At 41.1% G+C, this 72,089-nt stretch overlaps 3 protein-coding genes across 3 annotated transcripts; all 3 read right to left on the bottom strand.

Annotated features, from left to right (window-relative positions):
* Positions 1-1,175: 1,175 nt before the first annotated feature.
* LOC109061167 lies at positions 1,176-3,947 on the bottom strand. The gene is made up of 3 exons (XM_042754177.1): positions 3,601-3,947; positions 2,434-2,514; positions 1,176-2,325 (listed from the first exon to the last, which is right to left on the bottom strand). The coding sequence occupies exons 1-3, from the start codon at positions 3,829-3,831 to the stop codon at positions 1,240-1,242; spliced, it is 1,398 nt and encodes a 465-aa protein (XP_042610111.1). The 5' UTR covers positions 3,832-3,947; the 3' UTR covers positions 1,176-1,239.
* Positions 3,948-31,330: 27,383 nt separating this feature from the next.
* On the bottom strand, positions 31,331-41,242 carry isoc1 (isochorismatase domain containing 1). The gene is made up of 5 exons (XM_042754172.1): positions 40,906-41,242; positions 38,401-38,520; positions 37,803-38,006; positions 36,831-36,947; positions 31,331-31,772 (listed from the first exon to the last, which is right to left on the bottom strand). Exons 1-5 carry the CDS (start codon positions 41,200-41,202, stop codon positions 31,626-31,628), a joined length of 885 nt encoding a protein of 294 aa, XP_042610106.1. The 5' UTR covers positions 41,203-41,242; the 3' UTR covers positions 31,331-31,625.
* Positions 41,243-45,299: 4,057 nt separating this feature from the next.
* slc27a6 (solute carrier family 27 member 6) lies at positions 45,300-69,495 on the bottom strand. Its single transcript, XM_042754167.1, has 10 exons — positions 68,921-69,495; positions 67,525-67,734; positions 66,442-66,600; positions 64,437-64,561; positions 62,758-62,952; positions 54,197-54,287; positions 49,470-49,668; positions 49,289-49,386; positions 47,351-47,481; positions 45,300-46,299 (listed from the first exon to the last, which is right to left on the bottom strand). The coding sequence occupies exons 1-10, from the start codon at positions 69,390-69,392 to the stop codon at positions 46,123-46,125; spliced, it is 1,857 nt and encodes a 618-aa protein (XP_042610101.1). The 5' UTR covers positions 69,393-69,495; the 3' UTR covers positions 45,300-46,122.
* Between the last annotated feature and the right edge of the window lie 2,594 nt (positions 69,496-72,089).

Here is a 72,089-nt window from a genome sequence, read left to right as displayed (position 1 = left end):
ACTGCGGGCGGCAGATCCTTCTCCTATTTAGCGCCCAAACTCTGGAATAACCTACCTTACATTGTTCGGGTGGCAGACACACTCTTGCAGTTTAAATCAAGATTAAAGACCCATCTCTTTTTCTTCGGCTTACACATAACATACTAATACACTTCTAATATCCAAATCCGTTAAAGGATTTTTAGGCTGCATTAATTAGGTAAACCGGAACCGGGAACACTTCCCATAACACCCGATGTACTTGATACAACAGGTACTGAATGGCATCTACGCTCATATTAGTTTCTCTCTTATTCCGAGGTCACCGTGGCCACCAGATCCAGTCTGTATCCAAGTCAGAGGGTCACTGCAGTCACCTGGATCCAGTATGTATCCAGCCCAGATGGTGGATCAGCACCTAGAAAGGACCTCTACAGCCCTGAAAGACAGCGGAGACCAGGACTAGAGCCCCAGAGACAGATCCCCTGTAAAGACCTTGTCTCAGACGACCACCGGGACAAGACCACAGGAAACAGATGATTCTTCTGCACAATCTGACTTTGCTGCAGCCTGGAATTGATCTGCTGGTTTCGTCTGGCCAGGGGAGAACTGGCCCCCCAACTGAGCCTGGTTTCTCCCAAGGTTTTTTTCTCCATTCTATCACTGATGGCGTTTTGGTTCCTTGCCGCTGTCGCCTCTGGCTTGCTTAGCTGGGGACACTTCATTTACAGCGATATCGTTGACTTGATTGCACAGATACTATTTAAACTGAACTGAGCTGCATGATGACATTGAATTCAATGAAGAACTGCCTTTTTGCTTTATTGACACACTATTTTTTTCTATTTAATGTTGTTCAGTTGCTTTGTTTACAGTCTGTATCATGGCCGTCGCTAGTGGGGTGAAAGGTGGTGACGATTATAGGGGCCCACGGCTGAGGGGTGTGATTTCGACTGACTGCCCAAGAAGACCAGCATAAGAAGACGGCTTTGTGCATCGTCACGAAAGCTTATCAAATTATTGCACAGATACTATTTAAACTGAACTGAGCTGCATGATGACATCACTGAATTCAATGATGAACTGCCTTTAACTGTCATTTTGCATTATTGACACACTGTTTTCCTAATTAATGTTGTTCAGTTGCTTTGACGCAATTTTTTTTGTTTAAAGCGCTATATAAATAAAGATGACTTGACTTGACAGACACACACACACACACACACACAGACACACACACCCATTTCAGGTGTTTCTTATTCATTCAGTACTGTTACGGATTAACTGAGGTTGCAAATTACATAACCCTGCACAAATACTTACAATCTCATCAACACTTTGCAACCTACCAGACATAACCTTCAGCCTTCGAATTGCTCGCTCAATGAAAATTCTGACATTAGCTAGGTGACGTGTGGATGTCACCTCATGTTCAGACAGCTCCTTACGTCCACGTGTGAATGCAGGAAGAGCTACACTCACTCCTGGAGACAATATATCCATGATAGTGAATCCGCGATCTGCTAAAATCTCATCACCAGGGATCAGGTGATGAACAAAACCACTGTTCTTTGTGATTAAATTATCACTGGCCCTTCCACCAAAAAGCTTTGATACAAACATGACATAGCCATTGGGGGCTATACAGTATAGCAGTTTGTATGTGTTATGATGTTTGTAATTGCTGTAAGTTTGTGATCTTTTTCTTAAGTTCTTTGGCCTTTGTACAAAGACCTCTGTACAGTCAATGATGCATGTGGCTTTAGGATAGTTTTTGTGAAATGTCTTGGGCCTGATTCTGTTCAGTGTATCCCCGGGCAACCAAGCAATCACCTTTTCCCTCATGAATCTTGCAAGGATTGGTCTCCAAAATGTAAATATTTCAAATGCCGTGCTTCTTCTCACCCCAAATCGTTTACCCAAGTCAGTAAACAATAGCCCCAAACGGAGTCTCATTAAAACAAGCAAAAATTGTTCATGGAGGGTCAATTTGGTATTAAGTCGCTGTGAGAAAAAAGTCGACAAGACTTGCAAAAGTTGCCAGAAACTGTCAGCACATAAACCTGTATAAAATATAAAGTCTTTGTTATTTAAATTATGTGCTGATACTGACGGTGTTTGATCTGTTTGAGTCCCACAGTCCTTCATCGGCTTGTTACCACAGTTGAAACTGTAGTTGTGCTCTATGTGATCTGGCCACTGGGTTCCGACATCACACGTCTGCAGAGGCATATTCTCCAAATTCCTGACATCCACATCTGTTTCCATAGCTTCAGGTTCAGTAGTTGAGTTCTGGTGTAATGGCTGAAGACATCTTCTTTTGGGGGGAGGTCTAGCTGGTGTTACCTAAAGGGAAAAAAAGAAGAGAGGTGCATTAGTTAAACATGACAATCAAGCATATTTAAATGAACAAAATGTGATGCAATAATATGGCTATCCAAGAGACCTACTTACATGACATTCATAACCCATGAACAACACAGGATAGGGCTTTTCTCTTGTAGGTTGTCTGTCAGGAAAATGTATCCCACACACCTTAGAGTGGTAATGAAGATGAATACATTATGAGCGATGCATTGGTGGTAAAAGTACTTCTCAAACAAGTGTGAACAAGACAGCACTTTAAATAGCACTCTGCACTTTCTCTTAGTTAACGTCAAACATGCACAATTGCACTTTACCATCCTATTTATGATGCGTCAAAGGGGGTGTATATGATTGTTCTTCTTTTTGTGGGGACGAGGGCCAAAACTGTTGTTTATCCTGTCCTGTCCATCTTATTTGTTTTGTCTAGTCTTTTGTGATAAGTCTCCTGTTGTATCAGATGTACTATATGGCACATATTAGGTTTCTGCAAGGATGAACATCTATCTATTTATAGTTGACATAGTAGTTTAATTATCTTTTTATCCAAAGCAAACAATGAGGACTAACATTTAAGCTGATGCAAAGAGAGGAACTTCCAGTTACACAGCAACAAGATACTGCTAGCAAACTTAGCTAGCGCTGTTTCACTGTATAGCCCCTTTCACACTGCACGTCGGACCCGGCAAATTGCCGGAACATTGCCGGGTCGACTTCTGTGTGAAAGCAAACACATCCTGGGATTGATTCCGGGATTGAACCTGGGTCGGGGACCTAGTAACGTTGCCGGGTTCAGTCCCGGAACGAGCGCTGTGTGAACAAAAGGCAGAACTAATGCCGTGCCGTAGACTCTTTTAGCGGGTGTTTTAAAGGCAGATCAGGGTTCGCGATTAAACAAATATGTGCAAACTGTAACAAAGCAGAGATCAGTTAGTTCCTCACTTTCTGCGCTGACTCTGAGATCATTCACCAGCTTAAGTGAAAGTTAACGTGCCTAGCGCTTTCGACTCGTACATTACATGTCACAGCCTGATATCACGTGTCTTCACGGGACCTTTATGGGTTGTGTGTGAATGCACGCACATATTCCGGGTAATCACTGGCAGTGTGAAAAGGCAAAATCTAGCGACCCGGGTACAAATGGCAGGACACATTACCCGTGTATTTGCCGGAATTGCAGTGTGAAAGGGGCTTATGTTACACCCACTGCATGCAATCTGTGGCATTAACAGAATGAACAGTCAGAGCCAAACTTACCACAGTATTCTTGTTTGGCTTGAAGCCATCTCGGTTTATGTGTTTCATCCACTTTTGACGCACATCTTGGTCCTCCGCTCGACCAGGAACTCTGTGTAATCCGTATGGCCGTAAACATGGGCAGTCAATGTGCAACAAAGGTTTGTGAATTTTACAAACAGTTTTATTCCAGGCCTGTAGTTTTGTGCTGTTGTTAAAACAGCCAACCACACAACACGCTCTTCCCGGCATCACTGGACAGCATACGTACTAAAAAAACTTAATAAAAATAACTTTTCGTACAGCTAACATCTGCTACAGCCGCCGACGGGACCAACACGCTACTTCTGCAACTTCTGCTAGATTTTTTTTTTTTACTAACCACGCATAAACGTTTTCTCAAAAACACAATCATGTACATACATGCTATTTACATATTATTGTAGCCCAGTTTGTACTGATTACAGTGTTATTAGACTTTAGCCATGTATATATTTATAAGCAACTGAAAAAAGCACAAAATTCAGGGGATGTCAAAACTTCTCCAGGCCCCCAAAACCCCCTAGACCTCAGAGGGTTAAATCTTTCCGGTTAATGCCATTTTGGAAGGAAGACGGGGCAAAGCCACTGGTTTCAACTGTTTTAAGGTAAGTTTATTTAATGTTTTCATTAATAATTATTTAAAAAAGGCATAATTATAACTTTTTTGTGGCAACGATACTGTTAAACTTCTACAGGCCAACATTAGTTATGTTAAATGACGAACAGTTTACCTCAGATGGCCATTCGCATAATCGTGTTAAGGTATCTGAAATGACAGATTAATACAGTTTTATTAAGTATCAGACAGTGACGGAAGGCTGATCCAACTAAGCTCCTAAAAGAGGTGCTTCCATGAGTCATAGATCCTCTTCTGACTATTATTAATTCCTCATTGTTATTAGGATATGTCTCCAAAACCTTCAAACTGGCTGTTATTAAGCCTTTCATCAAAAAAACACAAATTGACCCCAAAGAACTAGTTAATTACAGACTGATCTTGAATCTCCCTTTTCTGTCCAACATACTAGAAAAGGTAGTATCCTCACAATTAAATTCCTTCTTAGAGAAAAATGGTATCTGTGAGGATTTCTAGTCAGGATTTAGACCGTATCATAGTACTGAGACTGCTCTCCTTTGAGTTACAAATGACCTACTCTTATCATTTGATCATGGATGTATCTCTCTATTAGTGCTATTGGATCTATGCAAAACATTCTTTTGCATAGACTAGAAAACTTTGTCGGCATTAATGGAAGTGCATTAGCATGGTTGAAATCATACTTATATGACCGCCATCAATTTGTAGCAGTGAATGAAGAGGTATCATATCGATCACAAGTGCAGTATGGAGTACCTCAAGGCTCAGTACTAGGACAGTTTTTCTTCATGCTTTACATGTTACCCTTGGGAGATATCATCAGGAAACATGGTGTTAGCTTTCACTGTTATGCTGATGATACTCAGCTCTATATTTCTTCGAGGCCCGGAAAAACTTTTTTTTTAGTTTGAAAAACTAACGGAACACATAGTCGATATAAAAACTGGATGAGGAGCAATTTCTTACTGCTAAATTCTGAAAAAAACAGAGGTGTTAATTATAGGACCTAAAAACTCTGCATGTAATAACATAGAACGCTGTCTTGATGGCTGCTCTGTCAATTCTGTCAATTCTTCGTCATCTCTTAGGAACCTAGGTGTGCTATTTGATAGCAATCTTTCATTAGAAAGCCACGTTTCTAGCATTTGTAAAACTGAATTTTTCCATCTCAAAAATATATCTAAATTACGTCCTATGCTCTCAATGTCAAATGCAGAAATGTTAATCCATGCGTTTATGACCTCAAGGTTAGATTATTGTAATGCTTTATTGGGTGGTTGTTCTTGCACGCTTAATAAACAAACTCCAGCTGGTTCAAAAAACAGCAGCTAGAGTTCTTACTAGAACAAGGAATTATGACCATATTAGCCCGGTCCTGTCAACACTGCACTGGCTACCTATTAAACATCGTATAGATTTTAAAATCTTGCTTATTACTTATAAAGCCCTGAATGGTTTAGCAGCTCAGTATTTGAATGAGCTTGTTACATTATAGTCCTCCACGTCCACTGCGTTCTCAAAACTCTGGCAATTTGATAATACCTAAAATATCAAAGTCAACTGCGGGCAGCAGATCCTTTTCCTATTTAGCGCCTAAACTCTGGAATAACCTGCCTAATATTGTTCGGGAGGCAGACACACTCTTGCAGTTAAAATCTAGATTAAAGACCCATCTCTTTAACCTGGTTTACACATAACACATTAATACACTTCTAATATCCAAATCCGTTAAAGGATTTTTAGGCTTCATTAATTAGGTAAACTGGAACCGGGAACACTTCCCATAACACCTGATGTACTTGCTACATCATTAGAAGAATGGCATCTACGCTAATATTAGTCTGTTTCTCTCTTATTCCGACGTAACGGTAGCCACCAGATCCAGTCTGTATCCAAGTCAGAGGGTCACTGCAGTCACCCGGATCCAGTACGTATCCAGCCCAGATGGTGGATCAGCACCTAGAGAGGACCTCTACAGCCCTGAAAGACAGCGGAGACCAGGACAACTAGATGAGCCACAGATACAGATCCCCTGTAAAGATCTTGTGTCAGACGACCACCGGGACAAGACCACAGGAACCAGTTGAGTCCTCTGCACAATCTGACTTTGCTGCAGCCTGGAACTGAACTGCTGGTTTCGTCTGGTCAGAGGAGAACTGGCCCCCCCGACTGAGCCTGGTTTCTCCCAAGGTTTTTTCTCCATTCTGTTACCGATGGAGTTTTGGTTCCTTGCCGCTGTCGCCTCTGGCTTGCTTAGTTGGGGACATTTCATTTACAGCGACATCGTTGACTTGATTGCACAGATACTATTTAAACTGAACTGAGCTGCATGATGACATTGAATTCAATGAAGAACTGCCTTTTTGCTTTATTGACACACTATTTTTTCTATTTAATGTTGTTCAGTTGCTTTGTTACAGTCTGTATCATGGCCGTCGCTAGTGGGGTGAAAGGTGGTGACGATTATAGGGGCCCACGGCTGAGGGGTGTGATTTCGACTGACTGCCCAAGAAGACCAGCATAAGAAGACGGCTTTGTGCATCGTCACGAAAGCTTATCAGTTGCATGTGTGCAAATTAAGTCTTGCCAATTTGAACATTCAAAACAGAGCATTCAAACACAAGACCCAGAAAAACTCAACTGAGAGTTTGCGCACCGAGTTCGTTGCGCACACGGAGAGCCATGCAAACACAGAACCAAGCTCTTCTTCACTTCATCCCGTGCCTGAGTGAACAAATACACCTTACCAGTTTAAACATACAAACACAAAAATACATGAAAAGCACAATTCAGCACCCGCGCGCTGTTCTGTGCACACAGCACGCACATAGATCCGCGTCTCACAGTCCTTGAACACCGAATTGAGTTTGGTCTCTTCTTGCTTTTGAAACAACACATACATACAAAAACTCGTCTTTGCGAGTATCCTTTCAAAAATGGTCGGTTATGTCTTAAGTGAAAGTAAACAGTTGAGAAAGAAATCAGATGTGTATTATATTGGATGTATTAACTCTTAAAGTGACCGCGCCTAATTTACTAGCTGCCGTCAGTGTCCTTATGTTTATCCAAAAAATGAAATGGGAGAAAATCATTTACTGCTCTTAACTGAATTACTTTGTAGTTTTAACAAGAATTAATCTTAAATAATCTTTAATTTATACATTGAAGACTATGCAATGCTATTTACATTTGATCATTCAGTTTCTGTACCTGGACACCTACAACCCTGAAAAAACTTAAGCATTGTTACATTTGTTTATTTGTGCTATTTACACAATTTCAAACAGGGCCCACGGGTACAACCTGCACCAGGGCCCCGCAAACCCCAGCAACGTCCCTGGTCTGTATTGTTAAAAGCGCTATATAAATAAAGGTGACTTGATTTGACATAGTCCAAACACAATTCAAAAGCATTTGAATTTCAGATGCCTTACACGGAAACCTGTGAATCCATCTCAGGGGTGGGACTATAACTATGAGGCATGTTTGTATTGGGAGGTGATGTCACTCACAGACGATTGTGTCAATAAAATAATTTATAAAAAAATTTGTAGTTTTTACCCCAAATCTTTCACTGTTTGCGCTCTGATGCACGTCAGCAAAACAACATTGTAATTCTACAATTATTTGCGTCTTACCCTATATTTTATTCCTCAGGTGAAAAGCATTTGGATAATGGCGAATATTGACCAACAGTACCGTTGTGGCTTCCACTGTTAGCAGAGGATAGTAGCTGCATTTGGGGTAAAAATGATGGAATTATTTATTGTGTAAGGTGCCAAGAATATAGGGATACCTGGGTTGCACTGTCTGTTCTTTAACACGTCTGACTCGGAGTGGCAGCTGCCTTTAGTAGTGCCTTTACCTCCATTGTTCAAAGCATTTGGCACAATTGTCTGTGAGTGATGTCACCTCCCAATACAAACACGCCCCATAGTATGGTCCCACCCCTGACACGGATTGACAGGTTTCCATGTGAGGCATTGGAAATTCAGATGCTAAAGTAGTTGCGATTCAATTTGAGTTTTGGCAGGTTACATGTGTGACACAGTTAAAATGCACCCACTGTACTTGTTCTTAAGATGCATCTACGCTAACATTAGTCGGTTTCATTCTTATTCCGAGGTCACCATAGCCACCCAGATCCAGTCTGTATCCAGATCAGAGAGCTGGGCGATATGACGATATATATCGGATGAACGAAATTAAAAGTCTGTCGTTTCATATTATGCTCTATCGTTTATTTCGTGGTGCTGCAAAATACATTGTTTACGGCAATACTTTTTCATAATTGGAATGACGGCAGTCCTACATGCATTACACGGGGATGCAGGCAGATGCATGAATAACAGCATGCGAAAACTTACATTTTTTGACCTTGCATGCATGTAAACCTGTTTTAGGGGACTCATAAAACAATATTAGCAACCTTAAAAATGGCATAATAGGGGCACTTTAAAAAGGAAGCTGTCCAATATTTGTCCTGTCTGCCATTCACGTTAATCAAACAACAGTAAGAGAAAATCTCTCACTGCTCTTGACTAAATCACTTTTGTAACTAGAATAAGAATAAAATAAAATAAATAATGCTAATGCTAATCATTATATATATAAAATACTGTATATATATATATATATATATATATATATATATATATATATATATATATATATATATATATATATATATATATATATATAGATAGATGGATATAACTTACACAGTGAAAACTAAGTCATTTACACAATGTATTTCTTATTTATTGTAGTGTTTTGTCCTATTCCTTGTAATTAGTTTCTTGTTCTTATTTCATCACTGACTGTTTATTTATCTCCAGTGAGCTTGAGTTTTTTTTCTTTTATTTTTTTCTTGTATTAGTTTGATATCAACATTGGTGACAAGGATTATGAAAATTCTATGGTATCAAAGATCTTAATATCATAAAAAACCTTATTAAAATAAAAAATAACTATATCAAGATATATATCGTAATCATGATATTAAATTTCTCATATCGTAATATAAGATTTGGTCATATCGCCCACCAATACCTGCCCAGATGGTGGATCAGCACCTAAAAAGGACCTCTACAGCCCTGAAAGACAGCAGACACCAGGACAACTAGATGAGCCCCAGATACAGATCCCCTGTAAAGACCTTGTCTCAGACGACCACCGGGACAAGACCAGAGGAAACAGTTGAGTCCTCTGCACAATGTGACTTTGCTGCAGCCTGGAATTGAACTGCTGGTTTCGTCTGGTCAGAGGAGAACTGCCCCCCCGACTGAGCCTGGTTTCTCCCAAGGTTTTTTCTCCATTCTGTCACCGATGGAGTTTTGGTTCCTTGCCGCTGTCGCCTCTGGCTTGCTTAGTTGGGGACACTTCATTTACAGCAATATCGTTGACTTCATTGCATATGATTGCACAGATACTATTTAAACTGAACTGAGCTGAATGATGACATCACTGAATTCAATGATGAACTGCCTTTAACTGAAAATTGAGTATTTACTGTTGTCCTTTTGCATTATTACACATTATTTTCCTATTTAATACTGTAAAGCTGCTTTGACGCTGTATTTTTAAAATATGACCGGCTCATTACTCATAACACTAACTGTAGAGCCTAAAAATCTAGATCACATATAAAATATAAGATACAACTATACAATAAGGGAATGTAAAAAAGACATAATAAAAAATAAAAATAAAGTTAAATAAAGTGGTGATGAGATGCATAGCAGATTGTCATCACTCAATGGCTGGATGTCTAAGTGGTGCCCGCAGAATAACATATGTTTCATAGACAATTGGAAAAGTTTTGGGGGGTAGATCTGACCTGTTGAAAAGAGATGGTCTTCATCCCTCCTGGGGTGGTGCCGCTCTTCTTTCTAGAAATATGGCACATAGTCTTAGAGTTTGTTAACCTATGCAAATGACTTAAACAAATGATAAAGCTTGGCTTATTGAATATCAGGTCCCTTTCTACGAAAGCACTTTTTGTAAATAATATGATCACTGATCATAATCTAGATGCACTCTGTTTGACAGAAACCTGGCTAAAATCTGATGATTACATTATTTTAAATGAGTCTACACCCCAAGATTACTGTTATAAACATGAGCCACGTCCAAAAGGTAAAGGGGGAGGTGTTGCTTCAATTTATAACAATGTTTTCAGGATTTCTCAGAGGGCAGGCTTCAAGTATAACTCGTTTGAAGTATTGGTGCTTAATACAACATTATCCAGAGAAACAAATGTTAATGATAAATCCCTTGTGATGTTTGTACTGGCTACTGTATACAGGCCACCAGGGCACCATACAGATTTTATTAAAGAGTTTGCTGATTTTACATCCGAGTTAGTGCTGGATGCACATAAAGTTTTAATTGTTGGTGATTTTAATATCCATGTTGATAATGAAAAAGATGCATTGGGATCAGCATTTATAGACATTCTGAACTTTATTGGGGTTAGACAACACATCTCAGGACCTACTCATTGTCGAAATCATACTCTAGATTTAATACTGTCACATGGAATTGATGTTGATGGTGTTGAAATTATGCAGCCAACCGATGATATCTGATCATTATTTAGTTTTGTGCAAACTTTATATAGCTAAAACTGTAAATTCTACTTCTTGTTACAAGTATGGTAGAACCATCACTTCTACCACAAAAGACTGTTTTGTAAGTAATCTTTCTGATGTATCCCAATTCCTTAACATCTCCAATACCTCAGAACAACTTCACGATGTAACAGAAACTATGGACTCTCTCTTTTCTAGCATTTTAAATACAGTTGCTCCTTTACGCTTAAGGAAGGTTAAGGAAAACAGTCTGACACCGTGGTATAATGAGCACACTCACACCCTAAAGAGAGCACCCCGAAAAATGGAGCGCAGCTGGAGGAAAACAAAACTGGAGGTATTTCATATTGCTTGGAGGGAAAGTAATCTATCTTACAGAAAAGCGTTAAAAACTGCTAAATCTGATTACTTTTCGTCTCTTTTAGAAGAAAACAAACATAATCCCAGGTATTTATTCAATACAGTGGCTAAATTAACGAAAAAATAAAGCAACAACAAGTGTTGAAATTTCTCAACATCACAGCAGTAATGACTTTATGAACTACTTTATTTCTAAAGTCGATACTATTAGAGATAAAATTGTAACCATGCAGCCATCAGCTACAGTATCACATCAGACAGTGCACTATAGTTCCCACTGAGGAACAGTTCCACTCATTCTCTACTATAGGAGAGGAAGAATTGTATAAACTAGTTAAATCATCTAAACCAACAACATGTATGTTAGACCCTATTCCATCTAAGCTCCTAAAAGAGGTGCTTCCAGAAGTCATAGATGACACTGTGTATATTATTAATTTGTTTTTGTTATTAGGGTGTGTTTACAAAACCTTCAAACTGGCTGTTATTAAGCCTCTCATCAAAAAACCACAACTTGAATCAGAATCAGAATGAGCTTTATTGCCAGGTATGTTTACACATACGGGGAATTTGTTTTCGTGACAGAAGCTCTGCAGTGCAACAGAATGACAGCGACAGAACAAAAAACACACAATAAAAGAATAAAAAATACAAAAAATACAAATCAGTAGGTAAGGAATGACAATATACAAATTGACAATTTTATGGCAGATATATTACAATGAGCAGTTATGTATGTACAGGTATATTATGTGCAAAAAAATAATAATTTAAGTGTACACTAAGTATGTGTGTTAGATAATAAGTGTGTGTGTCTGTAAATATAAATAGTGTAATGTGTTCCACAGTTATTATCAAGTGTTCATTAGTTGGATTGCCTGGGGGAAGAAACTGTTCCTGTGTCTGGTCATTCTGGTGCTCAGTGCTCTGTAGCATCGACCAGATGGCAACAGTTCAAACAGGGAGTGTGCTGGATGTGAGGGGTCCAGAGTGATTTTGCCAGCCCTTTTGCTCACTCTGGATAAGTACAGTTCTTGAATAGATGGGAGGGTTGTACCGATGATTCGCTCAGCAGTCGGGATTATCCTCTGTAGTCTTCTGAGGTCAGATTTAGAAGCTGAGCTGAACCAGACAGTTACTGAAGTGCAGAGGACGGATTCAATGATGGCGGAGTAGAACTGTTTCAGCAGCTCCTGTGGCAGGTTAAACTTCCTCAGCTGGCGAAGGAAGTACAACCTCTGCTGGGCCTTTTTCACAATGGAGTCAATGTGAGTGTCCCACTTCAGGTCCTGAGATATGGTGGTTCCCAGGAACCTGGAATGACTCCACTGCAGTCACAGTGCTGTTCATGATGGTTAGTGGGGGGGGAGGTGGGGGGGGTTTCTCCTGAAGTCCACGATCATCTCCACTGTTTTGAGCGTGTTAAGCTCCAGGTTGTTGAGAGTACACCAGACAGCCAGCTCTTTAACCTCCTGTCTGTAAGCAGACTCGTCACCATCCTGAATGAGACCGATGAGTGTGGTGTCGTCTGCAAACTTCAGGAGCTTGACAGAGGGGTCCTTAGATGTGCAATCGTTAGTGTACAGGGAGAAGAGCAGTGGGGAGAGAACGCAGCCCTGGGGAGCTCCAGTGCTGATTGTACGGGTGCTGGATGTGTATTTTCCCAGGCTCACTAGCTGTTGCCTGTCTGTCAGGAAGCTGTTGATCCACTGACAGACGGAGGTGGGCACAGAGAGCTGAGTTAGTTTGGGCAGGAGGAGGTTTGGGATGATCGTGTTAAAGGCCGAGCTGAAGTCCACAAACAGGATTCTCACATAAGTCCCTGGTCTGTCTAGGTGTTGCAGAACATTATGCAGTCCAATGTTTACTGCATCGTCCACAAACCTGTTTGCTCTGTAGGCAAACTGAAGAGGATCCAGTAAGGGTCCAGTGATGTCCTTCAGGTGGGCCTGCACCAGTTTTTCAAATGACTTCATGACCACAGACGTTAAAGCCACAGGCCTATAGTCATTTAGTCCTGTAATTTTGGATTTCTTTGGGATGGGGATGATGGTGGAGCGTTTGAAGCATGAAGGGACTTCACACAGCTCCAGTGATCTGTTGAAGATCTGTGTGAAGATGGGGGCCAGTTGGTCAGCACAGGATTTCAGACAAGCTGGTGTAACACAGTCTGGGCCTGGTGCTTTTTTTCCTTTTCTGCTTCTGGAAGACCTGGCGCACCGCATCCTCGCTTATCTGTATTGCAGGTGTGGGGGGAGAGGGGGGATGCAGGAGGTGTGAATGGTGAGGGCGGTTGTTTGGAGAGGTGTTCAGGACGGGTTGCAAGAGTTGTGAATGGTGAGAACGGTTGTTTAGAGAGGCATTCAAGGTGGGTTGCAGGAGTTGTGAATGGTGTGAACGGTTGTGTGGAGAGGCGTTCAGGGCAGGTGATGGGTGTTCTTCTTTCAAATCTGCAGTAAAAACTCGTTCAGATCGTCTGCCAGTCGTTGATTCTCCACAGTGCTGGGGGGGTGGTGTCTTGTAATTGGTGATCTCTTTCAGACTTTTCCACACTGATGCTGAGTTGTTGGAAGTGAACTGAGTCCTTATTTTATCAGAATAATTCCTCTTTGCCACTTTGACCTTTTTCCAGTGTGTATTTAGCCTGTTTATACAAGACATTGTCCCCCTTTCTGTAAGCATCTTCTTTGGCCTGACGGAGCTGACTGAGTTTTGCTGTGAACCACGGTTTGTCATTGTTGTAAATTAGTTGAGTCCTGGTAGGAATACACATATCCTCACAGAAACTGATATAAGATGTTACAGTCTCTGTGAGTTCGTCCAGATCGGTGGCAGCAGCTTCAAAAACACTCCAATCAGCTGAAAGCCCGGCAGATGGAGCGCGCTGTCCAGAATAGCGTCATGCAGGCAAGTTTCCGTGAAACACAGAGCAGCAGAGTGTGAGAAATCCTTATTTGTCCGAGAGAGCAGAAGGAGTTTGTCCGTTTTGTTGGGTAGAGAGCGGAGATTTGCCAGATGGATGCTAGGCAACGGCGTTCGAAATCCGCGTTTTCTGATTCTCACGAGCGCGCCATCTCTTTTTCCCCGTCTGCGCGTCCTCTTGAAGCGTGTGATCAGCGCAGCTGCTCCACCGACAAAAATGTCCAGCAAAACATCAGAATAGTCGAAAACCGGTAATATATCGGGAGGTGTGTGGTGCCGAATGTCCAGCAATTCGTCCCTGGTGAAACTGATTGCAGGAATATAACTAAAGACAGGACAAACTAACAAAAACACAAAAACAACTGCAGAGCACGTCACGGAGGCAGCCATCCTGTATCGGCGCCAGCGAGGTCAATCCTTGACCCCAAAGAACTAGTTAATTATAGACCGATCTCGAATCTCCTTTTTCTTTCCAAGATACTAGAAAAGGTAGTATCCTCACAATTATATTCCTTCTTAGAGAAAAATGGCATTTGTGAGGATTTCCAGTCAGGATTTAGACCTTATCATAGTTCTGAGACTGCTTTCCTTAGAGTTACAAATGACCTGCTCTTATCATCTGATCGTGGTTGTATCTCTCTATTAGTGCTATTGGATCTTAGTGCTGCATTCAACACTATTGACCACACTATTCTTTTGCATAGACTAGAACACTTTGTTGGCATTAATGGAAGTGCGTTAGCATGGTTTAAATCGTACTTATATGACCGCCATCAATTCGTAGCAGTGAATGAAGAGGTATCATATCGTTCACAAGTGCAGTATGAAGTACCGCAAGGCTCAGTACTAGGGCCATTACTCTTCACGCTTTACATGCTACCCTTGGGAAATATCATCAGGAAACATGGTGTTAGCTTTCACTGTTATGCTGATGATACTCAGCTCTATATTTCTTCGCGGCCTGGCGAAACATACCAATTTGAAAAAATAACGGAATGCATAGTCGATATAAAAAACTGGATGATGAGTAATTTCTTACTGCTAAATTCTGAAAAAACAGAGGTGTTAATTATAGGGCCTAAAAGCTCTGCATGTAATAACCTAGAACGCTGTCTAAGACTTGATGGCTGCTCTGTCAATTCTTCGTCATCAGTTAGGAACCTAGGTCTGCTATTTGATAGCAACCTTTCCTTAGAAAGCCACGTTTCTAGCATTTGTAAAACTGCATTTTTCCATCTCAAAAATATATCTAAATTACGGCCTATGCTCTCAATGTCAAATGCAGAAATGTTAATCCATGCGTTTATGACCTCAAGGTTAGACTATTGTAATGCTCTATTGGGTGGTTGTTCTGCACGCTTAGTAAACAAACTCCAGTTAGTCCAAAATGCAGCAGCTAGAGTTCTTACTAGAACCAGGAAGTATGATCATATTAGCCCAGTCCTGTCAACACTGCACTGGCTCCCTATCAAACATCGTATAGATTTTAAAATCTTGCTTATTACTTATAAAGCCCTGAATGGTTTTAGCACCTCAGTATTTGAACAAGCTCTTGTTACATTATAGTCCTCCACGTCCGCTCCGTTCTCAAAACTCTGGCAATTTGATAATACCTAGAATATCAAAGTCAACTGGGGGCGGCAGATCCTTCTCCTATTTAGCGCCCAAACTCTGGAATAACCTACCTAACATTGTTCGGGAGGCAGACACACTCTTGCTGTTTAAATCTAGATTAAAGACCCATCTCTTTAACCTGGCTTACACATAACATACTAATACACTTCTAATATCCAAATGCGTTAAAGGATTTTTAGGCTGCATTAATTAGGTAAACCAGAACCGGGAACACTTCCCATAACACCCGATGTACTTGCTACATCGTTAGAAGAATGGCATCTACACTCATATTAGTCTGTTTCTCTCTTATTCCGAGGTCACCGTAGCCACCAGATCCAGTCTGTATCCAAGTCAGAGGGTCACTGCAGTCACCCGTATCCAGTATGTTTAATGATTAGATGTTGGTTTAGATGTTAGAAAGGACCTCTACAGCCCTGAAAGACAGCGGAGACCAGGACAACTAGAGCCCAGATACAGATCCCCTGTAAAGACCTTGTCTCAGACGACCACTGGGACAAGACCACAGGAAACAGATGATTCTTCTGCACAATCTGACTTTGCTGTAGCCTGGAATTGAACTGCTGGTTTCGTCTGGCCAGAGGAGAACTGGCCCCCCAACTGAGCCTGGTTTCTCCCAAGGTTTTTTTCTCCATTCTGTCACTGATGGAGTTTTGGTTCCTTGCCACTGTTGCCTCTGGCTTGCTTAGTGGCGGACACTTCATTTACAGCGATATCGTTGACTTGATTGCAAATTATTGCACAGATACTATTTAAACTGAACTGAGCTGCATGATGACATCACTGAATTCAATGATGTACTGCCTTTAACTGTCATTTTGCATTATTGACACACTGTTTTCCTAATTAATGTTGTTCAGTTGCTTTGACGCAATCTTTTTTGTTTAAAGCGCTATATAAATAAAGATGACTTGACTTGACTTGACATCCTTGGGGGGCCCCAGTGTTCAGTGAGATGGTGCTGGATGTGTTGCTGCCGACCCGTACTGCCTGAGGTCTTCCAGTCAGAAAGTCCAACAGCCAGTTGCACAGCAAAGTGTTGAGCCCCAGCTCGACCAGTTTGTGAATGAGCTGTTGAGGGATGATTGTGTTGAATGCTGAACTGAAGTCTATGAACAGCATTCTGACATATGAGTCCTTTTTGTCTATATGTGTGAGTGCTGAGTGGAGGGCAGTGGCGATGACATCATCGGTTGACCGGTTGGACCGATATGCAAACTGGAATGGGTCCAGGGGGGAGGGCAGACTTGATGTGGTGCATGACTAGCTTGTTCAAAGCACTTCATGAGGATGGGAGTAAGTACAACAGGACGGTAGTCATTGAAGCAGGATGGAGATGGCTTCTTCGGGACTGGAATGATGGTGGTAGTTTTGAAACATGTGGGAACAACAGCCTGACTAAGTGAGATGTTGAAAATGTCTGTGAAGACATCAGTGAGTTCTTCTGCACAGTCTCTCAGTACACACCCAGGAATGTTGTCAGGACCCGGAGCTTTGCGTGCATTGATCCTTCTGAAGGATCTCCTCACGCTGTCTGGGGTCAGCATCATCACCTGGTCACTGGGAGGAGGTGGAGTCTTCTGTGCAGTGGAGCTGTTTTGTTTCTCAATGCGAGCGAAGAAGGTGTTCAGCTCATTCAGCAGAGAGATGTTGCTGTAACAGGTCCGCTGTGGGGGCTTGTAGTCCATAATGGTCTGTATCCCCTGCCACAGGCTCCGAGTGTCTCTGCTGTCGCTGAAATGATGGGCTATTCTCCTGGAGTACTGTCTCTTAGCCTCTCTGATGCGGCGGGATAGGTTGGCCCTAGCTGTTCTCATGCCCACCTCATCTCCAGCTCTGAATGCAGCGTTCCGCGTCTCCAGGAGTCTGTAGACCTCCCCTGTCATCCATGGCTTCTGGTTAGCCCGGACAGTGATGGTTTTTGTGACTGTTACATCCTCAATACACTTGGTGATGTAGGCAGTGGGAGTCTCTGAGTACTCCTGGAGGTCAGTGGTGTTATTGTAAGTGGCAGCCTGCTTAAACATATTCCAGTCAGTTGTGTCAAAGCAGTCTTGAAGAGCCTCTGATGATCCTTCCGGCCACACTTGAATCTGTTTTTGAACTGGTTTGGCGACTTTAATGAGCGGTCTGTATGCAGGCATTAGCATGACAATGATGTGGTCTGAGGCACCGAGGTGGGGGAGGTGGAGGCTTTGTAAGCTCCTCTCTGTGTGAGGTAAACACAATCCAAAATGTTTTTACCTCTTGTTGGAAAGTTAATGTGTTGGTGTATTTTTGGAAACACTCTTTAAGTCAGCATGGTTGAAATCCCCAGCTGTGATGATAGCCAGGAGTTTCAGTGGCGGGTCTACGTGGTGGAACAACGATCGTCGCGGACTTGGACTTTTACTTTATCAAGTGTGGGAAGTCAAGACACCAAACAAAGAGCTGGTAGGTAACCATTATGGATGGTTTAATATGTTTGTATGGTTTTCTCAGATCAATGTTTTTACCCCGTCAGGCTCTGCTCGCGTTGGTCGTGGTTGATTTCAATCGAATGTTCAGTCAACGTTTAATAAAACACAATAAGTAAAATACGCTGGGCGCTATCAAACAGTAAACACTGTCATGGTGATTTGCATATTTTGTATCAGTTTATTTTGTGACAGTGACCACATAGCAAGATTGCACCAAATGACAATATGCACAGAATGTTCCAAAATAATAATAATAATTGTCTGTTGACACGTTACTTGTTAATGCATGAGAGTAAGTCAGTTAGATAGTCAGTTAAATTGTCAGGCCTAATTTACCGTTAGTCATTTACACGTGAAATGACATGGATGCATTCTGTGCATTTCATTCACAATTTGAACAATTTTTGAAACATAAGTGTTTCTTTTGAAGGCAGGGAAGAGAGCAGTGCTAAGCCATGAAAAGAAGTAAAGATATAGGGAGTTTCTTTCAAAGAAAAAAAAACAAAACAAGTGAAGAGGCAGAAGCAACTGAAGAAAATGTTACTCACCAAGAAGAGAATGTCAGGCAGCAAGAAAAAATTGTCACTGGAACAGAATCAGCCAGCAAGGAATCAACAGGCCAGACAGACAGTGATGCCAGTGGACCCAGCAGACAGCAGTGGCCTTCATTTTCCTCTGTGCTTCCTGCAACTTCAAGTATGTGAAGTGTAGAGGGAATTGTAGGGATATTTGAGAAATATTACATTTCATTTGTATGAAGCAAACTAAAACGGTAGTAATCATTGCATGTACATGAATTTGCCCTAAAAATACCATGAGCGTATTTATTCTGCTATAGTACTCACTGAGCTTGTTTTGTTTTCTCATTGATGCAATATTTACTTGTGACATTTCATAATTTCTCAGGATCAACGTTTGGTGGGGATAAACAAGCACCTTCATCCCCAACAGAATGCAAAGGTATGTATAGTTGTAGATGAGACCTGAAAGTTCTTTTGTTTGCACATGTTCAGCAAGTGATGTTAAATGATGTTTGATGTCTACTCTGTTGATTATTATTTTACTGTATCTGCAGATAATTCAGCTGTAAGTGACCTGTCTGAATTTGAAGACCACAAAGAAACTTTGTGTCAGCATAGGTCAGGGGGTAATGGTGACAGACCTCAGGCACTACATGCCAACATCTGTCACGGTAGGAAATCCATTGTTTCCTCCGTGTCATGTTTTGTGTTTGTTTTTGTACTCACGTAGTCTCCATGTGCTCGTTTGGTTGATTGTTGTCACCTGTGTGTTGATTGTCTCGCTCCAGCTGATCCTCATCTCCACTCAGCTACATATACTCACTCATCTCTCTGTCTGTTGTCAGATCCTCATTCATGTCTCCACTTCCTAGTTGGATTACCGTCTTCCGTGTTCGTGTGCTGGATTGTGTTCGTGTTGTCGTCTTCGTGTCAGTGTTCCGGTCTGTTCCTGGTTTCATCCATTGACCGTCTTCACCTTCACCATCGACTTCACCATCCAGCTCTTCTCACGCCACCGTACACCTTCGTTTCCATTGCCTACATTCTGGACTCTGATATCAATGAACTTCTTCTGATTGCCTGCAATTGCTTCCTCCTCTTTTACAAGCCGTCACAGTAGGATCTGAGCATCATGGAAGCAGCAGGCGATCGCTCCCCATCTCATCTGGAGGAGTTTCTGCAGAGAGCCGTTGGTCGTATGGATCGCCAAGACAAGGCGATAGATGAGATGGGTCGAGCTTTCCAAGCAATGGTGACGAAGGTGTCCGAGCTCGCTCTCCAGGCTCAACAACAACAACAACAACCGCCACCCGCTGCGCCTCCCACGCCACCCACACCGCCGATCGTCTCCGGAGGGATTTCCCAGTCCGAACCACGCCTCCCCATCCCTGAGAAATATGCGGGTGAGCCAAAGTTTTGTCGATCATTTCTGTCTCATTGTTCTCTGCACTTCGCCCTGCAGCCCCGCACGTTTAACACCGAGGAAATGAAGGTGGCATTCGTCTTGTCACTACTGACGGGGAGGACTGCCCTCTGGGGGACGGCGGTGTGGGAGAACCAAGACAGCTGCTGTGCCTCGTTCCACGCCCTTTCGGAGGAGATGAGACGGGTCTTCGACCGCTCCGTCGCCGGGAGGGAGGCGGCTAGACTTCTCACGGACCTACGTCAGGAAGACAGGTCCGTATCCGACTATTCCATTGAGTTCCGCACCCTGGCGGCGGAGTGTAAGTGGAACGAAGAGGCGCAGTGGGATCACTTCCTGCATGGGTTGGCTGACCGCATCCAACAGGAGATCCGCGCCGTCGAGCTCCCCACTTCTCTCAATGGCCTGATCGACCTCACCATCAGAGTAGACAACCGACTCGACCAAGCCGCCAGACGGAGGGGGAGAGCAGTTCTCGCGACCAGACTGGAGGCTCAGCGTCAGCGCTCAGAGGTTGCGGTCAGCCCACCTGGAGATCTTGAACCCATGCAGGTGGGGCGAGCTCGGCTCTCCCGGGAGGAGAGGATCAGGCGGAGATCCCTGGGACTATGTTTATACTGCGGCAGCCAAGAACATCACATCCAGCGCTGTCCGGTAAAAGACCAAGCCCGATAGTAAAACGGAGGCTACTATCGGGTGGGATCTCTGCCAGGAAGACCTCATCTACATCGACACTCCTTCCGGTGAGTCTACGGTGGTCCACCCACGCACTCGATCATCACGCTTTGTTGGATTCTGGGGCAGAGGGTAGTTTCATGGACTTTAAGTTTGCTACTAAACTCAACATTCCTCTCACCTCCCTCAAACACCCCATTGCACCTTTTGCACTCAACGGACACAGACTGCCAGTCATCACACAGACCACTGTACCGGTTTCTCTCATCACATCTGGCAACCATACGGAGGAGATTTCATTTTACATCACGGACTCACCTCAATCCCCCATTGTTCTCGGTCACACCTGGCTCCAGAAACACAACCCCAGGATCGATTGGCGCCTCGGATCTGTGGTTAGCTGGAGCGAGGAGTGTCATTTGTCTTGTCTTTTGTCTGCTGGTGTTAATGTTTCTGAGGTCTGTGTTTCAGGGGGAAGCAGTGGATTTGGCTAACGTGCCCGCGGAGTACCACGACCTGAAGGAGGTGTTCAGTAAGTCTCGTGCTGATTCTCTTCCTCCTCATCGTCCCTATGACTGTGCGATAGAGTTATTGCCAGGAACTTCTCCGCCTAAGGGCAAGTTATATTCTTTGTCTATTCCAGAGACGGCGGCCATGGAGAAATATATATCCAGTTCTCTAGCAACGGGGTTCATCCGCCCTTCTTCTTCTCCAGCGGGGGCGGGGTTCTTTTTTGTGGGAAAGAAGGACGGATCCTTGCGACCTTGCATTGACTACCGAGGGCTGAACAACATAACGGTAAAGAATACCTATCCTTTGCCGCTTATGTCTTCAGCTTTTGAGAGGTTGCAGGGAGCGTCCGTTTTCACTAAATTGGACTTACGTAATGCTTATCATTTGGTCCGCATCAGGGAGGGGGATGAGTGGAAGACTGCCTTTAACACCCCTAGAGGCCATTTTGAGTACTGCGTGATGCCTTTCGGGCTAACGAACTCGCCGGCAGTCTTCCAAGCACTCGTTAATGACGTGTTGCGAGACATGGTCGATCTGTTCATATATGTTTACCTGGATGACATATTGATTTTTTCTTCGTCTCTCCAGGAACACGTGCAACACGTACGACGAGTGCTTCTGCGGTTGCTAGAGAATGGATTGTTTGTCAAGGCGGAGAAATGCGTTTTTCATGCACAGGTCTGTTTCTTTTCTAGGACACATCATTTCGACTGAGGGTGTTCGCATGGATCCTGAGAAGGTTAAGGCTGTGGTAAATTGGCCATCCCCAGAGTCTCGCAAGGCCCTGCAGAGATTTCTGGGGTTCGCCAATTTTTACCGGCGTTTCATTCGCAATTTCAGCCAACTAGCCGCTCCTCTGACCGCCTTGACCTCCCCTAGTTTGACGTTCAGGTGGTCAAACGCAGCCGAGGCTGCGTTTGCCAAACTGAAAAGCTGCTTTGTTTCAGCTCCCATTCTCGTCACCCCTGATCGCTCACGTCAATTCATAGTGGAGGTCGACGCGTCAGAGGTGGGGGTAGGAGCAGTGTTGTCCCAACGTGCATCCTCAGACGGAAAGGTGCATCCTTGCGCGTATTATTCTCACCGTTTATCTCCTGCGGAAGTTAATTATGACATTGGCAATCGAGAGTTGTTGGCAGTCAAACTTGCACTGGAAGAATGGCGTCACTGGCTTGAAGGGTCGGGGGTACCTTTCATTGTATGGACGGACCATAAGAATCTCGAATACATTAGAACCGCCAAAAGACTTAACTCCAGGCAGGCTTGGTGGGCATTGTTTTTCGGTCGTTTCGATTTTACACTTTCTTACCGGCCGGGTTCCAAAAAACATCAAACCCGATGCTTTATCCCGTCTTTTTGAGCGTTCCGATCGTACTGCTACTCCCGAGCCCATTTTACCGGGGACCATCATTATCTCCGCGCTCAGATGGGAGGTCGAATCGAAGGTGTTGACTGCCTTAGAAGGGGGTAACGCCCCCGGCTCGTTGCCCACCGAACCGATTGTTTGTGCCGGAGGGGTTACGGTCAGACGTTCTCCAGTGGGGTCATTGTTCCAGTGTTGCTTGTCACCCAGGGGTTAGTAGAACTAGGTTTCTAGTCAAGCAACGATTTTGGTGGCCTGGTATGGCTCGTGACGTCCACGACTTCGTCTTGGCTTGTTCAGTTTGCGCTATTGGTAAGACTTCCAATCGACCTCCAGATGGGTTACTCTTACCGCTGTCTGTCCCTTCGAGACCCTGGTCCCACATTTCGCTAGATTTCATTACCGCCCTCCCGCCCCTCTAAGGGCAATACGGTGATTTTAACCGTAGTGGACCGGTTCTCGAAGGCGACTCATTTTATTCCCTTGCCCAAATTACCATCAGCCAAGGAAACAGCGGTAGCTGTCATTGACCACGTCTTCCGTATACATGGCCTTCCGACAAACGTGGTTTCTGACAGGGGTCCCCAATTTGTGTCCAAATTTTGGCGAGAATTTTGTAAATTGTTAGGAGCGACTGTTAGTCTTTCTTCCGGGTTCCATCCCCAGAGCAATGGTCAAACCGAGCGAGCCAATCAGGATGTCGAAAGGGTTTTGCGATGTTTGGCTTCCAATAATCCTTCGTCCTGGTGTCAGCAACTCTCAATTGTGGAGTACGCACACAATTCTTTACCAGTGTCATCTACGGGCATGTCTCCATTTAAGTGTAGTTTAGGGTACCAACCACCTAATTTTGTCAGTACGGAATCCGAGGTTTCGGTCCCCTCCACACACGCACTAGTCCAGAGGTGTCACCGCACCTGGACCAGAGCTCGCAGAGCTCTGCTCCAGGCTAGGTCGCGCACCAAGGCTAAGGCCGATCGCCACCGGTCGAAGCCTCCCCGTTACGTCGTCGGTCAAAGAGTGTGGCTTTCTACCCAGAATATTCCTATGCGTTCCGTTTCGAATAAGCTTGCTCCCAAATTTATTGGCCCGTTTTCTGTTACCAAAATCATTAATCCGGTAACAGTGCGTCTTAGCCTTCCTACGGCGTACAGGAGGGTTCATCCCGTGTTCCATGTGTCCAAAATTAAACCGGTGATTTTTTCCCGTCTTAACCCGCCTGCCCCGGTTCCCCCCCCGCCTCGTATCGTTAATGGGGAAACCACATATTTGGTTAATCGTATTCTGGACTCTAGACGGAGGGGACGCGGATTTCAGTACTTGGTGGATTGGGAAGGTTACAGTCCGGAGGAGAGGAGGTGGGTTCCTGCTCGGGACATACTGGATCACCGCCTTATTGATGATTACAATCTACAGGTAAAGCAGGCTGGGAACGTCAGGTGACGTCCTAGGGTACAGGGGGTACTGTCACGGTAGGAAATCCATTGTTTCCTCCGTGTCATGTTTTGTGGTTGTTTTTGTACTCACGTAGTCTCCATGTGCTCGTTTGGTTGATTGTTGTCACCTGTGTGTTGATTGTCTCGCTCCAGCTGATCCTCATCTCCACTCAGCTACATATACTCACTCATCTCTCTGTCTGTTGTCAGATCCTCATTCATGTCTCCACTTCCTAGTTGGATTACCGTCTTCCGTGTTCGTGTGCTGGATTGTGTTCGTGTTGTCGTCTTCGTGTCAGTGTTCCGGTCTGTTCCTGGTTTCATCCATTGACCGTCTTCACCTTCACCATCGACTTCACCATCCAGCTCTTCTCACGCCACCGTAGACCTTCGTTTCCATTGCCTACATTCTGGACTCTGATATCAATAAACTTCTTCTGATTGCCTGCAATTGCTTCCTCCTCTTTTACAAGCCGTCACAACATCTCCACAGATTGCATTCTGCCAGGACCACATGGTATGCTCCAGTTTCTTTTTTTTTTACTGACATATTTCTAGAAGGTATTGTCTAAATGGGTGTTAATGGTGAGCTTGTGTATTTTAATTAGATTCCTAAAACCTTAAAAATGACCGATTGCCTTCATATTATTGGACGATAACTATGGTTATGTAACTAACTTTCATTCAATCTTAATTTGCAGAATCAATTGTATGTATTCTAGGTTGATTTAATTGACAAACTACACCTTCTGCACTGATAATTATTTTAATTATTACTCATTGTTTAAATTGATTGAGGACCCCTGGTAGGCTAGTCATCGCTATAAGAAGACCATTCTCTTTATTTGCAGACATTTCACAGTTTCGGGCAGCAGGACCAACACAGCCACACTTGAAGGTGTTCCCTCGAACCATGAAGGGCGACCGGAAAAGAGCTTTCAACAAAATGTGGTACACACAACACCAATGGCTGGAGTATTCTGTAAGCCGAGACTCTGCATATTGTTTTCCGTGTCGACACTTTTCTCTCCCTGGTATTCAAGAGACTTCATTCACATCATCACTAGGCTATTCTAACTGGAAGAAGGCAATGTATAAAGATGGAGGTTTCAGGGGACATGAAAAATCTGAAAATCATGTTAATGCCATGATAGCATGGAATGAACACAAAAAAAGAATCTTGACAGACACTTCAATTTTAAATGCCCTCGATAAGAAAAACCAAGAAGTAATCGAACAAAATCGTACCTACATTAAAACAGTTGCTGAGGTACTTTTGTTCACTGCAACGCAAAACATTTCACAAAGGGGACACCTTGAGACCGATGCATCTACAAAAAAAGGAAACTTTTTAGCCATTATGGATTTGATTGCTAAGCATAGTCCACTAATTGACAAGAAATTAAAAGCTGTGGGGAATGCAAAGTACACAAGTAACACCATACAAAATGAAATTCTTGAATGTCTGTCAGATATGGTACGGGAAAGCATCATCAGTGAAGTCAAGGAAAACAAATATTTTTCCATCATTGTAGATGAAACAAGGGATTTAAAAAAGAAAGAGCAACTGTCTTTAGTACTTAGGTACTATTATAATGGTGCAGTCCATGAAAGCTTCCTTGATTTCAAGCAAGCTACTGAGCTTGATGTAGAGGGACTCACTCAAAAAATAATACAATGCCTGGAGACGTATGGACTTGAGTACAGGTCAAATCAAGTGGGGCAAGGTTACGATGGGGCCTCAGTCATGTCAGGTAGACACTCTGGAGTTGCAGCAAGGATTAAAGCTAAAATCAAATCCGCTTTTTATGTGCACTGCAACGCACATTGTCTTAACCTTGTTCTCGTTGACTCAACAAAATCAGTGCCTGAATCTGAAACCTTCTTTTCTTTGCTACAGAAATTGTATGTGTACATGTCAGGCTCCTATGTGCACCAGAAATGGCTCTCTGTGCAAAAGGAAATGTATCAAGGTGCCCCAAGAGAGCTACAAAGGCTCAGTGACACCAGGTGGGCATGTCGGTACCAGGCTTGCAAAAACATTAAGGACAGACTGCCTGCTGTATTGCGTGTGCTACATGATATTGATGTGGAGAACAGAGGAGAACGCTCTGTGGAGGCATGAGGTTTACTTGCCCAACTGGATCTTACCTTTATCGGAACACTTGTCATCTTTTTAAAAGTCCTTGGAGAGGCAAAATTCCTTGCAGACATGCTTCAGTCAACGTCTCTTGATTTAGCGAAGGCTGTGGACTTAGTTGAAGCATTTCAAGACACCCTCCAAGACCTAAGAAGTGATTCATCTTTTGATGAAATCTGGAAAGACACTGTAGACACTGGAAAGCAGTGCAATGTTGCAGTAGAAACTGTGGTGAAAAGACCACAAAAAATTAGTTCTAGATTGAGCGGGTCAATTGTTGAATCCACTGTTGGACAGCGGAGGTGTAAGGAAGGAGACATGGAACTGTTCAGAAGTGGTATATTCTTCCCCATTCTGGGGATGCAGAGGCGTTTCAGTAAGTCAAACTGCAGTATAATGCAAGGTATACAAGCACTGAACCCTAAAAGCAGAAACTTTCTGGATGAAGAGACCATTTTTAGCTTTGCTAGGATTTATGAATGTGATACTGATGACATAAAACATGAACTGCATCAAGTGAGGACGGTGTTAGAAAGGAAATTCCAGACTGGAATTGAATTGTCTAGTCTCCTAGAGTTTACCATATTCCTTGAGCCATTCAAATTAGTGTTTTATCAGCTTTTTCGTTTGTGCTGCATAGCTGTGGCCTTACCAGTCAGCAGCGCAAGTTGTGAGCGCAGCTTCTCTGCACTTAAGCTCATAAAAACACATTTACGCACTACCATGACTGATGACAGACTCAGTAATCTTGGAGTCTTAAGCATTGAGGTGAGGAGAGCCAAATGACTTGATTTAGATAATTTTGTTAGACGGTTTACCAGTCAGCACCGAAACAGAAGAATCCAGCTGTTTTAGTTGAGGTCTGCCTTCTTTCTTTTTCGACTGTCTTCCGCTCTTTCTGCTACTGTTTTTATTGTCTTAACTAAAGACTGTTCTTTAATATGTTAGCAAAGCACAATGTAATGGTTCCATATTTTATTTTTAAACTGTGGTGTTTTCATTTGAACTGTTACAGTGCTAAAACTTTAACTCTGTGTTATTCAGCTTTTTTGTAAATTAATCTGAAAGAAATGTTGAATGAAACACTATAATGTTTTGGCCAAATCATTTGATTTATTACAGTGGGGGCAATTTTTTATTTATTTATTTATCATTATTTGAAAGAGATTGTGAATAAAACTACTGTATATTGTAATGGCCAAACTACTTATTAAAATAAAATAGTTGACATCGTTTCTGCTTCTGGGTTTTTAAAATTGCTCATTATTAAAATTGCTTTTATTTCATAAACTTGTTAGTTTTATTAAAACACTAAAAATAATAAACACTGGCTCTCAAATTTAACTTAATGGATATATACAGGGATGACAAAAAACTAAATTAATCAAAAATGTTCAATAGGATTTATGTAATATATTGTAGAATTTAGCTTTTTTTTTTGGTCACTGGCGGCCACCCCATTTGGAGGCAGTGGCCCAGCATGGCCCCCCCACTGAAAATGCTCAAGACACGCCCCTGAGGAGTTTAACTCTAAAAATGCGGTTCTGCCGACATCCAGCAGAAACTCATGACTGTATGCGCGCTTAAAGACAGGTAGACGCGATGACGACGTACAAAACACTGCGACTCACAAGACAAAAAACACGAAAACACCGTTCTGTTGGGACAGAGAGAAGCCGCTGCGCGCGGACGCGCCGCCATCTTGGAAAAATCAACGCACCGCCATCGCTATAGCAGAGTACACTGATCTCCGCTGTAGATCTTTGTTTCAAAGCTTTCTAAGTGTTTGACGATAATTTACACAAAACTTGGTCTGAAAGCTCTTGGATTTCATCCAAAATATCTTAACTTGTGTGAAGATGAACGAAGGTCTTGTTAAGCATAGGCAAAATTATCAGAATAACCCAGCAAGAATAACCCAGAAACAAAAAAATGCAAACACATAAATGGTGAAAATGACTATATCTTGTTTTTTTTCAACAACCCAGTTAAAATGTGTAAACTAGAATTACTTTAACCCAGCATGTGTTCTGTCCAATATTTACCCAGCACTGGGTTGCCAATTGGGTTATTTTTAACCCAGTCATTTTTAGACAGTAACTACCAGAAAAATTCTGGATGTGATGTCTGAATGTAGCAATGAGTTGGGAGTTACTGAGGTTCTCCGTATGTGTACATATGTAACAGATTTATGTGTGGCACTGAGTTCAAAAGATGAGAAAAACAAGGTTTGTGAAATTGGTCAAAAACTCTACATAATAGAACAAAACATGCTGGCCTGCAGAGATGTTCTTTTCTGGCTAGACCACCTGTAATGCCATTACTACTGTTTGTAATGACAATTTGATCATTTTCTTCACTACTTCAGTGTATGAATGTATATTCAACAACATATTGTTGAAATAAAAGGCTGAATCACTTAACTCTAAATATTTTTTTTTCTTTGAGTTCATCAAAATGTTGATGAACCAACAGTTGTAAAGGATTCCAAAGATATTTTAAGATAAAAATATTTTCAAAGATCCTTGTGCTGCATATGTTCACATACATTACCCACATTTTTTGTTAAATATTTAATTAAATTAATATAATTGTATAAAATTAAATTAGATGAACAAAAGCATGTGCACAATTTTAAGTGGTGAGGGTGAATTTGCCAAGTAAGACATATCTTGTTGACCTGTAAATATATTGTTGTATAACCATGTTTTTCCGACACGGTCAAAGTGACAAAAATGGCATCTCCTTTTATACAGGGTCCTGTAGAAGAGGAGGCTGCATAAATTCGTAGGGAGTTTTTTTTTTTTTTTTTTTTTTTTTTTTTTTTTTTTATTTTATCCACACATGCATATTTATTTGAGCTGTACCATTTTAAATGGTAGTTTTCTTTAAAACATTGCAGATGCAGAGCACATTAGTAAGGCCGATAAGGAAAGTGTGCGTCACTCTCACACTCATTCTGATAAAAAAAATTTTCTGGGCACAAATCTGTCAAAGAGGAGTATCACTGCACTGTAGGTCAGTGGTGTAGAAATGAGGCTAATCTGATAAATGACGTTCACTTGATAACATCTTGCTGTGACCTCTGGAAGCAACCCAATAATTAGAATTTCCTTCAGGATTTCCAGTGTGGTTGAATGCATTGATGACACATATTCCCATCATCACACCTTCTGAAAATGAATCAGATTACTGTATGGATGCCAGATGGAGGGGTAGTACGAGATATATGCCGTAACCACCACCACAGCTGTTAAATAAACAAATTATTCACAATTTATTTGCTCGTCTTTATTTTCTACAAATACAAAAGCAACAGATATTCTTTTTCTTTTTGGATTCTAAAATTCTTCATCTGTCAGCGACGCTGGTGCAGGTTCTTCTTGCTGTTGACTGAGTATAAGTCAGGTGTTAATTTCGTTGCTCTGATTAAGAAATGTAACAGGATGGATGAGAACATTTAATTAGCCTATGTGAAAAGAGCGATAGACTGTGGACTAAACTAAACATGCTGTGCATTGAAATAGAAATGGAATGATATTTAATGTCAAATGTTTTTAATGTCATGCCTACACCCATGAACCTTTTATGCTTAAAACTGTACCTTGATTGAATTGTTTTTATATGTAATTTTTTTTAGATGCTGCTACGTTTTTTTTTTTTTGCCTTGTGATACCATGAAAATGAATATTCAATAATTTAGATTTCACCTCTGATATTATAACAAGGATTAAGAATTAAACTTATGCAATGACTTGGAAGTATGCAGACATCTTTTTGGCGGGAGCGGTTGCCATGGCAAATAATTTCGGAGCTCCACCGATCATGTCTTCTCACACTCTTGGTGCACGTGCTAAACTCAGAGTCAACCGACTCAGAGTGGATTGACTGAACTAACTCAGTTCAGCTGTTCTTAAAGCGAAAACTTTCCCATCTCAGGGTGTCAACTCAGAGTTCAAGTTTAAACTCAGAGTTGGTTGAACTCCTTATTGAAATGGGCCCGTCGTTCTTGAGCTCTCTGCGTGGATGATCTAAACATTGTAGAAACCCCAAATTGGCAGAATGTCCCCAAATTCCCCCACCACCTCAGCCGCACACACATCCATCTCACATAGTGTAGAGGTGGTGGTGATATAGTTCTTTTTTTAACTACTTAATTATTAATGAAAATCAGCCACAAGGTAGTATTACAACCAAATTTTTTTTTTTACCACTGACTCCAGAAACATTAAAACTACAATACAAAAAAATCCTCTGAAACTGTCTGTCAATCAAATGGCCATATGCAGTTATACAATCGAATTGTTTTTGGACTTTAATAGACATTTATTCGTATCAGATCAATATAGAGCAGATACAAAAACAGATTTGGAACCATAATGCTCAGCAGTGCACAAAATAACTTTGACACACAAAAAGAAAGAAAGAAATTGTATCTGTGCTTAGTACAATCAGTAGTGACTGTTCAACAATAGGCACCAAATACACATTTTTTCCCAATACACATGTACACAACACAATGGAGGCTGATTTCAACATAAATACACACTTACACACAAAAGAAACATCAATAAATCAAACTTTAAATGACAATTCAGGAAACCTCTCTGCCACCTTTAGAGCTAGTGCAGTCTATTGGGTCTGAGCTATAAATTAAAACCAAATCCACGGGTCTACACAAACATGTCACTTTCAGGAAATATGTAGAACTGTTTGCAAATCTGATGCTCTCACTCTTGAAAACGGCTCTGTAACAGTAGGTCTTAAGAAATAATATTCTGCTTCCACTGAAGAACTTTCTGGTAAAGGTGTTGCTCTTGTGACATAAGAATATTTGAGAGTTCTATTGATTTCAGTAACTTGGCCAAGCTGTAACCAGGAATCAGCACGTGTAGATGAGAGGTAGTTTGATGTTCATACCACACAGGTTTAAAATAGAGTAACCGAGTACAGAAGAAAATAAAGATCTGAGCACTCTACTTTATTGTTATGCTCTGGTTGTTGTTGATGTGTATTAGTTGTGCATGGGCATATAAATATAAAACATACCATACTAAATATAGATAAGGAAGTTATTTATACATCCTCGAGCTGTACACGATACATTCAGAGCGAGTGTTTGTCGTAACATGAAGACTTTTCCTTATTTCAACTCTTTTGCTCGTCTGAAGAGAGACACGATTCAGTTATGACGCATGGATCATCTGCTCTGATACAACAGACATTGAACTATACATTTTGGATTATATGAGTGTAAATTAAGCACTTTCAGTACTAACACCTGCTGGTGGCCTGTTCCAGTGTGTGTGTGTGTGTGTGTGTGTGTGTGTGTGTGTGTGTGTGCGCCGAGGGAAAGACCAGGCCGATCAGACCTTGGAGAGCAGGCCTGACTCTGGAGCGCTGGCTTTAATGATGTTCTGGATCTCTTTGAACTTGGGGTGCTCTTTATCAGCCACGAGCTGCAGCAGAACAGACTCGCTGGTGGTGACGATGATTCCCGCACGCGCCAGCCGCTGAGAGAGAGAACACACACTAGTGTTAGCTTAGCCAGCCTTCACTGCCCACAGACCAGAGATCCTTTGTGGAGGATACAGTGACAAAACAAATGCTGCAATTATCTTTTTAGTTTGCTTTTCGCTCTTTGTATTTCATAACTGTATATGTATCTGTAGGTTGTATACAGGGCTTGACATTAACTATTTTGCTCAGTAGCCACTGTGGCTAGTGGTTTTCCAAAATGACTATCCACTCAGCATCTTCACTGACCACAATTTCGTTGTTGGAAATTACATTTTATATGACTAAAGTTACTGCATAGGGCAGTTTTTTCCTGACCTTATTAAATGCACGCATCATCTTTCATATCAAATTCTTCCATTTTATTAATAATTCACTTCATCTAATACGACACTATAGGGCTGAAATCAGAATGAACAAAACCGCTCTTTCCCTGCAGAAGAAACAGAAGCGCTGAAGTGTTTAGATGCATTTACACACAGTTTAATGAAGCATTCACACTGCAGAAGTACAACAGCGTACATAATGTTATGAGCTTGCTGTTTTAAATCAGTTTTTTAATATACAAATATGAAATGTTGGGGACAAAAATGCAAAGATAATATACTTTTAAATATGAAAGTAAACCGCCAGTAGATCTTAATGAGTGAGTCATTGAGTGCTTCATTCAAACGATTCGTTCAGTCCGCTGATTCATTTAAGAATGAAGCAAGTGCATGTCTTTATGAATCACTGACTCAAATGATTCATTCAGAAACGCTGAATCATTCAGTAAGGAAACAGCGCTGTGTTGCTCAGAGATGTGCGACTGTTCTGCTACCATCTTTTTTTTAACTATTTTCATTAACCAAATCAAGCCAAAACAGTCAACTGACAACATTATGCTAAAATGTAAGTCACTTAATATTTAACTACTTGTTTGAACTCTTGTATAAAATCAATGTCAAATTTGCAATCATGCTGGTTTTCAAGGAAAACTGCACTTTCTTGGTCGTGTCATGTTGCTTAACTAGGCTACTGTATATCATGTATTATTATTATATTAATTAAAAAAAAACTACATTTTTACTGCACTTTGCTTCTGTGTGCAGTTGTGATCATTTGTTTTGATTTCTCCACAATCCTCACCTCAGGTTAATTGTCTGGTCGGGCAAGTAAGATTCTGTTTCACTTATCTTGGATGTAAAGAACATTATGATGATTGCTCTAGAAAGGTGCTATAGAAATATATTCAGAAAATCCACATTAATGTCAAGCCCTGTTCCTGTTACAACCATAGAGATTTTCACACAACCAACATATGTAATAGAGTGCATATATCGATCAAAATGCTCCTTTCTAAAGTTAATTTTTTTTTGTTTGCTGACTAACAGGTTAATGGTCATTGAATGTCCACCCTGAGGAAAATACACAAGCTGTATTAATGACATCTTTCAGCGGATGAATGCTGATTGAGTGATTAGATGAGTCATGATTCATTTCAGTAAATTTGTGCTATAACTAACAGTGAAGAGGAAGAGAAGATCGAAACTGAAGCCATTCAGCGATCTGTCACGACACATTAAAGAGCATCAAAACCACATTTATTGACAAAATTTTGTTATAAAACTGACAGAATCTTAAAGCTAAGGCTTTGATTCACATCAAAAGTTACAACGCACAAGGCTCATTGTGATTACTGGGTGGCATCGTGTTTAGTGAAGTTTTGTTAACACATCAACTGAAAACAGCATAGACTAAGAGACCTCGCCATCGCAGAAAGGCTGATTAAACATCTGTTCACAGACTTTGGTGCATCACTGGAAAACAGGTATTTACATTTTCATTTAGTCATTTTGCAGACACTTTTATCCAAAGAGACTTACAATTGGGGAGCACATAAAGCGATTCTTCTTAAAGAGGCACACAGACACAGGAAGTGCTTGTAATACCAAGTTTTAGACATTGTTCAAGTAAGTACAAGCTAGAAAGAGAAGGAATAAATAAAGAGAAAGACCATTTTTTTATGATGAAGTCAAATAGCTTTGAAAGAGATGAGTTTTTAGCTGTCACTTGAAAATTGCGCATTCCGGATAGGGGTGGGAAGATCATTCCACCAGCCAGGAATGGTGAAGGAGAATGTTCTATAAAGTGATTGTGATCCTCTCTGTGATGGTACCACGAGGCGTCGCTCACTAGCGGATCTCTGACTTCTGGAGGGGATGTAGATTCGTAGTAGTGAGTGGAAGTAGGCGGGTGCTGAGCCTGTGGCTGTTCTATATGCAAGCATCAATGTTTTGAACTTGATTCGAGCCGCAAACAGTAGCCAGTGCAAGGAGATAAAGAGAGGTGTAACATCGGCTCTTTTGGGCTCGTTGAAGACCAGTCGTGTTGCTGCATTCTGAATCATTTGTAGAGGTTTGATTGTGCTTGATGGAAGTCCAGCCAGAAGAGCATTGCAGTAGTCCAGCCTAGAAATGACAAGGGCCTGGACAAGAAGTTGTGCAGCATGCTCCGTTAGAAAGTGACTGATCTTTCTGATGTTGTGCAATGCAAACCTGCAAGATCGAGCAGTCTTTGCAATGTGGTCTTTGAAGGTCAGCTGGTCATCAAAGCTTACACCAAGATTTCTGACCGAAGTTGATGTGCTTTGGATACCTCCCCTTCCCAAGCCACCCTGAAAGACCTACCAGTGAGACAGGATTCAAACCAGAGAAGTAGAATCCCTGTGATGCCCAGTGATGAGAGCAGACAGGAGGATCTGATGATTGACAGTGTCAAAAGCAGCAGATAGATGCAGCAGTTTAAGAACTGATGATTCAGAATCAGCTTTTTCAATCCGCAGGGCTCCCGTGACTAACAGTAGCACAGTCTCAGTTGAATGGTCACTCCTGAAACCTGACTGGTTAGCATCCAGTTTGTTGTTCTGTGAGAGAAACAATGATACCTGGTTGAAAACAACTCTTTCAAGGGTTTTCGCTATGAATGGAAGGAGAGAGACAGGTCTATAGCTATCTGTAAGTGAAGTGTTTAGTGTAGGTTTCTTGAGCAGTGGGGTTACCGAGCCTGCTTGAATGCAGTGGTGAAGGTGTCTGTGAGGAGAGATGTGTTGATAATGTGTGTGAGTGCTAGTAAGAGTGTAGGAGAGATCGCTTGGAGGAGTGTGAGGGGATTGGGTCTAGAGGGCATGTTGTAGGGTGGCTGGAGATGAGAAGTTTCGATACTTCTGCCTCAGTGAGGGGACAGAAGGAGAAGATGGGAGTTTTAGTAGTGGGTGTGATTGGTTGAGGTCCTGTGTCTGGGGTGCTGTTGATCTTGTTGTGGAAGTATGAAGATTTGGCAGTCTGGACTTCAGCAGAGAAAGATGAAAGCAAAGACGGATATTTTGATTTGCACCATTTTCTCTCTGCTGCCCTGAGTTTGGTCCGATGCTCACAAAGAACATTGGACTTTTTGGGAAGTCGTGGCCTAATGGTTAGAGAGTCGGACTCGTAATCCAAAGGTTGTGAGTTCAAGTCTTGGACCGGCAGGAATTGTAGGTGCCGGGAGTGAATGTACAGCGCTCTCTCTGCCCTTGAGCAAGGCACCGAACCCTAACTGCTCCCCGGGCGCCGCAGCATCAATGGCTGCCCACTGCTCCGGGTGTGTGTTCACAGTGTGTGTGTGTTCACTGCTGTGTGTGTGCACTTTGGATGGGTTAAATGCAGAGCATTTATATATAGTTAGAAGGGGCAGCCCGTGCTGGCCTGGAGGAGAGAGGACACATATCATCTAGACAAGAGGTTAAAGTAGAGCATAAAGTGTCAGTTGCTGCATTCACATCCAGAGATGAGAGATGGGTAGGTGAGGGAAGAGAGGAGAATACTACGGAGGAAAGATGGGAGGGGGAAAGGGAGCGTAGGTTGCATCTAAAAGTAACCGGTATAGGGGTTGTAGGCACACAGGTAGCAAGTGAATGGAAGTCTGTAGCATAAAGCTTGTCCAGATGAATGTTGAAGTCGCAAAAGACTAAAAGTGGACTGCCATCCTCCAGGAATGAGGACAGCAGCCCATCCAGCTCCTCTAGGAAAGTGGATAGAATTTGCCCAGGAGGGCAGTAAATTACCACAACCTGGAGTTTTATAGGAGCTGTTGCAGTGATCACATGAGATTCAAATGAGTTATAATTGCATAGGGGAGAGTGGGTTGAGTATTTCCAATTGTTAGAAATGAGCAGACCAATGCCCCCACCTGGCCAACCTGACAGGGGCTGTGAGAGAAAGATAAATTTTTAGACAGAGCAGCTGGGGTTGCTGAGTCTTCTGGACAAATTCAGGTCTCAGTCAAGCCCAAGATGCTGAGTGTGGATTGTAAAGAAAAAGCAGAAATGAAGTCTGCTTTGTTGACAGCTGACTGACAATTCCAGAGACCCACAGAGAAAGAAAGAGATTTAAGATAAATTTTAAATGAAAAGATGTCCTATTATTGCTTAAACAAAATGCTGCACATTTCTTTGTGAAATTGAAATATGAAATTTTAAACACAAATAAAAGACATCTCTTTAATTTGCCTAGCTTTGCTGAGCTCTTTCCATTCAGTTAGAGCCAATCACTGGGTTTTAATCATGATCCAAACAAAGATGCTGCATACATGCTGCAATTTGAAGCAAAAACAGAATGGTCTGACCTTAACTTAGTGACATTTTGCTACATAAAACATCTAAAGAGCAGAACAGGTGGTGCTCATGAAGCCGCTGTCAACAAAGCAGGGCTGCGCTTATAAACACTACTTTAATATGATTATACAGAGAGATGAAAAGAAAACACCGTCTAAACCTTTCTAAAGACAGTCAGTTCCCCTCAGAGATGCATTCATATAAACTCCACCCCCAAATGTATCAAGATTTGTTTAACATCTCAACAGATTTGTATCTATTTTCATCCAGCTCACGGTGCATCGTTACATCCCTAGTCGTTATGAACAACACAGTTGCTCATGCTGTTGTCAACACTTTAGAATTGAGATTTACATATCTGATATGCTGGCCTTCACTTTCCAGGATCAGTGCTGTCTTATGAAGTGAATCTCTGTCTCACCTCGAGTGCAAACATCCGGTCCATCATGCTTCTGGAGGACGTGGCGTCAGCAACAATGTGCACTTCAAAGCCTTTTCCGATCAGATCCAGAGCAGTCTGCTGAATGCACACGTGCGTCTGCAGGAGACAAGCGTTACTCAATCTGAAGAACTCCACTGCGCAAAAGAGTCCATTAATCAGGGTTCCTGCTCTCTTTTGAACAAAATATTCATGAACTTTCAAGTACTATCCATTTTCTATCAAGCACCTATCGAAACTATGTTCCAGTATAAGTGGTGTTCATGAAGGCGTCAATAATACATCAAGGATTATATTTAATATGGCAACATAACTTTTCTGTAAACCCAACAGAAATCTTATTGGTAACAGACTGTCAACATTTTCAGGTAAACAGTATTGGGTATATCACTATTAGAAATGGCCAAGTCAATGGGAATGCACTCAAAAATGGAATTAACTGTAAAATGTGAAATTCAGATGAAGTGATCTATTTTGAATGAAGTGAATCGTAAGCCAATCAAACATTTTTTGTACGAGACGAGTCATTAGAACTAAGATGAGGTAACCATGTATGAATGAAAACCTATGAATGCATAGCAACAGAATGCTGGGCTGACATTATTGGTCATTCTGTGTTTTTGAAAAGAAAAAAAAAACTGATAATAATACTGATAAGATAATACTACTACCAATAGTACTACCAATAATTAGATAAAATGCCCTAATATCTGATGAGCTGCTGGGTTCATGAATATTAATCACGTTGCCTGGGTTCGCAGATATTAGGGAACCGCTGATAGGCGCTGCGTTCAAACGCTCCTGTGTGTTTCTGTAAATGCTGCCATCGTCACATTTCTTTACATTTTAGTACCAACTGGCACCGACATCGGTACCTAAAGGCTGAATAATTCCAAACAAACTTTCAAGAAGCGTGGGCACCCCACGATCATTATCATCAGCACAGGTACTGACCTCGACTCCGAAGAGCACCACACTGCGGACTCCTGGGATCTCAGCCAGCGCCGCCTCCACCTCCGGAAGCACCATGGAGAACTTGGTTTTGGGAAAAACTAATTTGGCCCCAGTCAGATCCATTTCCTGCACTGTGCTGCCCAGACCTTTAGGATACTGCTCGGACACCACGACAGGGATCCCCAGAATACGAGCCCCCTGCAGCTGTGCCAACACACACACACACACACACACATACATACAGCACTGAACTGAAGGCAAAACCAGACGGCTGCTATGCGTCTCTACCCTGATAACACATGACCATCACGGAGCCGTCTGTTTGATGTCTGCAAGATGTATTTTTAGAGTGTTTGTTCAGCTGCTATACGGCTACAGGATATGTTTCATATCAGATGTCAAATAGACATTCAGAAGGTGTCTTTAAGATGTTTATGATTCAGAATGCATGTAAAACGTCTATCAGATATTTGTACACAGCAGATGAAGCAATCTTTAACAGACCTCCTGCAGACGTGCGTGTGCTATCTGTGTATGACCTGCAGCACATCAGGAATAATATCCAAACTGACTTCATCAGAAAGATCAGCATTATTACCAGCCTCTGGCCCACACTGATGATGTCCCCGAAGTATTTGATGGCAGGTCTGAACCTCTCCTGCATGTCACAGCAGAAGAAGACCGTGCTGGCTGGCGAGAGGTTTCCCAGCGTCGTGATCTGTGGTAAAGAAACCGGACAAGACACAGCTTTCACAGGACAGTGTAATAAAAACCCTGCGGTCCCATCAGCACTGAAACGCTTCATAAACCTTTATGCTGTAGAAAGCACTGAGATCAGTAACACGTCTAATGTCTTCTACACACTGCACGATTTTAGCAATCCTATAAGATCACTGCAGATCAGATCACACCGTGTGGCATGCGTCTGATAAACTCAGGTACGACATGCATGCACACTGTACGATGATGACACACGTTACTATAGAAGATTAAAACATCATCAGCATGCGCTCGTGGTAAACAAAAACAGCATGATGCAATGAAACAATCACACCTTGACAGCTGTATGTTTTTATGTGTGGAAGCGGTGAAAGAGGAAGGGATAAGAGCTTGAGGTGAGCAGTTTTATGTTTTAGAGCCGTGTCACGTTGATTTCATGTCACATTTTTACTGGCTGGTCAGTAAACATGGGTCGCAGCAGCAAACACACTGTGAGATGATCATGCTGAATTAAAATTATCGAAGGATATCTTTGGTCGCAAAGACCGTGCAGTGTGTAGAAGGCTTAAGACGATCATCACACATGACAGGGCACTGGGATTGTTCATAGGCTCACACTACAGGATTTTTGGTTGGATTTTGCCGTTGTGGACATGTTTCCAGAGTCTGCGACAAAACCACTGGATCGCGATCAAATCGGTGCTAGTTGTGTTCGCCGAAGCTCATTAAGTATGAGCAGGTCAGCGTGATCCGAACCGGTCTCGAGCTATCACAGACGCTACGATACTTTTAAACCTGCTTGATATTATATCCACGTGATCTCGTAATGTGATGACAAGGTGGAACTAATCCAGCCAATCACAGTGCAGATGGTATAAACGGAGAAAAGGTGATCAAATTAAACGTACAATGTCTTGGACAATGCTTTGGCAAGAACATGACTGTTTATTTGATGTATCAAGAAATGGCCTGTAATCGCTGTAATTTCTCATGATAATTTATGTGAGCTGATGGTCGGGAACGGCTCTCCCCTGAATGTTTAGTAGTGTGTGCACCTCGTCAGTGTTGTGTTGTGTAGTATCTGTGCAGCACTGACACGACCAGGACAGATGAGAAGAAACCTCGTTGTGTAGTTTAAGAAACAGAGATTCGTCTAGTCTTCCCATCATTCGTTTTTTTGTGGGCGGAGCCTATCTGGTGGTTGTAAATTTATGTTTTTTAGTATCAGTTTGTGTTGGTGATTGTGTTATGGAGTAATAAAATGGCAGTTTTGAGTTTATATTTAAAAATTCTGATTTTTTTTTCTCACAATTCAAAGTTATGTAACATATGTAAAATGTTATAGGTTTAAAAAGTATTTCATCCTGTAACTGTAGGGCTACGTCCCCTATGTGAATATTATGTAGACCTATTGTTTAAATCAAATCTATGCTTTAAAAGTAGGGTGATCACAGAAAGCTTCAAGCATAGTCTGTCCATTTAAACGTCTGCGTTCAGCTTCAAATGGTGTGTTTGACGACAGTATCAAATAAAAGTGCATTCCCATTCTGACATCCAACAACATATTTTTTCTCTTATTTCAGCTGCTAGTGACGTAACGGTGACGTCTACTCCAGACCGCTCTATAATAACAATAATATCTTGTAGTGTGTGCTAAGATTTGAGTGGAGCTTCTTCTTAAGTGTGTGCTGCAACCAGATTTCATAATCATAATAACTCCTGACCGAGGTGAAGTAGGACTGGGTGAATATACTGTATGCGCTTAATGTAATTTACGTCTAGTAGATGTTGATTTTTTAGAAAACGCACATATTTCTCATTACTGTAATGCAAACAACAACAAAGCCATAAATGTGAGCACAGTTTAATCAAATAATCTAATAAAATCTTTGTATTTTAGCATTTTCATTAAGGTGATTCACCACTGACTGAGAATGAAATCATCAGGAATAAAACGTAGGCATATAATATCTACAACAAGCTGTGAATGAAAGTAAAACATCTTCAGTACGATGTGTTTCGAGAATGTAAACATGGTATCAGTGTTTATCAGTGAAACAGAAACATGAACTTCAACAAACGTCAAGAGAGAAGCTGCCCGAATACATTTTCATGCATGCACTGATACATTATATCCCTGTGATTTCCGCATGACTCGTGTCCTGAAGCAGATCTTACTTTCGGTTTACTGCTCAACAAGTAGCGCTTCAGACGACACGCTTAGAAGAGACACAGACAGACACATGATGCGTCAGTGTTGTGCTGAAACGCCAAGCTCTTCCGAAGTTTGACACTGATTCATGGCCACCGCAACAACTCACACACATTTCCACGGCAAACAAAGCCAGGGTGAGATTAACCCGGGGGTGTGGACTGAGCTTACATGCATCTGCAGGGGCACGAGTCTCAGCCGACATCTCTCGGTCACCGTGAAGCCCTTCGGTAAATCAACGTACTGACCCCATTCCTCCGAGAAACACTGAAGCACCAGCTTACGATGAACGTCGATCTGATGTCCGTAAATGGACAGAAACTTCTGGATGAGCACTTCAGACCCGGAGCCCAGGGGCACGGACGAGGGCCGCGAGAGCTCGGAGAAGGAGAACAAGACCGGGACGAGGTTACTGCTGCTGTGTGCGTCCGCCATCATGCTCCGCGAATCTACTGAAGTCCGACTCATCACGAATCGTTCACGAGAATCGGTTCATGAATGTCTCAAAGTGATCTGAATCGAGCTGGCTGTGGACCGCTTTCGTCTGGCCTCATTATATTCCAGGCTTCTGCAGGATTTTTTCAGGCAAGGCAAGTTTATTTATACAGCACATTTCATACGCAATGGTAATTCAAAGTGCTTTACTTAAAAGTAAGTAAAATAATCATAAAAAAGATCACAAAAATAAAACAAGCAATTTAAAAACTTTGAAATTGATTTAAAAAGGATTTAAGACAGTTAAAAATAGAAAATGATTATACATAAAATAAAGTGCAATCAGTTAAGACGGGGTGTCAAACTCATGGTATACTACATGGTATGTGTGTTGGAGCAGGGCCTCCAGGAACTGTTTGACACTCCTGAGTTCAGACATCGCACAGTGCTCATTCAATAAATGCACAGCTAAACAGATGAGTTTTGAGTCTAGATTTAAATGTGACTAATGTTTTAGCACATCTGATCTCTTCTGGAAGCTGATGACCAACTGCGGGCGGCATAGTAACTAAAGGCGGACTCCCCTTGTTTTGTGTGAACCCTTGGTATTTCTAACTGACTCGATCCTAATGATCTAAGTGGTCTGTTAGGTTTATATTCAGTGAACATATCTGCAATATATTTCGGTCCTAGATCATTGAGTGATTTATAAACGAGTAAAAGTACTTTAAAATCAGTCCTAAATGTAACTGGAAGCCAGTGTAAGGACCTGAGGACTGGTGTGATATGCTCAGATTTTCTGGTTTTAGTCAGAATCCTGGCAGCAGCGTTCTGGATGAGCTGCAGCTGTCTAATGGTCTTCTTGTGAAGGCCGGTGAGGAGAGCATTACTGTAGTCCACCCTGCTGGTGATAAAGACATGAACAAGTTTCTCCAAGTCTTGACTGGAAACAAAACATCTAATTCTTGTAATGGTTTTTGAGATGATAGTATGCTGATTTAGTTACTGCTTTGACATGACTACTGAAACTAAGGTCTGTCTCCAGAATCACACCAAGATTCCTGACTTGATTTTTAGTTATTTGATCCCTAGAGTCAAGGTATGCGTTCACCTTGAGAACTTCATCTTTGTTTCCAAATGAAATAACTTCAGTTTTTTCCTTGTTTAACTGAAGAAAGTTCTGGCACATCCAACTATTAATTTCATCAATACATTGGCAGAGGGAGTCAGTGGGGCTGTAGTCATTTGGAGATAAGGCTTGGTAAATCTGGGTATCATCAGCATAGCTGTGAGAGGCTATTCGGTTCTTTCTCATTATCTGACTTAATGAACTCAAATTTAAGACTTTTTTAAGACCTGCACAAATAAAATGAATACCATATGAGCAGTGCAGGGCAATGTCTAAAGCACCATATTAAACTGTAAAATGACTGTAAAAAGCAGAATTTACAGTTCAGATGCATAAAAAGATAAACTTTACATTTCAGCCTTTAAACTATTGTTAAGAAAATGGATGAGTCAAAAGTATTACTTATTATATTAATTTAAACAATTATTATCAATGAATTATTATATAAATTAAATAACATAAATTAGGGGTGTGCAATATTTAAAAAAAAAAACCTCTCTTCTGGTATTTTATCTACAGTATAACGATAATTAGACGATATTCTTCTGAGTGTGTTATTGTGCTGATATCTTAAGGACTACAGTGGACAGCTGACTGCTGAATGTTTTGATATTCTTCATATTCTGTGTGGTCAGTTCACAGCAGTGATAGAGATTAATCATTTCCATCAACGCTGAAAAAAATGTTTCATTCATCCAATTAAAAAAAACTTAGGGTAATGATTCACATCTTTATTTTATAACTTGAGCCAATGAAAAATAAATAACTTGCCCTAAACAATATTTTCTATGTCTATGAAAACTATTTTATAAAACTTGGCACAAAGTATATTTTTCTTGTTGAAGAAAGTCAATTAATTTGAATTCTATTTTTGATCCAAACAAAAAAATATAGATTTAATCAAAACAAAAATTATAATTTAAGAAATTACTTTTTATAGTTTCCGTAGACATGGAAAATGTTGAAAATATTTAGAATATTGAAAAGAAAATTCTTGCATTTGGGTTGTTACCAAGCAAATTAAATCAGTATCAAGAAAAGGTATCTTTGCAATGCAGAGGAAACAGAAGCTGCATTAGAAGTGTCACGCTGTTTAATGACGCTCTGAGGGACATGAAACACTTTAACCTGCAGTTACTAATGCATAAATAATGTTTTGATATTTTAAACATAAAACATTGAATACTGTTATTTACCATTATTTAAAAAATGAAAAGGTACCTTAAATGTGAAATTAAAACCGCCAGTAGACGTAGCAAGTCACTGAGTCTTTGTGTTTGAACTGAATCATTTATATGTTTGATTCATTCAGAAACAAAAGTGTCCTGTTGTTCAGACGCAAAACAGTGCTGTGTTTGGAATGATTTTTGTTGGAGAAATAGAGCAAAAACAGGAAATATGGTGTCTAAAACGTAAGTCTCTTAATATAATCACTTGTTTATTGAACTGTTGTAAGAAATCAATATCACATTTGTAATCAAGCTTACTTCTGGAGAAAAAAAACGTCACTCTTCTCGTGATAAACTATATGAAATTATATAAATATATACATTTTCTGCCCCATATCTTAAATTATGTGATGATTCTTAATGAATTTTAATAGACTGATTCATGCAGAGAAAGAACGCACTCTAAATGTGCACGCGCACTAGTCTAACCTGCTAGACTTCATCTCCTAATGTATGCGTGCACTCTGGAGGTGTGTTTTGAGTTTGCTTTTATACTCATAATCAGCACCGCTCCCAGGGGGCAAGAACCCAGTTGCTTAAAAAAAACCTTCCGTTCTATATAAAATGAACATATGCATAAATACAAATATAAACACACACACACACACACACACACACACACATATATATATATATATATATATACAGTATCATTATAAAAAATGCATTTTACGGTGACATAATATTTGACGGAGGAGGCACAACAAATCTGCTTGGGCACCCATTGGCCAGCAGCGGTCCTGCTCATAATATCAAATCACACATCATTAAAACAACAATTACGATATTATCGCAGACCACACATATCGCACACCCTTATGTTTAGATTTTATAATGCATTGTCTTCTTATCGATCCACCAGTTCATATTTAAAGCTCTGCGTGTTTGCAGGGTAAAAACATTGGTCTGAACTCTGATCAAACAACAGTTTAATTGAAAATGCTCCTTCATTCTCTGCCAGCAGGTGGAGCGTGTGGTAGAAATAGAACTGTTTCCGTGGTAACAGCGGAACACAGAGCAGTGCAGCACCGGGCTCTGAACGTGCAGCTCGTGTTTATTCAGTGAAATCATATCGCAATTCTGGTCTTTCTGTCCCCAAATTTAAGACCTCCTGAAATCATAATTTAGAATTTCTTGTATAATTCAAGACTTTTTAAGGCCTAAAATTTGATACAACAAAATTTAAGACTTTAAGACCCCGCAGAAACCCTGAATTCAAATAAAAATAGAGATGTTGGGCTTCTTATATACAAACACATATCTGCTTGTGTTTGCACCATTCATCTGTAGGCTATTTTTCTCAGTTCAATATCAGTTCGTGTGCACTGAACCCATGCATTCTCTGGGGGGGGGGGGTAGTCTGTTTGTGCAAACATGTAATGTGGAAGCAGCACTTACAAATCCAAAACAAATGATTGTATTTTCAGAATTGGGTGAAACCAATCGAATCTTCTTTAATTTGCTCTGAGTGGGCCAAACCCGGGCTGGAAACTACGAACCCTTCGGCTTTGTTTGGAACTATTATTGTTGGAGATGAAACGTACAGTCTACAGTAACTGGACAGTCCTTTTTAATTCTCGATTCAAATACACTCCAATGTCACAGTTGTGCTGATGTTCAGAATTCAGTTTCAGTCCATTCACATGTATTCTGGAATTACTACCAAGTTAGGCTTGAACCTTTATTTTCAAGACAACTTTAAAGTGAAACCATTAGTTCGAGATTAATGAGTGTGATGATTGTTAATGATTGTGAGGCTATACATGAAAATGAATTAAAAATGATTTAATGTATGTATACATTATTATTAGTTTTATTATTAAGTGCTAGCAAACATACAGTCATTGTTAGAGTTACAGACAGTGCAGTCCTGATATGGCTTTAACCCTCAGTATTTAAAATAAGCTTCACACTGTCTGTCTGTGTTCGTTATACAAGTGTGAGCAAAACCATGATGAATGTTTGAAATGTTTGTTCTGTGCTTAAATCAGCTGTCATTTATAATATGCTTTACACCATACAAACAACTGATTGTGAAAACTAGATTGCATGTAAACAAAATTGTCATTTATTATTTCATAATTAGATACATAATAAAAAAACTAATCATTTTTCACTTCCATAAATGAAGAAAAAGTGAAGTTTTAAATTCACAGTGAATCTCAAATGTTTCAAGTGCTAAAAAAATAAATAATCAAGGTCAAAATAAGCAAGCCTTCACTTTCTATGATTTTCAGAACTAAAGCAAAAAATGCAGTTTGAGTCACAGTCAGACTTCAGGCCGTGTGTTTGAAATATTCAAAGTGCACGTGTGTGTATATGCATTACACAATCATAACATTACACTTCAACGTATACACAAGACGGATGGTTTCAGGACAGCAGGCTGTGCACTCATCTCCACTCGCAGCAGATCTCCATTACTCTCTTTTATATTCACTAACTCTGTATTCTCTAAAGGACATGGTCTGCAGCTCTGAAAGACGTACCTGATCAATAATTCACGGCGGACTCTGATCAAATATACAGCGTGTCCTTCAGCGTCTGACAGCTAAATCACTTCTCTAAGGTATGGAGGTGTTTGAAAGGGCTCGGCTAGACTTTCTTCTGACCGCTCACTATGCTGTCATAGATGGAGCTGGTCAGGGGAATGTAGCTCTTCTCGGTGTAGTCCAGGAAGAAGAGCGGCTCGCTGATGCTGCAGGGGTCGAAGCCGCTCTCCACCAGAGAGAACTTCTGCTGCTTGAAGGTGCTGGTCATCTCCAGAGACTCCTGCAGACACAGAGCACATGATGAGCCTCAGAGCTCATGCTGGAGAGCGTGTAGATGTTCCACAGGCCCCAGTCCAGACGTTGCAGAGCTGAACGGACAAGCAGTGTTACGAGGCTTACAGTGCAATGGGAAAGAAAGATGATGATTTAACAGCAGTACACCAGTCTGCATGTTGCCATTTACAGTACAGTTTCTCTTTAGACAAAAATCTTAAAGTCAACATTTCCACCGTTATTGCCCAGAAATAAAAGATTTACAGGCATTAATGCATAATGCTCCCCTGTAACAGGGCTTGCTGTCAGACTATATGGAGGAGATACAGAAATGTTTTGAACAATGAGAGTGCATTATAAATCCATCTTCTGAACACTCGCAGCAAAAAATCTAATCACTAGAGTTCTACTGACGTTAATGAAAAGTTATATATTTCATTCACTCATGCGCACACACACACACATGCAAACACACACACACACACACACACACACACGCAAACACACTCACACACACACACGTACACACCCTTGCACACACACTCACACACACACATGCACGCACTCATGCACACACAAACACACGTACACACACACACACACACACACACGCAAACACACACACACATGCAGCAACACCCTACCAACCACTTGAAAACAATGTGTAAAAAAACACACACACACTCACTCATGCAAACTAAAAAAAAAAAAAAAAAGGTCAAAAAAAACACACACACATGCACTCACACACACACGTACACACACTCACACACACACACGTACACACCCTTACACTCACACACGCACACATGTACACACACACACACACGCACGCGCGCGCACGCACGCACGCACGCACGCACGCACACACACATACGCGGGCACACACACACACACACTCTCTCACACACACTCGGATGCTGAAACTCACTGGCACACACACACACACACACACACACACACACACACACACACACACACACACACACACACACACACACACACACACTCACACACTCACACACACACACACACAGTGGTCAGTATTGGTGGTGTACCTGCAGTCTAATGAAGAGAGGTCGAGCGTATGATGGCAGTTCTCTGAGAACGTGACTGAAGAGTTTCTTCCCATCAAATCTGCACTCGGGCCTCACAATCACTGCAGCCATTCCGGCTCGGCCTTCATTTCCTGAGCACAGAAACATGCATTTTAACTTCCTGTTTATCTCATCAGACAATCACAAATTAATTGAAATTATTATCATATATTTGAAGTACAAAACTAAACGAAGTTTACTAGTTTCAGCCTGACACAGTTATTATTTTCACGTCCTGCGCAATGCATTTGTGCGCTGCTGGGCGTGTGTTCAGGTGCATTGCTATTTTTAAGGCAACTCATATATAACCTGTTGAGGAAGAAAAGGATTTTACACAGCTCGAAATTCAGTATGAACACGTAGCCTCATGGTACACAACTCATGAACTATCATGTTTTAATCAAGTTGTTATTTATTTTTTATTTTTAATGTATGTGTACATTAAAAGTACCATTCCAGCAGCAAGAACGATCCTGAACTAAATGAAGATTAATGTTTTGGCATATGATGTGTTTATTGAACCAATCAGATAAGAGTAAATGGAGAGTCAGAGAGAGGCTCATTTGATTGGCTACAAGAAGAAGGTGGCCCCGCCCTCCCCCTCACGCTTGCAAAACTCAGTTAGTGAGAGAATCGTGCCAGACCTGTAAGCGCAGAGAAAAGACAGACGCAGCTGTACATATCGGATTATTTCAGGAACGTTTTGCCCCACATGCACAAGTCATTTAGACATTTTACACAGTTTGTTTCTGTACACATACAGACTGGTTCTATGCAGTCGATCCGTTTTGCAGTTCTTTAAACTGTTGTTTTCGCTTGCAAATCACCGTTCACAGGCTTGCAGTGCTTTTGACCGTCTTTTAGTGAAAACAACGTGCCAAAAGTGTAAGCGCGGAAAAATGTACGTCAGAAGAATGCAGATCATATTTATTTTGTGTTAGCATGAAGCTGCAGTTTCACAATACATGAATTACACTTACGACTAACAGTTAAAATGCTGCAAATTATTTTTTCTTACGCTTGGAACACGATTTACATCTTTACAAAGCTTCTCTTGCGCACACATGCAAATTTAATTGACGCTTACAGTCTTAGGTACACTTACCCTGCGTTTGCAAATCTTTTAGGCATTATTTTACCTTCATAGAAGCCTGATCTAAAGACAGTGATGTAGTATTTTATTTATTTATTTTTATTTAAAGAGCGTGTTATTAATATGTGCCCGTAGGCAGGTGAACACGTACACATACACTCTGCTTATTACACAAATTGCAGCACACAAACATGCCGAATATTAAGAATGAAAGGATTACAAGGCAGAAGATGATTATTGTGCCCCGTAGATGTTCTGCTCGCGCGCTTTAACCTCGTGCACGAGCAGATCCGTTTCCTCTCTGGAGAAGTCTTCAGTTCTTCTGCTTGCAACTAGCAAAAGCCAGGAATGGAGATGAGACTCTGATTGATTTATGGCACGTTACGCCCAAAACACCCCCATGACTCATTAAGAGAATAAGGACAGCCCTTCTGGACCATCTGTCCCGTCGTTACACTGGCAAAACTGGATTCTGACGCTAAGTGCACCTGTGCTTCTGATCATGTGCTTAGAACGTTAAAACAGGGCCTCAAATGTTATTCAGAAGAGAAAGACAGTCAGATGGTCAATGAATTTAACACAGTTTTTCTTCAACATGTGCCTTACATAAATTACTTGGGACATTAAAAATCCAATCACATTTGTAAAAATATTATACAACAGTCTAACAGATGTTAAATGTGAAATAATCTCTCAGCAACTGGGTGATAAAGTAAAATAGCATCTTTTGATGGAAGTCAGTAAAGGTTTAGTTAAAACAAGGCACTTCTCAGTGTCCGAGTGCAGGTGTGATGTTTAAGCAGTACCTGGCACCTGGACTCCATACACATTGGCTTCCTGAATGAAATCCACCAGTCCCAGGATCTCGGTCACCTCAGTGGTCGCCACATTCTCACCCTTCCATCTACAACAACGACAGCAGTGTACAGAATTACAGGTCACTCTTATTGCTGAGGTTATGCTCGTATGCATGCATGCTTTATTTACCTGAAGGTGTCTCCCACTCTGTCTCTGAAGCAGATGAAGTCGTCCTCGTCCTCAGCCATCAGGTCTCCAGTGTTGAAGTAAGCGTCTCCTTTGACAAACACGTCTCTCAGGATCTTCTTCTCCGTCAGCTGTTTGCTGCCAGCGTAACCGAAGAAGGGACTCTGACTGCAGATCTTAGACAGCAGCAGCCCCGTTTCACCTGATCATCAACACAGAAACACACATGAGCAGACAGCATGGCCATGTGCCTTCAGAAGAAGTGTGTTCACAAAACCCTTTTCATTGATTATGTGATCATGTACGGTCAGTCAACATGGCTAAAGATCCTGACAGGCTGATCAATCATGTCTGCTCCCAAACGTGTCCAGAAGATGTATAGTAGGTAGTCAACTGAAATGTCTATTACCACGCTGCAAGGCCACAGCGTTTAATAAAACCCAGTCACACGGGAAACATTACCACCAGGTGGCGCAAACGGACGTCTGACACCATTTAAAGCTGGAATTGAGACATTTCACTTGTAAATACAGATAAAAATAATGAAATAAATCAGTGGTAATATTACAATAATAGGCTAATAAAATATTATAACATTTAATATTGAAGTTATCATCAAATAAATGTTTAATGTTCCAGCAATTTGACCAGTTACGATGAAATATTACAGTGACACCAGTGCTTGAAGTAGGCTTACTTTTTACTGTACAGCACCAGCTCTTTGAATATTCATTACATTTAAAGAGGTATCCATTATGCCATAAAAAATAAAAAATGATAGAAAAGGTTGATTATTGTTAATAGGAAGATCATGAGTGAGGTAGGCCTTATTTTGTTACCATTGTCACACTGATATCACAGATGAAAGCACTGAAGCTTAGATTTAATAATTTCCTGATGCATTTCAGCAGGTCATGCATACTCGCTCGCTATCTGTCCTTTTTTAACACATATATTCCAGTAAACTGAGCCCTGCTCATAACATGCCAAAAATATAATGTCCCTGAATTAAGAAATTGTTGATCACTTTTTATTAAATCATTTATTTGTAGTCCGACAAGCTGCTGAATTTGTCCGCGCACAGAATTTTTTTTTTCAGTCAGATCAAAAAAGGTCTTAGCTTTAATTTTCCATATGCAAAAGTGACAAAAGTGCACAGTGTTTAAAAACAGACCAGAGAGCAGACATTTCAGCGCATGCTTTCTTCAGTGCTCATGAGGCAAAAAGGCAACAACACACTTATATAGGCACAACTGCAAATTGTTGACAGCTGATCTTGATCAATGAGGGATAATTGTCATGCCAACAATATCCCTTTACAAAAAACATCCCAGATCCATCTCTTCATTTAATCCAGTCGGGGTTATTGATTCAACTCTTTGTACGAGCTTTGCATCACGGTTACCACCTCTCCTATGCAAAAGAATAAAATCGGAAAAAGAATGCTTTGCAGATACAAAATGATGAAAAACCAGAGAAGTGTGATCTTGTCTCCTGATAGCACTCATATGTTCAACAATTCTAGTGCGCAATGCACATTTTGTTCTACCAACATGCAATAAAGGGCAAGTACACATGATTATGTATATCACATGAGTTGCTTTACATGTGATTAATTGATTTCTTTCATCATTTATTTGTATTAATTAAAACATGAGAGCACTGTATTTATTTGTTCCCATGTTTACTACTACTGCTACTACTAATAATAAGCCTAATCTGTACTGGTTTATTCGTTTGACCAGGATGCCAGGTCACAGCTCTACTCATGGGATTTTTAGTGACCACAGAGAGTCAGGACCTGGGTCTCATCTGAAGGACAGTGCTTGTAGTCAGTATAGTCTACACTGGGCTGTTAGGAGCCACACAGAGCGCCCCCTGCTGGCCTCACCAACACCTCTTCCAGCAGCAGTCTAGGATGTGAATTCTACACGGGACGTTAAATGTATTAATTACTGAAGGGTTTCATACAGAGTCATATTAGGGTAGAGGGGGGGAAACGCCCTGCTTTAGGACTGTCATTTTTTTCTTCTGTGAAACAAAAGTGATAATTCAGCATTTTCGCTCTTGCATTTAAATGCGGCTGCATGAGAAGGTTTTACTCCTAAATGGATTGTATGAAAGCGAGGCTCCTTTTAAAGTCACTGAAGGTGTTCTTTATTTAAGTATAATTAATGAAGCTAACTGTAGTATGAGTCCCTTATTTACAGTGAGTTTAAACATGAGGACATTTAATTAATCCGTCTCTTCCTTTCAGTTTCACTGATTTAGTTAAATCTTAGCCAGGTTTTATTTACGCTTTCTTCTTTTAGTTAAATAATGGGAATGCAATAATACAGTGCTCACGTTTTACTAAAATAAAGGAAGGAATTAATAAAAATACGTAAAGATTTCTTAATTCGTGGACCGATATCTTTTCCCACGTCATGTAGTTCTCTGTCATAATAAAGGACAGGTAAGGAATAACCAAGTATGTGTGTAACATGCAGAAATGCGTGCCGTTTTATTAACCCTTTAGGCGCCAGGGTTTTTTTGAAAAAATGCTGGATTTTGACATCAAGATTTCAAAAGCTTGAGGCTTGAAAGGGCTTAAAGATAGAGATCTACTGTAAACTAGAAAAACGTTGGGCATGACCGAAAGTTTATGTGGGGTGTAAATATACTTATATAATTAGCATATTATGACGTCATCAGGGGCGGACATCTTGAATTTCATAATATTCAGGAAATAGTTGATATTGAGCTGATGTTTGAACTTATATGCATGTGTTGTTGTTGTTTTTTTCTTTTTTTTTTATCCACATTCCAAGTGATCAGAAATGAGGAAACCAACAATAAAAAAGGAGAAAGTACAATACTAAATTATTACTATATTACAGTACTATATATTTGTAAAACAAATCTGAACAGTAGCCTATTTTTTGATAAGTTCATCAGTAATATTCAGGAAAAAAAAAAAATTATATATATGTGTTTTTTTGATCAGTTGACCAGCTATCTGCTCAGTCTGGTATCTAGGTGACAAAGTTTATAGTTCTTGAGAGTATGGTACCTCTCATTGCAAGGCACTACCCCACACTGACTGCACCTGTACTTTGTCTGCCGGTGGCCCTTAGAGCGTGCGCGATCAGAACACCACGACACAATCTGGCCGATCATCAGCAACCTGGAGCCAGTGGTGCTCAGAGAGCCTCTGTGGCATTTCCCCCGACTCCACTGAAGGCCTTCCTGGTTTTTTGCTTTCCCTCTTGGAATAGCCCTCAAGCAAAGCAGTAATAATGTCCTGGACGAAGGCTTGGGCGGACCAGGAGCACACTTGGAATAGATTATATGGGAGTTCACCACACTGAAGCTCAGAATCACATTGAAGAAGTGATTGTTGAGAAGTCATTTCCTAGAACAGTGTGGAAAGAGGTAGGTTTTCATCCTCTGATCAGCGGTGTCTACTCCTCCCATGAAGGTGTTGTACCTGTCAACACACACAGGTCTGTTTATCTCACGAAAACCAGTGTCGCTTTGCTTTGACCTGATACGTTTCTGAACACATGAGTTTCCTTGAAGAGACGAGAGCATAGTGAGACGCTTTGTGTCATGCCATGCACAAACTAACAGCTTGCCATGTCTCACGAACACTGGGTCATCTCCATCTCAGTTTGTCTCAGGCACCTAGGCACACCACGCCTTTGTAGTTCACTGTCCCACACATACCAGTGTCATTATTTGCCAGCTCGTTTGCTATGGCTGCTGATGTGTAATAACTATCCATGTACACCTCATGCCCTTTCTCTGTGTATTGGGCCATCAGCTGATGAACTGTTAGATGGGTGGCACCTAAATCAGCATCAGCATTGTGGCCAGTGTACCACTGCAAAACATAACCTGAGCTGTCCTCACTCAACACACACACCTTGTAGCCATATTTGTCAGGTTTTTTTAGGATTGTACTGTTTCAAGGTGGACTTTCCCTTGAATGCTATGGTCATTTGATCCAGAGAAAGCTGCTTGAGTGGACCATAAACAGCTGAGAAAAGAGGAATTATCTTGCACCTTGAACAGCCTGTCATGACCTACGACAGAGACATCATACCCATTATGAAATCTGACGATGACTGTAATCTGGAAGGTGCTTCACCTAATGGTGCTTCTCCACTGCATGGCACGGCTCACTTCTTGAGGGTTTTCGTCTGTGTACAGTATCTAGTGCCTGGTACTTCTTTTAGTACCACCTCGGTTGAGGTTTCAAGCAAACAGTACCGATACTAAAATGTGACGTGTAAACAGTGCAGATCACTGATTGGTCAGAGAGGATCTTCACTACCAGCGTCACTGGAGACACCAAACCTGCTAGAAGTAACTTAAAAATAAATTATAAACAGTCAGCAACAGCCACCGCAGTATCATCTGTTCAAATGACTTTTTTAAACGACCGTCGCATGCAACTTGGAAAAAGAAATGGCAGTATGGTGGTCTGTAGACGAGGTGCAGATGTTTGTCTCATTGTTCTGCAAGATTTCATGGTAGACATCCAGACATTTTAATAGGAATCCACCAGATCTGGAATTTGACAGGTTCACTGTCTGCAGCATGGACCTCACTACACAACGAGGCAGGTTTGGGTGCGTACACTCAGGTGAGATCCTGCAGGTGTAATGCTATCGTCACCGAGAGGGTGAAAGACATTAACAGTGTTTTGTCAGTAAACTACACTGGCTGACTTCAGATGTTCTCACCTTTCTGAACATGCTGGCAGAATCCACTGTGGTCCCTCACAGGCTCCTCTCTGACCAGGTCATACTTCACCAGATCATACTTAAAAATCAGCTGCAAAACAAACAGATCACTCAGTATTTCAGACAGCAGACACCAGCACCATCCTGTGGAGAAACATCACTGGATAACAGCATCATTCAAACAGATCCGACTGATACGAACAAACACGTCCTTCAGCATCAACTATACATGACCTCTAATAATCTACATCATGACTACACTCACTAGTGCACATCTCATGTCCTCACAAACAACAATCCATTTATTCACTGCTTATAATACATGGTCCTCTGATACAAGCTTTGGAGTGACTTATGCTGATATTTATGATAACACAATTAAACTTCAAAGATTATATTTATATTACATAATATTTACTACAGTCATTTGAAAACTAAAACATTTGAAAGAAATATCTGAACTTCAAAAAAAAAAAAAAAAAAAACTTTTGTAAAAACCAGGTTTAGACTTAAAAGAGCAATGTCTTGATTCTGTTATATTATCTTTATAGGGATGCACCGAAATTTCGGCTGCTGAAAATTATCATCTGAAAGGGCATTTTCGTTTTGTGTCCAGAAGAGAAAAGGCGTGCTGTTCTGGCCAGCAGTGTTCAGCGCACAGGATCCACTCTTTCACATGCTCTGATAATGATAGAGTTATAGGACTATACATTATTTGGATAATTAAAAATAAAAGTTAAATCTGATTGTGTTGCATAGAACTAAATAAAAATAATATAATGATATTTAATCTGTATATTTTCTGTCCAATTTCATTGCTTTACTTTCAGTAAAAGTGTGGTTATTTTGTTGGTGTGTATTCAGTATGATTAAATTAAATTCAGTATCATTTAAATGATCGAGTTAAATTAAAAAGTCTTACAAAATTATTTTACATTATTTAATAAAATAACAAATAATTATTAAAAAGCATTTTCGGTTTCAGTTTTTGGCCAAGAATTTTCATTTTGGTGCATCCCTACTTTTACAGGTTTTTTTTCCTCAGACATAAAGTAATTGTTAAACATATAAATGCTGTATTATTCCAGACCGCGGGCCATGCTTCCAGCATCCAGAGGGTTAGCTGAACACTAACCACTGCAGCTCATGTTTGCTGTTTCTGCCAGAGATCGTCCTACTTTACGAGGGTCTGCATTACTAACTATTGGAGAAAGCATAACGCTCAACTTTAATAACCAATCACAGCACAGCCTGGACATCACTGGACTTCATTCAGAGTTGTTTACGGATCCCACAGGAATGAAGGAGAAGTGCTGTAAACTGTGTCCCACCGCTCACACAAGTCAGTGACTTCTCTTATTAAAATGGCATTATTTTCGGTGTTAACTCTAAAAATAAATAAATCCAAAAGTATTGTTTAGTGTAAAACATGTTGAAGATTAGCAGATTAAATGATAAGCTGTTTCCTCTAAAAAGCTGTTTATTCAGCACAGTGAAGCCTCTCCTCCATTCACATCCACTCATCCACTCTCCTTCCTCTTTATTTGGCAGATTTAGTGTCCCCATCACTACACTGGGGCATTAGGAGCCACACAGACCAGAGGATGAGCGCCCCCTGCTGGCCTCGCCTGACCCTTCCCAGGAGTCCCGTCCAGGTTCTGACCAGCTCAACCCAGCTTAGCTTCAGTGGGTGTCCAGTCTTGGTGCTATGGCTGTCACATCACATGTGAATTAAGTTGCTAGTTGTATTTGTCTAATAATATTTATTAATTTATGACACACATTGTTATTAGCTTGTACCTGTAATTGTTAATTAGTCGGGTATCATATTGAGGGGTGGTGCACGGGGGGCTTTATTCTGTCAGCTCCAGTGGCGCAGGTGAGTAAGCGTGTGTCTTTGACTTTTGACGCGATCCACCCGGATTCGATCCCACCTTTTGCCAATTTTTTTTTTCTCCCTTTTCAAATCTCGTATTAGCAATGGACTCTATTTACACTATGTTAAAATAGCAGGATTTTCTGCTATGTATACTACTTGTGGCAATTATCTGCACTTCAGTATTATAGTACATCACAAAACAGTATGCAGTAATAACGTATTGAGTGTAAATTATAATTTTAATTCAAATTATTAAATGGATGCCACCTTATTGGTACAATAAAGCCCTCCCTACACCTACACCTAACTAGGGATGAATGGGTTTTAGATTATGTAGTTTGGTGTTTTGGTGTTTTTTTAGTAGGGTTTTTCCGGTTGTGCGGTTGCGTGAATAGGTTTTTTTTTTTTTTTTGGCTGTTTTGTCATTTGTGTGGAAGTATTTTGAAATCTGTGCGCAGGACACGGGCAGCCGTTCAGCACTGGAAGTGCAGAGCTGCATGTCTGAGGCACAGATAGCAGGAAGTGAACAGCCGCTGGTATACTGAAATCTGTGCGCAGGACACGTTCATGCGTTAGGGTATTGTAGCTGTATGTATGCTGCACAAGCGGAGACAGTGAAGGGATGTTCAGCTCAACTTCTCACGTGTTGGATGAGAAACGAAACGGACTAAACTGTGACAACACTGAAATGCGTTTGTGAAGTAGAACTTGCACACACGTTTGAAGAGCCAGAAGTAAATGTCAGTTCTGTATAAGATGATTATTTTTATTTACCTTAAAATTACATTGACTTAATTTGATTTAAAATTCACCTGCTGTAGCACACTGAAAAAAAGTGTTTCATTCATCCAATTAACATTTTTTAGGGTAATGATTCACATCTATATTTTTTTAATTTAAGCCAATAGTTATTTATTTTTTCTTTGGCTCCAGTAAAAAATACAGATGTGAATCATTACCCTATTTTTTTTTTTTTTTTTAATTGGACGAATGAAACACTTTGCATCTTAGTTTTATTCGCACCAACATGATTTTAACATTTTGGAATAATTAGTCTCACTGGTAAAGACCTTTTTTATTTAAAACCAAATTTAAAAACTAAAACAAATACTGAAGGCTGATTAAGAAACATCTTCTTGAATGTGTGTTGATTGTGTTGTTTGGATTGTAGAATATGCAGTTGTTGCCTTTAATTTCACATGGTTACAGTTAATCTTTTCATTTAAGGCCAGTTCTATGTAGTTTCAACCCAATTCAAAAACAAAAGCTAAATGCTGATGTCTGTACCATCTATGTTAGTATTGAATGTAGGCTACTTACTGTGCAGTTACTAACGTTAATTTCAGATGGTTACGGTTATTGTTTTCAATAGCCAAAAGCTAGTTTGGCCTATTTAATACCAAATAAACATCTTGTTTATGTATATTTTCCTTCTTTCTTGTTTGTTGCTTAAAGAAAAAAAAAATCGGAAATCGGTATCGGAATCGGCCATGAAAAATCATGATCGGTGCATCCCTACACCTAACCCTACCCTATACTTTATTTTCACCTTTTTGATTATTTCCTTAATTTTTATTGAAAATAAATGCCTTTACGATGTGATACAAGATTTGAAAATGGAGGGAAAAAAGTTCAGCAAAAGGTGGAATCGAACCCGGGTCGATCATGTCAAAAAGTCAAGGACACACACTTAACCATCTGTGCCACTGGAGCTGACAAAATACCACCGCCAAAATGCTAATAAAGCAGGTTATTTGCACAAAGTATAAATAGACACTCTGTATGTTTTATTCTATAGTAAACGCAATTCATACAATACATTTAATCTGAGCTACTTTAAGACCATCTCCGAACTTTCTACCAAGACTCTGCTGTTCTTCAGCTGGTTCTTTCTGTATACTTTGATTGACAGATGTCTCGTCCAATCAGCGGTGAGTAATCCCAAACCAATGGCACTGTCTCAAACTATACCTACCTCTTCAGTTTGTCTGATTTGACGTTGTGTTTTCTGACTTGTTATAATGTTTTCTGAATTGTTATTTTGTTGTTCAGATTTGCATTTGTGATTGTTATTTTGATTTGCATTGTTATTTTGATTTGCATTTGTAATTTTCACGGCCACCGTAGAAATGCACCTACACACATACGCTGTTAAAATATCAAGATGAAAGTCATGGTTTGTATCAATAAAATGGTTGAGATACCCCTTTATCCGGTCTGATTTTTCGGGCTTAACACCCGCTGTGTTCAAACGCATTTGTAGTTAAACGTCTAAACTTTTATTATAATCGTAATATAATGAGTTTGTGTGTCTGGTACAGTTCAATGGGTCAAAACAGTTATTTTTCTAAGATGTTGCAATATCTGTTATGTATATGTATAATAAGCAGAGTAATTGCAACATAAAGTGGAGATAAGGTTAGAAAGCATGAAGCTTGCGGTGTCAGCTGAGTCCGAATCAAGGCTCGACCCATAGCAGCGCTTCTTAACAACGATGTCTCAGATGTCAGATAAAAGTTAACCATAAATGAATGAGTGATCGTTACAAAAGTGTGCATCAAATACACTGAAGACAGAAGCTCAATCGTGTGTGACGCGCTAGAACAGGCCTCAGTGTTTTTCCTGTGTCTCACACACACATTTGACTGATTTGAGCGTCTCTTTTCCTGTTAAAGGCAGTTGGCAAACCCACTCGAAGGAGCACAGCACCTCCTGCTGCACAACACCGGCACGACAGCTGATGGAAAACAAGCATGGGGCTGAGGAGAGGGTTACAAAACTGCTTGATTGGCCCGATCCGATCCTTGAGATCAGCTCAGGACATCCCTAATAGATAATCATTAAAGGAGCGTTCTGACTGACAGGCTCCCTACACAGTGTTCACTGCTCCCTACTCTGCTGAAGTGGACTTCACTGACAATAATCGCTCATCTGGAACGCCATCAAAGAAACGGGGTCACGCAGTTATAATATAACAAATACATATTGTCATTTATTTTACTTTAAATACATATTAAATACATACACAATTATGAATCTAATAAATAGTCAACATTTATACAGAGTTCCCACACCTTGGTTAACTTCAAATTCAAGGACCTTTGAAGGGCTTTCCAGGTCCAGTAGCCTCAGAGCAAGGTCACATCGTGTTATCGTGTAAGATTCATTGTTACAGTTTTCATGTGTCAAACAAATATGTGAAAGAGAGTTTTTTTTTTTTTGTGATATGGATGATATATTATATTTTTTGTATTTCTGTTTTGCATAAAACTGAAGAATATTCTGTACTGAATTCTAAAATGATCTGATATTAACTTTTGCATTAGGGTTGCCAACTTCAGAAAATGAATATATCCGACAATTGTGATTCTTTATAGGAGAAAAGGGGACAGAATAAGGGACGCTCAAAATATTTGTTCTGTACCACATGACCATGTCATTTCTGTGTCTACAGTTAAGTATGTGTATAAAAGGTTCTCAGAAATAATCATTTGTTTTGCTTAACCTATGTACAATTATTCTAAAAAATAAAGTTTAATGTCATACAAAAAATGTCAGGTATGTTATACACAAAGGATCTGCCTGAATAAATGTAACCACTATAGAGTTGTGACAGCACAAGAGTAGTAGATTAGGAGCTGAATATACTGTGAAATTACTTTGAAAGTATAACAACTGAATGTCTATGAAACTTCAATCAATAAAGCCTTTTTTTTTTTTTTTTTTAAACAATGACATTTAAAATTTTGAATTAAAATGTTTTTGCAACCATGAAGCCTATGAATTCATGAAAATGAATATTTTTCAATTAGAGAGAAGGGGAGTGTGTGGGCTGAATTTGGTGCTTGAATTTGTTCTTCACTTTGTATTTCAAGTGCACTACTCGTATCACTCAGACCTCCGTGGCACACACACACACACACACACACACACGGGGGCACAGACCAGTGTTGCAGTTTTTACTGACTTTTTTGTAAGACAAAGCGCATAGCAACTAGCGACATTTTGGATAAACCTTTTATCTTTCATCAACAGAATAAAGTCACCGGTTTCGCGCCGCGAGAGCGAGGTTTTTCCGGAACGGGAGCGTTAGCAGCACATTCAGCTGACTGAGCCTACAGACTACTGACTGAAGGAGTATAAAACAGCATTTCCAAAAATCCATACGACAATGAATATGATTGCATATATAAAGTTCAATTGTTATATAAAGTTATAAGCATGTTTATTAAAAACAAGTTTTGTAATAATTATTATTTCGGACCTTTTCATTGACATTACATTACATTTACATTCATGCCTTTAGCAGATGCTTTTATCCAAAGTGACTTACAGTGCATTCAGGCTAACAGTTTTTAACCTTTTCATGTTGATGAGAATTCAGATTCGGACCTCTGAATGTAAACTTTGAGAACCCCTGGTCTAGATGGTCTTATGACATATGTCTGCGAATACAGGACAAACTGCGTTTCATATAGCTTTCAAAAATACAGGACAATTCCATATTATACTGAACGGTTTGCAACCCTATTTTGTATGGATTTTATTGAATAGAGCTTAGGCTCATATAACCAGAAGATTTAAGATATATGAATATATAAGTTTTTCTTGCCTCATGGGTTAACATCTTAAGAAGCAAAGAACTTCAGCATTAATTTTTACCGTGTGTGTGTGTGTGTGTGTGTGTGTGTGTGTGAAACGCTGAGGTATCGTAGTAGTTTCGTGCGAGCGTGAACGTCCTGGACACAGTGCCTCATGCGGGAAACACTTAATGAAATGAATAAATGCACGTAACTAACGTAAATCAAGCAAGCTAATATGAATAGGCCATGAAGTTTTGGCAAAATAACACATTAGTGGATTTTTTCCAGAAAACTTCTTGCACAAAATAAATTCAAGCACTTTCAAGTACCTGTATCTATGTATGTGTATTTTCAAAAACTTTTTTCAGCTTCACAAACTTTGAAGGATTTCAGGGACCCGTGGGAACCGTTTATATGTTTAGACTGTTGTAGTAGTAACTCTCCTGAGGCAAATAAAGGAAAATCAATAATAACAGAGCCTCAGCTGTTACCTATGACTTTAGGCTCAATAAACTCCTAATTACTGCTTATTAATGAGGTAGTTGTTAAGTTTAGGATTAAGGATGTAGAATATGCTCAAGCAGAATATGTGCTTTCTAAGTATTCATAAACACCCAATGTGCAAGTAATCTGCATGCTAATAAGCAACCATTTAATATTGAGGATTGGTCCCTAAACTAAGTGTTTCCTGTGTTTTTATATAGACAGGGTTCATACACATTTTACTAACATTTCCATGACTTTTCCATAACTTTTGAGACAATATTTATGACCATTATTTTATACAGAATAGATGTAAAATAAGAAGAATCATCTATGTTCAAATTTATCATAGCATATGTTAACTAAAATTAATGATTATTAATTCAATTCATGCTACTTATTTACTTTATTTGTTTTAATAATAAATACAAGCTACGACGTAGCAGAAGACATATCACATCACTGAATATTATAATTTAACCAATAACCAATATTATAAAAATTAATATTAATATTAGGGAACTGTTTAGGTCTAACAAGTAGTATTCAGGCACAGAAATATACAGAAATTAAAAAACAGGTAATTCCTTAAAATGAAAGTTACAAAAGTTATTTAGTCAAGAGCCGCGATTGGTCTTTTGTCGTTTGATTAACTTTAATGATGGCACAGCTTTATTAGGCTGCTGTCACTTTAAGACCGACTGCACAGATCCAATATACTGATACACAACTGCCTACATTCACTTTAGATGAATCTGACTGTGTTTGTGAGGATACTCGCCAGGATGGGCATTTTGACATCATCTTGTGTGTATTAATAAACTGTGGATAAATAACTCGATCTAGTACTCGCGAGGTGTCTGAGGTGACTTTATGCGAGCGCACTTTGGATCTGACTGTGAGCGCACAACTACCAAATAACTCAATGGTAGTAAACGTGAAACCTGGGCGAGATATGCGCAATACCACACCAAATTAAAAAATATATTCTATAGCACAGAGATTTGTGAAATAAATTAATTTCCATGACTTTTCCAAAGATTTCTGAGTTTATTGTTTTTTTCAGAAACTTTTCCAGGCCTGGTGATTTTTTTTTTTTTTTTTGCTTTTTTTGGATTTTTTTGGGGAGTGCGAGCCCTGTTTAGAGCCTCACACACAGGGAGCTCCTCTCTGTAAAGGGCGTCAGTACTACGGTTTCCTTTTGGGTACAAATGCTGTTTTCTCTTTTCTTTTCTTCAAACAATTAAGGCACAATGCCTGTGGTTTGATTTGAACTACTGGAATCTGTGTTTAATAATCAAACAGCACTGTACTCAGTTTAGAGAAATGAACTAAACAAGAACATCTTAAACACACAACACTGACGATACTTCTGCTCTGGTACACGCGATCATTGACCTTCTGCCTCTGACATCAAAGCAAAGACATGCAAGCGATGAATTCTGGCGCAATCACATTTGTTTGTTTTCAACTCATGTCTGTCAGATATCTGACATTGAGACGCACCTATACATTCTAGTTCAAATATTTACTGAGATTTGCTGCTCTTTTTATTGCCCTTTAAACTTGACGACCTGTCCTAACCCACAGCTGCACTGGTGTTGAGTTGAACTAACCTTGTAGAAGAAATTGGAGCGTCCGACAGCTCCGATCTTGCCAATGTGGTTCATGAAGCACAGGTTTCCTTCAGTGGAGCCGTAGATCTCACACATGCGGATGTCCCCAAAGCGCCGGAGGAACTCTCTCCATACGTCCTGCCGGAGGCCGTTCCCAACACCCATGTGCACCCTGTGATCCTTCTCATTCTCCACCTAACACACACACACACACACACACACACACACATCAGGATGAAGCTTCTCAAACTCTCGTGAAGTGTCATATACACTGATGAGGCAAGACATTATGAGCAGTCATGGATCATCTCCTAACAAAGCCACATATGAAGGTCTGGGTAGATCAGATGGGAAGCAAACAATCAGTTCTGGTAATCAACATGTTGGACGCAGGAATAAAGAGCTGAGAGACAAGGGCCAAACTGTTTGGCGACTAAATCAGAGCATCTCTGAAACAGCAAGGCTTGTGGTCAGCAGTGGACCTTAATAATCTGACAGCACTGGCTGTGAAGGATCTGCTGCGGAGGCGTGGAGCCCGATACAGGGCATCTGCAGGGGTCTCGTGGGTCAGCACTATTACGGTAGCTCATGAAGGACCAACAGCATATTAGATAATGTTTGGGCTCATCGGTGTATAACTTTGGGTTTAAGTCGAGTGTATAATTAATAATAATAATTTAAAAAAAGACTTGTGAATGTTCAGAAATAGTGTGATTGGTGTCTGTCCTGCAGTGTTAGGGTGATCTGGGAGGTTCTGCATGTTTCTTATTCCCTCCGTCTCTGCTTCAGTGTGAGTCTGATGGGGTTTCATGCAGTTTCTCAGTAAGTGTGTGTGGGTGAACAATACCAGGCAGTCAGACCAGCAGAACCACTCCATTCACAACAGCCTCGTGTGTGTGTGTGTGTGTGTGTGTGTGCTGTCAGTTAAAGCTCATCACCGCACTGACAAACACAACATGCCCTGCACTCACTCACAACAGTGCCTGTGCAGAGACTGCTGTGTGGCTGCTCCTGCTGCAGTGTGTTTTGTGTGCTGTAAGTGTGTGTGTGTCTGCTCAGCGTGTGCACTGCTGTGCTGTCTGTCGTGAGCACACTGATGAATGCGGTGTGACTGTCCGGGCCGCGTTAGGGGACGGGCACAAAGACATCTTTGATAGACTGTGGGACCCGCTGATGTCCTGATGCACATGAACCGTGAATGTGAGACGTTAACAAAAGAGCTGTCTGTCAGCTAGCCATGAAAACACGGCACAACCCCACACAAACCAGAAGTTGATTTTCATTTATTCACAGAGGACATGGAGTCTGTGTGCGTGACCAGAAACACACAGTGAGCTCCAGCGCACAGATGCTTCCGGAGTCCGGGATCGTCTGGTAAACTTATGAAGACATTATTGTGGAGTTAACAGGACCAAATGATTTATAACTTCAAAAATCATAGTGTACATTCATATGAGTCATGCTCAGAAAACATCTGCATCTTAAAGGAATGGTCCACCCAAAAAAAGAGCATTCTGTCAGGATTTACTCATCTGCATGTCATTTCAGACCTGCATGACTTTCTGCCTTCTGTGAAACAAATCAACGATTGAAAAGTGCTGAGATGATCTGTTTCCTGAGAATGAGCCACATGTATGGCCATACACAGTCACTGATGTGAGGAGACAGCAGTACTGTACCATGGGCTGATTGCACAGATACCGGCACAGCTCTCCAATATACTGAAATATGGTGACGTTGTGTTTCCTGCAGTCATGCCAAAACTGAGAGGCTGAGAACTTCTTCTTCAGGACACAGGTGGCACCTACAGGACAAGAGACAGACGTGAAACAAACCGTTGTGCAGATGAGCTCAAACATTCAGTCTGATAGAGATAATACATTATACAGGCATGCTCCATTACCATTAGAGTTTATTCACAAGACAATTCTGTTTGGTTTTGGTGAAAGGGCAGCAAATAAAACGGGAAAGAGACAGCTTGTGTACTGAAAACATCATCTGTACTGAAAGACTGGATGAATTAATCAGTGAAGAAATTTGGCCTTTAACGAATGGCTTTGTCATTTATCCAAAGTCTTTGAAATGAAAGCTTGTCCATGATCATCGAAGGTGAAATGTAGCCGAACAGTACACGGACTTTAAAAATCGACCTATTACGCAATGAGGCATGTACACTTGAAGCAGACTGATCAATGGTCTCTAGCACAGGGTTTAGCGCTCGGCTGGTTGCTCAATCATAATGAAAGTGCTGGATTTAAAGATCTGTGCCATATAGACCAAACACTGTCAAACATTTGCTGCCTTTACTTTGCATCAGAAACACAGACTCTAAGGCTCAAAAACGGCTGTATTAATAGACTGTAACAGTTTCCCAGAGGACTTAAAGTCTTCCTTAAAGCACTATAAGCCAGGGGTCTTCAGCTCCGACCCCAATCAAACACACCTGAAGCAGCTAATCAAGGTGTTCAGGGCTACTTGATCATTACAGACAGGTGTGTTGGAGCAGGGTTGGAGATCCCTGCTATAAGCCAAGCAGCTATGAGGAGAAGCACAACATTACAAACTGATATATGAAGCAAAGAAGTACATGAAAATCTGACAGAAGGACAAATGTGTACCTAAGAGCTACAATCCCATGAAGCACAGTGAATGACAGAATCCAAATAAAAAGGATGGAACTGTTCTTTTAAAGTTGTTTATTGCGTCTACTACAGACACAATAGAATTTAGTTTTATTGCAAATTATGCACATGCACAAATATTTAAGTATTGTGATAATGTAAGGAGACTATTTGTGAGGGTTCATGAGAGTGGGCGGAGCTATGGGTCTCGTTTGGCGTGCAGAAGCTTGTTTTTTTACCAGGGATTCTGCTGTTAAACACGATTATTTAATACACTGAAATAATGAGAACTGATGGCTTCAACAGAACCGTATAGCAGGGCTGTCCAAACCTGTTCCTGAAAGGCCACTGTGCTGCAGGGTTGAGCTCCAGCTGAACCAGCTCATCAAGCTCTTCAGCATTACTAACACCTGTGTGTGTGTGTGTGTGTGAGAGCTGGAGCTCCAGGAGCAGCGCTGGACACCGCTGCCATACATCACCGAGTCTGTCCTGAAAGCTTTAGAAGTTATTGATAAAAATCTATTTCCCTGTGAAGAAACGAACGGGGCTTTACTTCCAGAACCAGACTGCGCTCTACTGCCTTGACTCTGTGTTTCAGGCTAACGGCTGGAATTATTCTAATGATATACTAATTGTATTGCATACTATAATTATTTTGTCTGTTTAAAATTTAAATAAATGCAAAATGGAGTAATAAATCTTAAAGTAATACTTCACTCCAAAATAAACATTCTGTCATCATTTACTCTCTCTCTCTCTCTCTGTGTGTCTCTCTGTGTCTCTCTCTCATCGTTCCAAACCTGCATGACTCTCTCTCTTCTACTGAACTCAACAGAAGATAGAGGAATGCTTGATGAACGCCGGTCTACAAACAGCATTGTACTCCTCTGACTGTCATTTTATGGGAAAAACCCATCGTGAAAGAGAGAGAGAGAGAAAATGCTGACAGAATGTTCATTTCTGGGTGCCTTGAGAGAAGTCCTAAATATCAGGACTAGAAGAACTGCTTCATCACATCAGTTACATCTGCAGTAATCAGAAAAGGTTGGATTAGGAGAATTACCCAATTCAATGGTCCCTCCGATGCCCACGAGCGAGGCAGCACTATGATACAGGGGAAGCGGCGTGTAGATGACATCACTTCCTGTGGCTCCGTACACCCAAAACCCTCCTGCTGCCTTCAGGGCCTGTAAATGTGTGATGACCGCAGCTTTGGGCAGCCCTGCAACAGTGACACACCATTACAAGACATCAGTGCTGTCCATGTGAGAGCACTTCTGTCCTCTTCTCCTCTACACACTCCTGACAGATACTGGAGCAGATCTCAGGTGCTCTTACCTGGGTTTATAACATGCCCAGTGACAAACATGAACTTACTCAACCCTAACGCAGCATTTGACCGCTGTATTTACAGAAATCACTGCACTTTTACATGGCAAAAACATGCAGAAGACTGCACATCAAATCTATAAAAGCATTTGCTGTTTACTCAAAACTAATCAGCTCCTGATGAAAACATTTGAATAATTATTTGATTTCCCTCAGAGAGTGATTTAATCATGTTTATATGCCTTTGGGAAATATTTACTTGACATATCCCCTGAGATTTAAGGTTAATATTTCAGCATGTTAACGACACATGTGCACACAGTTCACGCTTCAGAGGTTTTACCTGCAGTTCTTTCACGAACCACAGTTTAGGAAACCCTGATTTAATGTGATGCGTATTACAATAAGTCCAGGTTTCACAGACAGAGATTAGATTAAGCCAGGACTAGATTTTAGCTTAATTAGGAAAAGCACATCTTGCCTCTCGAGGAGAATCAATGGCAGTGACATTTTTAAGTTTCTTTCAGGTAAAACAGCTCAGACGCGCATGTTAGTCTGGGACTAGACTTAAGTCTTGTCTGTGAAACCAGGCGTAAAAATGTAACGAAGAACAGAATAGATTTTCTTTCTTTTTTACATCAATACGGCACACAACAATCCCGTTCAAATGTGTGAGATAACTGAGTAATCTACGCTCCTCATCACGTCACGGACTACAGCGGCTGCAATGAGCCAGCACTGCGTCTGACGTTCAAGCTCTACAGACACAAACGGTCTGCAACCGCTGGAGCTATTAAACAGTTTGAGGAACACACACCGGTGGTTCCGGAGGTGAAGATGTAGAGCGTGGGGGTCCGGAGGCAGCGGACGGAGCGGCGCTCGGCTGGGACGGGCTCCCTCGAAGCCTTCTGCATCTGATCCAGCAGACTGTGCACGCCGGGACGAGGGCTGTCCCGCCTCATACACCACACTGTGATCCCGTCCTGCTGGAGACTGGGGAGAATGTCCTCTAACGTCTCCAGCAGATCTGCAACAGCCATAACAACCACATGATACACTATTACACATGATCAACACTTGCACATTTATACTTCATGCTTTACCTTTGTTTCCTTCCTTTATACACAGCACATTCAAAAAGAAGCCACGCTCAGTTCATGTGCCAGAAAACACTATAACTGATGAAACCATAGAAAAAAAAAAGTGCATTGCTGTGAATACAACGGACTGAATCTGATGCGGAAGTGAGATTTACAACCTTTAAACCTGTTTTATAGAACTTTTGTCTACTAAGAGTTTAGCTTTTTTCTTCCTGAGAGATGTTTCGACACCGGACTTAGACTTGCGCAGTAAAGCAGCACCTGTGGACAGAGCAGTGGCGCTCTTCTTTCAGCTTCAGACGGGGGCTGGGAGATTATTATTGTTGCTATTTATAAATCTGTGGTTTTGGGTCAGGGTCCAGACTACTCGTTTGAGGACCGTTTATCAGCTCAGAACAGGTTTACTCGGGAACCAGAGAGAAATTCAAGCACTTTTCAGTGACGTTCAACTATTTCCAGCACTTTAAAGCTCTAAAATAAATGTTCTTTTTGATGGGATGACCAAAATATACTTTGTGGTAAACAAACGCTTATTAAAATAAAAACACACACATCAAACTACACTACAACCAGTAGATGGCAGCACAGGAGCACTCATTAACTTATTAGGCATTCATTTCTACTTTTTGCTTTTGTTTTGAAATTATAAAACTAAAATCAAATCATAAATGTTGCACTTTTTTGTGTATGAAGTAAGAAAAGTCACAAAGAGCCTTATTATTATTATTATTATTATTATTATTATTATTATTATGTTCGGTCTGCAACGGAATCACACAAAGAGTGTTTCTTTAATAATCACTAGTCAGTCAGCTCTGTATAATACCAGAGAAGAAGAATGGTACATCTGATACGAGTCGAATATGTTCATTTTCTATATAAAACTTTTTTCACATGTTTCTGTCGTTAATAAAAGTAAGTTTTGCATGCTTCCCAACTCAAGCTCGTTGCTGTCAAACGTGTATTACACAAAGAAATAAACGCGTAATATTATTAATAACTGCTCTATTAAAGCAAGACAATAGTAATGTGTAGAAGTTGTGTCGCTGCTCTCAGCTGTCAGTCTGGAGCCCTGCTGTATTCCCCATCAGAGTTAAGCACGCGCGCTGTTACCTGCTCCGACCACCAGCAGCTCGGCCCCGCAGCAGCGGAAGCAGTGCAGCAGCGACCTGGACCTGATGTTCGTGTTCAGGAACGCCACCGCGCAGCCCAGCTTACACAAGCCGAACCACACCGAGAGGAAGTCGGGCTCGTTGCTCATCAGGAGCGCCACCGTGTCTCCTTTTTTCACCGCGTCTTTAAAGACGCGCGCGACTCTGTTGCTCCGCTCCTCGAGCTCTCCGTAGGTGTACGTCACTCCTTCATAAATCAGAAAGGCTTTATCGGGAATCCTCTGGGCTTGCTGAACAAACCTGTCCACGACCGTCACGACCCGCGAGGTTCGTTTGTAGATCTCCAGGCGCGCTCCGTACCGGATGACTCTCGTTAAAAACAGCGCGTCTTTCCAGAAGTACGGGAACCAGAGGCGCTGCGCGAGGTGCGCGGAGAGGATCCCCGCGAGCAGCGCCGCGATCCATGACCACATCTCTGACTGTCTAACCGTTACCGTCGCTGAACTGCCGCGGGTGAGCTGTGTGACGGGTGTTACAGCGATGCCATCCCAATTTATGCAACCTTCCGTGTGTCACGTGACTGTTGGTGGGCGTGTCGCCAGGGCCACGCGCTCGGCCCTGTTTATCCAGTTTAATGTCTGTGATAGGAGTTACCATAGTAACAGGGCGTGGCGCATAGGCTGGTAGCACCACGCCCATAAGAGAGCGAGCGCTCGGATGTTTGTGGAATGCGCGCGAGCTGCTACTTTAATCAAATGCATGTACGCTGCTATCTGAGGGTGTGCGTGTAGGGTCACATTTGCATCTCATAAACAGCGCGTCATCAGCAGTAGTGCTTCTAGCAGCTGTAGATCTTCACATTTGATTCTTTTTCATAGTGATTCGTTGTAATTGAATAATTGCATTTTGGATAAATGCTTTTGGTAGGAATCAGGTATTGTGAAATGGTAAAGTTGGGTAAGCAGGTGTTTCTTCTGTTTCAGTCATGACTTGTCAGGATGTCAGTGAAGTTCATTAACAAGCCATGATTGGAGAGCGATCTAAAGCTCTGGACTGCTGTGCTTGTTGAGCATCAGTCAGAACACAAGACTTCTCCATCAAGGCCTGGAACAGGGTTGACTCTTCTGTCTGTATGTTGCAGTTCTTTGAGCCAGAGTGTTCAAAATGTGTCTCAAACTAGTTACAAGTGTCTGCTGTGAGATGAGCTCACTGTTATCTCTGCAGAACAAACAGAAAAGGCATTGTTAAGTTTCAAACGCCGACCAGTGAAATGTTGCAGTTCGTCCCTGGAGTGAGGTGTAACATTATAAAATACGGATTATGACCAAAAAATGGATTTTGAAAGTTTTTTATTCAACACTACTTTACAAAAAATGTGTGTGTGTGAAAGCATGTTTGGTACTGGCAGTCAAAATAATTGGCCCTAATAAAACTGAACCGCCTCGGTTTGTGTTTCTCTTCCAAGACCAGCTGAAATTCAAAGAAAACATATAAATACAACAAATTAGCTTGGGGAAGATTTTTAACATGTTTCATTGATGTTACAGCTAACCCAGAGTCTGTAGCCATGAACTAGCTGACCGTACAGATAACATTAGCACTAACTATCTACAATAAACAGAAGATAACTGAGCTTGTAACGCTTAACGGAAGCTGTTTCTAATAATAATGGGGTCAGAGTACACTGTGTAATTAACTACAAAGCAGGCACTGTCATCACAAAAATAAAATGACTTTCTAACCTCAAAACGAGTTTTTCCCTCCAGAACCTGCTGTGTCTCCCCCAGGGCTGGAATAAACGCGTGACCTCAGTCAGCTGGTCTGTAACTTGTTTGTGAAACTGGAAGTGTTACATCTGACCGGTGTTACGATCATCCCCAGGCTCCCCAGTGTAGGGCCCGTGGGAATGCTGCGGCCGGTCCCAGTGTCTCAGGCTGAACGGAAGGGACTGTGTAGAGCTGTGTTCAGTGTTTGATTAAAGTAGCCCCATGTCTGAGAGTAAACTGTCATCCGGCTCTGTTTCTGACGAGGGGGAGACTGGGGACGGCTGTAACTCTTTTCACTTCAGCGTCTGTGACTCACTGAACTTTTAAACTAGAGTGTTCAAACTTTTATACAAAGTAGCCACATTTGTTCACTACAGAATGCACCGGTTCAAACCGCTCCACACAGCCCTCATGAGCTGATGTCAGATACACAGAGTGCCTTTGTTACAGTCGACCCCACTACCGAGGTAAGAAACGATCAGACGGAAGAAGCATAAACAGCAGCCTCACCAGGCAATTTACTTTAAAATGTCTTTCCTTCTGCTGTTTGCATTGGTCACAGAACCACTGTCCATAGATCTGAGGTCCTCCCCTTCATGGCGTGCTGCATTAAATTAAGATATTTTATCTCATTCTCTGGCTATAAAACGAATCTTCACAAAAGTGAGTGTTTCCATGTTAATGCATTGCTATGAGTCTGTTGCAATCAGATGTTCCCGTTCAATGAAGTAAAATGGCATGCAGATACCTCGGTGTCAGTATTACTAGATCTTTAAACGAATCTTTTAGCTGCAAATCTCCTCCCTTTGTTGGAACAGACTCAAGGTGATGATACACAGGGCAATGTTGCTAAGTGATGCATGGGCACTCTCCCATTGAGAATGAACACATCTATCTGGATGCTTTAGATCGGCCGTGGGCCCCGTGTCTGTAACCCTAAGCCTCTGCTCAGTAAAGTCTCCCCGTGGATCATCACCTTAAGTCTGATTACAGAGATGGAGCAGCGTACCCTTATCACTGATTGGTCGTATCAGTGTACTGAATATGAATGTTTTTGCAAAAATCCTAAGAATTTCTTTTTAATCTATCGATCAGATTGTTACTCTTTTTTTTTTTTTGTGAAGTAGTAAAGCTCCCAGAATTTAGAAATCATTACTTCATAGATGTCAACTGAGTGGTGGGCTTTCTTTACCCAGTCTTATGTTTTGCTATTGGTCAACATTAAGCTTGTGGCCAGGAGTGCTCTTAATAATATAAGGACAGCATGGGAGTAAGTTTTGAAGAGGTCTGCTGGTCGGGTGCGCTGGACAGAATACCTGCACGTCTGAGCCTGATACAATTCAAAGGTTTTCACAGAATTCATTTCTCAAATGCCAGGTTATCTGAAACCTTTCCTAATTTAGA

Source organism: Cyprinus carpio, unplaced genomic scaffold, assembly GCF_018340385.1.
Source record: "Cyprinus carpio isolate SPL01 unplaced genomic scaffold, ASM1834038v1 S000006466, whole genome shotgun sequence".
NCBI classification, from domain to species: Eukaryota; Metazoa; Chordata; class Actinopteri; order Cypriniformes; family Cyprinidae; genus Cyprinus; species Cyprinus carpio.
Note: the sequence above shows the minus strand (reverse complement) of the source record. Positions and strands in the feature narration are given on the sequence as shown.

What these genes read in the sequence shown, in the direction of transcription:
- isoc1 (XM_042754172.1), bottom strand. Translation starts at nt 41,202, where the DNA reads ATGAGTCGGACTTCAGTAGATTCGCGGAGCATGATGGCGGACGCACAC. An exon ending in TCGTGCCCCTGCAGATGCAT is followed by an intron (nt 38,521 to 40,905) that starts GTAAGCTCAGTC and finishes TCTTTACCACAG; the next exon opens with ATCACGACGCTGGGAAACCT. An exon ending in ACCGGATGTTTGCACTCGAG is followed by an intron (nt 31,773 to 36,830) that starts GTGAGACAGAGA and finishes TCTCTCTCTCAG; the next exon opens with CGGCTGGCGCGTGCGGGAAT.
- slc27a6 (XM_042754167.1), bottom strand. Translation starts at nt 69,392, where the DNA reads ATGTGGTCATGGATCGCGGCGCTGCTCGCGGGGATCCTCTCCGCGCAC. An exon ending in CTGCCAGCATGTTCAGAAAG is followed by an intron (nt 49,669 to 54,196) that starts GTGAGAACATCT and finishes GTTGATGATCAG; the next exon opens with GTGAAACGGGGCTGCTGCTG. An exon ending in AGAGTGGGAGACACCTTCAG is followed by an intron (nt 49,387 to 49,469) that starts GTAAATAAAGCA and finishes TCGTTGTTGTAG; the next exon opens with ATGGAAGGGTGAGAATGTGG.
- LOC109061167 (XM_042754177.1), bottom strand. Translation starts at nt 3,831, where the DNA reads ATGCCGGGAAGAGCGTGTTGTGTGGTTGGCTGTTTTAACAACAGCACA. An exon ending in AGCCAAACAAGAATACTGTG is followed by an intron (nt 2,515 to 3,600) that starts GTAAGTTTGGCT and finishes TACCACTCTAAG; the next exon opens with GTGTGTGGGATACATTTTCC. An exon ending in TCATGGGTTATGAATGTCAT is followed by an intron (nt 2,326 to 2,433) that starts GTAAGTAGGTCT and finishes TTTTCCCTTTAG; the next exon opens with GTAACACCAGCTAGACCTCC.